The sequence below is a fragment of the Schistosoma haematobium genome, chromosome 4 (assembly GCF_000699445.3).
Source record: "Schistosoma haematobium chromosome 4, whole genome shotgun sequence".
NCBI classification, from domain to species: domain Eukaryota; kingdom Metazoa; phylum Platyhelminthes; class Trematoda; order Strigeidida; family Schistosomatidae; genus Schistosoma; species Schistosoma haematobium.
The window spans coordinates 35,055,381-35,116,328 of NC_067199.1; the positions used below are offsets into that span (position 1 = coordinate 35,055,381).

The window sequence follows — 60,948 nt, forward strand, 5'->3', positions numbered from 1 at the left end:
CAGTAATACGCAACCACAATCCCGCATGTTGGACTCGAATACAGGACCTTCAATCTCGAACTTGAACTCCTAACCTCTGGACCACTGGACTGGAATCCAATGGTGTTAATGTCTAGCTTCAACCACTTCACAGTATTGTGCAACCGTCGACCATTGTCTTCAATGACTAACTGCCTCTCAACAGACACGGTTTCTAAACGAAATAATGTATAATTTTAATAGATTTAATTTAAATATTAATGTGTTATGTATATCTATCAATGTTTGTATCGTTTACATGATCAATACTAAGAACTAGACAAAAAAGCAAACAAGCTCATCAACATTTCAGTTTCCTAATACTGATGAGTGATAAATAATTCGAAACGTATGTTCATCGTCGCCAACTAATCTTCACTAGTGTTTTCATACTGAAATTTACTCATTCATAAAGATGTAGCATCTTTAATAGGTTAATTCTATTCAATACAGGACTTATTAATGTCTAACTTCAACTAATCCACGAAATTCTCATAAATCTCAATTGATTATATTACTTAATCACTAAGGCTTGATTAAAATTCATCAATGTTGTTTCAGTTGACCTTTCCCATAGAAATGATGTCGTTGTACTAGTGAACTGGCAGTACTACATTTGTCTACCGTAACTAAATGACAAAACATTGAAACATTATAAGTTTTGGATGTACTATTGTTAGACAGATGAATGTTCATTAGATGACATTTCCTATACGAAATCGTTTACTTAAACTGTATATTTGATAAAGCTTAAAAAGCGTTTACGAATACGTGGACGATAATCACATAATGATTATTAATCTTAAATGAATTCTGATGGTTTGATCACTTGACATTTACCATGGAAATAAGGAATTGAAACAAAGGAATTTAAATCAAATTGTGGGTGGCCCTGAAAAGGGCCTTTACTTGTTCTCTTAACAGTTCCGAAGTTCATGAACAAAGGCGTTGCTATGATTCTTTTATAGCGCCGCACATGGGACAGTGGATTCCATGGACAAGTGGTGATGGGTCGTAAGCACAAAATAAATGAAGCATTGCTTCGCATGTACAAAAAGTCCAGGCACTTCTATCAGTAGTTTCATGTGGCGGTTGCACAAGATTGCAAATATCACAAAGTCTCTTGTCATACGCGTTTTCTTCATTGTCGTCGTCTCGTTCAGTGAACTCATCTGAGTTAATCGAAACAATTTCTTCCTCGTCATTGCTTAACGTTACATCCATATCGACGTTATTTTGATAGTTAATAACTTACAAAAGATGAAGGAAGGACATTGAGTGTTCACGGAAGTCCTTCATGAAAAATTATAATAGCACTAACCAAATTACCTCCTTCATCTACTCAGCCGTGAGGAACCGCTAGGTGTTCTACGGCCATTTCTCCAACATACGAATCTAATAAACGGCTTCCGATCTATATGGAAATGAGAATCTCTCACCACATAATGGCAGTACGTAGCTCTTTTATAAGTTCTTCAACGCTTCAAGAGATTGAAACCCTACGAGATACAATGTGCTCAAGAATAGGTTGTCGGTTTCTGTGACGACGTGTGGAACGACAGAGCGTGTGCTTTACACGTTACTACCGTCCATAATTGGAAGAAAATGTGCTCTGTTGTCACGTCCTGACATTTTATATCAATTTTAAGAAATAAACGACCAATTATAACGAACTTAAAACTAGCTATTTGATTGTATGAAACAGAATGCAAATTACTGAAAGATGGGGATGAAAAATTGTTTCAAAAGGGATGAAAAAAATTTCACTCGAAAAAAACAAAAAAAAATGGCTGTGCAACTAATGTTAACCGGATTCCACTGCTAGCCACTATCCATCATTGCTTACAAAAAGCTTGTGAATTAAGGCAATATCGAGGCATACGCACAGTATGCACATATGCCAATAACAGACTGATCAATTGCAGTCTTAAACCTCAATGGGAAGATACAAGCCAAACAATACCAAGTGAACGTGAAAGTAGTATATATGTGTATTTTCAACCTATTGAAATGTGAAGTTATCTTATACATGTTTTTATCTACATAAATATCCTTTGTAACATAAAAGAACGTAAAATAAATTGAATGAATGAACTATATTTTTTATTGTCTACCTATTCAACAATATAATTAGGGTTTTTCCCCTCAAAAATAGCAATTACTTTCTTTGTTTTTCTAAACCTGAACATGAACTGATAAGGGAAGTCTTTTATTTGTTTCGTTTAAAAGTTCCATTTTTTATTTTCAGTCTATGAGTTAACTGAATAATTTAGGAACCAAGGATTGGGAGGGATATAAGGAAATAAACGCGAAAAATTAATACATCATGTAAACACAGCCTGGAGTCCCTCCGGGGGCTACTGCCGGTCCCAAGCCCGGGTAAAGGAGGAGGGTTGGGCATGGGGTTAGCGACCCCATCCTGTAGAAAACTAACTCGCTAAAAAAACGCTAACCAGAAAAATTATTCAAACATAATGTAAAAAGGTACATAATTATTGAAAATAAATTATTTGTTATATGGACTACATTAAAACAATAGTAAACTGGTGCATAACATAAAACATTTTAAAAATAGAAATATAGCTATATGAAACTTGTAAAACGTGGATTATTAAAAAAAACTGGGTAAGGAGTGAAATAGTTGTTTGAGCGGGCTACTCTTATCTTGGTTGTTTAATATCTGATGATTAAGAAATCTCATCTGATTCTTGTTGAATTCCATCACCTTGGACGTAGCTGAGATGAATGTCTATCAAAGAAAGGATGAGTTTACTGCACAGTAGTTTGCTTTTTGACTGTGAAACGAAACGTTTAAAGATGGAAAATATTCTTCAATTACCATTAATTAATCATAGACGCTGTCGAAGCACCATTGAGGTTAGACTCAAAGTGCTAGTTAGCGATGGTAAACCGATCAATGAGGTAGTGAACGTTCGTCGAATGAATTGTCCAGGATATGTACTACATGTGTCCAGACGTCACCTATCTTGATACATGATGTTGGCTAGTGTAGGAGTAAGTTGGAAGAAATCAAGACATTCCATAAAGTCACTTGCTGTTTGGAATTAGCTGTATAAGTAGGTTGGAGTCTATCTGTTTGTAATCCATGAGACTATCGTAATCAGTGGTTGGAAACGTCAGACAACATACCTGATCATTAGTTGTTATGGCTCAGTTGCACCCACTCTTTGTTCCAAAATACTAGGATTTTTAATCTTCACATTCATCCCTTCTTTTCAAACACGATTGTTTATGTCTAATTTCTTTTACTACCATTAATACTTTCACAAATTCTACAACTGTAATTTAATCTCGCTATTTTCATACTGTATGACAACCTGAACCGATGTCAAGTGCTACGTTGTTCATAACTGACTGACTAAATAATTCAGTCTCTATTATCTTTAATAGTATGTTGATAGCCCTGTATTTCCCAATAAATCTGAAACTAGGAATTTATTGTATCAATTAAATCTCAGATCTAATAAAATTTCTGGTTTAGGTGAAGTCCGTTATCAGAAAAAAATTGTGATTTACATTTGTAAGCTAATCTTATTATACAACGATTTTGAAATATACCATACCCTTTATTATGAACAATAAATTTCCTATCTACTCTTTTGTAAAAATGGTATTAGTTACTGAATTAGATATGGTCATAAAAAAAGTCAATCTATGTATTTTGACAATGAGTTCAATGAAGAAGAATTAAGTGATCAATCAAATAATTATGATATTAAATATACACAATGAATGATATATTGAGGTACATAATGAAAATGTTGACTGTGAAACAAGATGAAATAAATAAAGTTCGAAGTCATAAGTCGATATAAGCTAGACCAGCATGGAAAACCTGAAAGCATTGGACGGCTGTTTCGTCTTAGAATGGAACTCCCCAGTTGTGCAAATCCACGATCATCCTGCATGTTGGACTGGAACACAGGACCTTAAGTCTCGCACTTGAACGCTTAACCTCTAGACTACTGAACCGGCATCCAGCGGTAATAATGTCTAAATTTAATCGATCCATGATCTTGGGTAACATTTCATCGATTGTCTTAAGTGGATAACTGTCTCACACTCGACACAGATTGGATTCCACTAATGACGGCTTCTCACTAGAACTCGAGGAAATATATGTTGACGCGGGTCACCAGTGAGCATATGATTATTATCATAATGGGGATTTGTGGAGACCGTAATAATCCTGGGTCTGAGTCCCACGAGTGGGAACATGGATGTGCACTAGTGAGGAGTCCCATACTAGGTGAAACGGCCAAAAAAATAATAATCTTAAACAATAATAAATAAACTATGTAAACTCATATTACTCATATCATAAACTTTATTTTGACCTATAGTCTATTATTATACGATTTACCGTTCTTAAGTCATACCCAGTTTATTACTTACAGTCTCCCACAATCACAATCACTTTTGGTTAGATCTTGTACAAATGTTGTTTTCCATTTCACGGTGTGATATGGTCTGTTTAATTTGCATATAAACCTAATATGTTTGAAATACATGATTCATATCGCGGAGGCTGAGATTAGTGTTCTAAGCTCAACAGGAAGGGCTAGTCAGGAAGCCCGGACCGATAAAGACTCTAGGCTGCTCGTATGGGTTTATGTGTCATTGGTCCGGTCGATAAATCACTGTTCTCTAATTGGCTATATCATTACGTTATATCTTAATAGAGCACAAGACCACAAGTTATAAATTAGTTTTCTCTCTTCAAATAAATAAATAATACTTAGTCGGTTATTTAACAATAAAATATGCATTTAGTATAGATCATAATAAACATAAATGAGTATCTAGTCGTGTTTCATTCAAAGTAGAGTGAATATACAAGTATTAACACAATGAAATAAACATTAATACGTGTTTTCTAAAATGGAACGTGTTTTCGGTTTAACATAAACAAATATATGAAATAAAGTAATAAAGAATGAGCAAAAAGAAAGAAAACTATCTTAAAATGAAATGAAAAGTAATTCTTAGTCATTCCAATTGAACTTCATTCTTTGATCTTCGCAAGATATGTTAACATATAATCGTTGGTTTGATAATTAACCATTACAGACTGAACGTTTATGGTTAAGCTAGATGAGAACTAAATAGTGTATTTGAAAGAAATTGTAGATATTACAATTTCAAAATTTATTGATCACTGGGTGGTGATCATTGTCATGTGTGTCAGATCCTTCTTAGTGTAGGCCGAATGCTATCGACCAAGTTGCAATGTGGCCACTAGATCAGTCGTGGCCCGGATAGCCCAATGGTAACATCTCTGACTGTGAACCTGGGTGACACGGGAGCATCAGTTCTCTTAAGATTACAGGTACACATTGATGATCAGTATCAAATAGCACGAAACTCGGGTCAAGTGTTTCCTGTTGACTACCTCCAACCACCATCTTATATCACGATTTCACGAAACTTCTACTTGAATTTAAATAATGAAAAATAGGATTCCAGAGCTAAAATCTGAACATATATCATTCTGACAACTGTCTCTTTCTAGTTTTGAACTTTATAACTGGAAAGCTATGATTTATGGAGTTATCAAAGTCTGAAATAGTAAATCCATACTGACATTGGTTGTGAATAGCTCTATATCACAACATGACCGTGGTAGAAAATATCTAAATGTATTTTCCTTGCTGAGACTCCTGGATTTCCGAAGTTAACTCACACGTGAAATTAAATATTACATATCATTTTAATAGTTGAGTTCATAAGTCAGTTGAAGTTAGACCACCATGGAAAACCTGGAAGCAATGGACGGACGTTTCGTCCTGGTGTGGGACTCCTCAGCAATACGCATCCATGATCCACCTCACGTGGTTCGAGCCCAGGATATACCGGTTTCGTGCGCATACGTTTAACCTTTGGACCACTGAGCCGGCATCCAGCGGTGTTAATTTGCTTTCAGGTTTTCCGTAGTGGTCTAGCTTCAATTGACTCACGAACTCAACTATTGAAATACTATAATATCCGCGAAAATCCTTTTCTGATAATAATCATCATATGCTCACTAGTGACTGACTTCAAGTTATATTTCCTGGAGTTCTAGTGAGAAGCAGTGACCAGTGGAGTTCAACCGAGTCTGTTGTGAGACAGTAACTCACTGAACACATTGATTGACGGTGGCTCAATTTAATAGATTGACTGAAGTTAGACATTAACACTATTGGATGCCGGCCGGCTTGGTGGTCTAGTGGTTAGGCGTTCAAATCCGAGACCGATAGGTTCAGGGTTTGAATCCTGTTGAGCGGGATCGTGGATGCGCACTGCTATATTAGAACGAAACGACCGTTCAGTGCTTCCAGGTTTTCCATGATGGTCTAGCTTCAGTTGACTCATGAACTCAAATTTTAAAATACTATAATATCCACATAAACCCTCTTCTGATATTACATATCACTAAAGACTTACATATAAGAACGAAATTTACACTTATTTTCTAACTGATGCTTGTTTGGGATGAACATGAATTCCATAAAATAACTTTGTCGAACTGACGATACATTTAAATTTACTTCAAACGGTGAAAAGAAATACTTCAAATGATACGTTATTCCAAGAGTAAATAAAAGAGTTCACTATTAAACATTTAGGAATATTTGTATTTCTATATGGTTAAATTACATAAATCTTGAAGATGTGGCATAATTTATCATAATTAACCAATTCTTGAATCAATCATAATATATCCTAAGGTCTAGTTCCATATTAGTAGGGTTTGTTTTCGTGTCTCTTTTAATTTATTGATTTCCGAATGAGGAGCCCATTTCAATTTATTGTGAATACTTTTCTATTCTTTCAACATAGAACATATAGAATGTTTATATAGGGAAACAGAAAAAATTTTAAAACGTGTATAATCATTTAAAATACACAGATCTTCAACTTCAAAGTTGAATTTCATTATTTTTGGAATATAACGATCTAATGTTGTAATCAGTTGTGCTCTTACACAACTAACTGAATAATCGGTTGAATAGTAAAGTCTTTAACCATAATAATTAATTCACTTGGTGTTGTTTTATTTATATCTTCCCACTGTTATTTAGGACTGTAATTGATCAGTCTTATGTTGGTATATGTCCATCCTGAGCGGATTACCTCGATATAGCCTTAAGTCACAAGCCTTTAACAAATTAATTACTCATGTGAAACATAGTGTAGATTAATAATTTATTTAATACTGTTTTTAAAATGATCGCTGACGAATATTGATAATTGTTGAGCATAGAATCTAGGCTTTTAATCAATGTTGTGACGTTATATATATTAATTTATCAGAAGGTTGAGAGTAAATGTTATACTGTAGTGATCAGAACATGGTTGGGGACAATCGAATGTATTTGACACAAAATTACAGGACTTGTTAGTAAAATCTAACAATCATAAAGTAAATGCTTAATTTGCTAAATGTTCTTGCATTTTCATTCTAATTGCATTCTGTCTCCATTCTTTACTATTCGATCCTCTTGTCTCTCTGCTGCCAGACATTCTGTTCACGACTAACATCATATACTACTTATGTCAATGTAAGTAGCACATACCACAATACCACTTACGTGATGGATTTAACTGAGAAGTTAGGATAGCAATAAGAAACTGGTTAGTAACATCATTCATGAAACATAATATAATAATTTGTGATAAAAAGTATTTCATCAATTTGAAATTCAGTGTATTAGTTAGTAAAATGTTTATGTAACTTTTTGGTGGATTACAAAAAATGACTATCACTTTATTATAATAATATTGTACACTAGTACTCAAATGTATTAATTCCTTACACATAGGAAATTGTGATTTACACTTATATGTTTTCTAGAAAATGTGAATTGAAGTACAGAGATATAACATTGAAAACTTCTCGTTTTAAAAAGTAATATGAGCAACTATGAATACCAGCTGGATGTACATGAACCCCAGATTTGATGCCCACTCTGGGACTCGAACCCAGTGCCTCTCGCTTTAAACGTCACTATGTTATCCACTTGACTACTGAATGCAGGTAGCTACTGGCTTCTGCGATGGGGTGAATTTTTATTCTGATTCATATATGTGCTGATTACTTGGATCTCCCTATTTTGAAGTTTGGAGTGAAAGGTACTGGGTTTGAATCCCGGAGTGGACATCGACTCTGGGATGCAGGCACATCCAGCTGACGAGCCCCAAATGAAACGAAACGAGACTGCTGGAAACCAATGCCAGTGTAGCGAATAAGAACACAAGTAGGGACAATCGAATGCATTTCAACATAAAATTACAGTGTCTCTTGGTAAAATCTAAGAACCATATAGTAAATTCTTCATTAGAAAAATGTCAGTCAATCGTCTCAGAATTCATTGATCTTTCATTTCCACGCCAATCATTCTCTGTTCTCATTTTCTCATTATCCCCTGCCTGTTCCCGCAGACCTATTTACCATGCTGAATGGGGGAAGATTTTTCGCTAAGCTGGATCTAGCTGATGCTTATTTGCAAGTGGAAGTAGATGAAACATCAAGAGAGCTGTTGACTATCAATACCCATCGTGGTTTGTTCCAGTATAACCGTCTACCTTTCGGAGTCAAAACCGCACCATCTATTTTCCAACAACTGATGGATACCATCCTATCAGGTATCTCGGGAGTTGCGGCTTATTTGGATGACATTTTAATTGTAGCAACGACATTAGAACAGCTACGAGAACGCACGACATTGGTACTGCAACGCATCAGTGACAACGGGTTCCGGTTACGCCCAGAGAAATGCCAGTTTTATTTGCAGTCGGTAAAATACTTGGGGTTCATTTTCGATGCCGACGGCCGCAGGCCGGGTCCTGAGAATATCCGAGCTATCAAACTGATGCCCACTCCCACTAATGTCTCGGCACTACGTTCCTTCCTGGGACTTGTCAGCTATTACTCAGCGTTCGTTCCATCGATGCATGATATTCGCGCTCCACTCAATAGCTTACTGCAGAAGAACAGCTCTTGGAACTGGACTAAACAGTGTGACACTGCCTTTTGTAAACTGAAGTCCATTATTAGTTCGGAATTGCTGTTGACACACTACGATCCAGCCATGCCGACCATCGTAGCTGCAGACGCTTCAGGAAATGGCCTAGGCGCTGTTATCTCCCATCAGTTTCCGGATGCGTCGGAAAAAGCCATTATGCATGCAGCCCGTACACTAACCCCAGCAGAAAAAAAATACAGCCAGATAGAAAAAGAAGCGCTTGCACTTGTGTTTGCTGTGTGCCGTTTCCACAAGTTCCTGTACGGTCGGAGATTCACGCTTCTCACAGATCACAAGCCTTTACTCGCAATATTCGGGTCGAAATCTGGCATTCCAGCTCATTCAGAAAATCGTCTTCAGAGATGGGCTTTAGCACTCTTGGGGTATGATTTCGAGATCCAGTACCGACGCACTCAACAATTCGGTCAGACGGATGCCTTATCACGACTCATTAGTGACCAGTTGGCGGCTGAGGAAAACACGGTAATTGCATCTCTGCTAGCGGAAGACCACGCCGAAGGTTATCTGACGACCGCAATACGAACTTTGCCGGTATCTGCAACAGACATACAAAATGCTTCTAAGAGCGACCCCATCATCAAGAGAATTATGAGCTATGTCACCAACGGTTGGCCGACTAAGAAGTTTGATGGTGATATAAAACAGCTGTATCAGCGTCAGGATTCTCTATGCATTGTGAACGACTGCTTGATGTTCGGAGAGAGAGTGGTTGTGCCAGAATCCCTTCGTGTAAAAGTGCTGAAACAGTTCCACCTTGGTCATCCGGGGGTTAGACGAATGAAATCCATAGCCAGGAGTCATGCGTATTGGCCGCTAATGGATCAACATATAACAGAATTGGTTGGGAAATGTATGCGGTGTCAGCAAGCGGCAAAAATGAACGCCAAAGTTCCACCAGTTTCATAGCCACAACCTGATCATCCCTGGTCCAGGATACACGTCGACTTTGCAGGCCCGATTAACGGAACCATGTATCTAGTTGTAGTCGACGCCCTTTCGAAATGGCCTGAAATCAACCCTATCATACCGCCAACGACGACCAAAACAATACAGATCCTCACAGAAATTTTCTCCCGAAATGGTATACCAGATGCCATTGTATCTGACAACGGTTCACAGTTCACCTCCAGCCAATTCCAGTCATTCTGTCAACGACTAGCCATAAAGCACTTACGCTCGCCACCATACCACCCGCAGTCGAATGGGCAAGCAGAACGGTTTGTGGATACGTTTAAAAGAGCCTTAGCTAAGGCAAAAGGGGAGGGGACGCCAGCAGACGCGTTGCAAAATTTCTTATACGTGTATCGAACAACATCAAATGAGACGTTGCCTGAGCGAAAGTCCCCAGCAGAGATCCTAATGGGAAGAAGACTGAAGACGATCCACAGCCTGATGCATCCAAGTAATGCAACTACACCAGTACGGACAAAGTTTGAAAAGCGATCCACGTATGAAGTGGGATGTTCGGTGTTTGCCCGTGATTACAGACCGACCCATAGTCCATGGACAGAAGCGCGAGTGGTCAGAAGAGTTGGCCGAGTCATGTAAGAAGTTGAGGTAGGCAGTGACAGGTGGCAACGCCATCGGAATCAGTTACGCAAACGGTTAGCCCCAGACCGCCCATCAACAGAATCAAATATTCCTCTTGACATCCTGCTAGACACATTCAACTTACCGGCAACTCCACCAAAAGAAAAACCTCAACAACAAGCTGAAACACGGCCCAGACGGTGGCCTATCCGAGAACAGCGAGTAACAGTCAGAATGCAGGTTGACCTCAGGAAAGCCCGCTATTAAAAAGAGGAGGAGTGTTGGGGACGATAGATCCCCAAACTCATATTTTTAAAATTCATCTTATCGATCATCTTATCGATTAAATGTTAGATATTTTTATTGGGGTCAATTGATGAACTATCGATTAAATGCGCAAATAGGTCAATTAATGAACTCGTTGATTAATGTTTAAAAATTTTCTATGACAATATCGATTGTAAATAATTGTATAAATACGCTTGATTTGTGTGTTTGATTTGACTTGTTATCTGCTGTGTGTCTGCAGAATACACTTTCTACACCTTACCCAGACTTCTTGATCGAGTTAGCAGAGTTGGGGACAACGAACCAGAATAGCTATCGAGTCGCTGAATCATTGATCCTTCGTTCGTTCGAGTAAGACGCATCAGTAATAGCATTCAAGCAATAACGAACCATAACATTTTCTTTTCTTCGGTCTTCTTAAACTTTTGTCTCCAGGCATTTCACTTTTGATTAATGATGCATACTACTTATACCTGTCGACATCAGTAGCACACACCACACTAGCCACCATCTACCTCTGCTTCAAATATAACTATAATGTTCATATTTTCATTCCAAGAAAGAGATTAGGAAAAAACTAGAAAAAGTTTATTCCCTTTTATCATTTCGAGAAACCAAGTTTTGTTATTATTATTACCGAATTAAAATCGAATTATCTTTTCATAAACAAATCTATGAATATATAACTCCAATAGTAAATTTCTCTGTCTATATTTCAAAATCCCAAATGTCGACCTAACGCTAATGATAATCTATTGCATATTAGAATGAAGCCAAAATATAAAAAAAACACAGCAAGTATACAAAGACCAAGTATTTTTCTATGTGTAGAACACTGAAATTCTTTACACTACAAAATTATTAGAAAATCAGTCTGAGTAATGAGTATCTCATCATCCAGAATAATTCTTTGTTAACAGGAAAATGGATGGTGTTGAGCTAGGTTTAAAAGGATATGCGTGAAAAGTACCTCACTATCAGTTTCCTTATGCTTCCAGATGGGGATTTTTGACGAGTACCAACGAAGATGAAACCAAGATACAGGACTACCTGATGATTGACACCAACCGCGAAACATTGATAGAGATGTGTCGGTGAACAGGGGCTCAGGATAGGTGCGTTAGTAAAACTGTTTTCCATTTCATGACAATATTTTAGGATTGCGGTTCATAATAGAATCGATAATATTCACAAGGTGTTGCTTTTGAAGTGTGTATGTTTATTAAGTTATTAATTTTCAAGTACCTTTCAAACAATTTGTTCGAGAAAGTTTGGAATTGGCTATAGTCTATTAGTCAAGATTTATGTGGTTTTCTTAACATAGTCCTGAATTTAAACGTCTTCGGAAGCCATCAAATGATCTTGAATTGCCATCACAACTCTCTTATGTCTTGTAGTAGCCCAGCTGCATATTCTTAACTTATCTCTAAAATTTAAAAAACTTTATTTTCTCAGTTTGTTTGTATGTATCAGGATTGCTTGACAATATTACAATTTTTCTCTTCAGTTAAAGAATTTACTCATGCATTTCTGGATTTCGTTACCCAGATGTAATCCATAGCAATAAACGTCTTCGTATTACGTGTTCCAGACCATTCTTGATCGCATAGTTCAATATTACTGTCATGTTGTTGTGATCCGTTTACTCACCTAAACCTGTCACTTCTACTGAGACACCGGCCGCTAACCAAAGATCTCTAATAAAACTCTATCCTGGGTTCTTATTTGCAGTTATTAGTAAGTGATATTCATGATCTCGATCTCTACCTTCAATTTCAGTTGCCATGTGTTTTTGGTTTGCCTCTCTTCTCTTTGCTTTGAGGATTCAGTGTTAGGGCTTGCTTTGTGATGAAGGTTAATGGTTCCCATTTCAGCTCCAATGTCTGTTTTAATCTCCTCAGATGGAAGATGGCTTACTGTGGTGAATAAACAGTACACTTACTGTACAGTTAAACATTTTACGTTGTGTTTAGACCTATCACAATAATTCAATGCAATCTCATACTACCTAATTCGAACTTGAGTTCTTGATGTGTCTTGCTGGAGTCCTAGACCTATTTGGAATTAGCCCTATGTCGTCACATTATTTCAAATTCGCACTTATTCTCCTTTTCAGTTGATGATTTTTGGTTGTATCTAATCAACGAATCTGGTATATCTTGCGAAGACAACTGTTTGTAAATACCTGTAACTTTTCGATGATATTTGCAGCAGTTCTGCATGTTTAATCTCTGTGCAACAGAACAGTCTTGACGTTTGTATGGAAAACTCTGACCTTAATGTTGGCTAACAGTTGTTTCGAGTTCAAGACGTTCTCCAGTTGTGAGAATGTTGTTCTTGTTTTCACCACTTCGTGTCTTCGTATCCACACCAGATCCCCCATGTCTGTCATTGATACTGCCTAGGTACGTAAAAGTTTGTACTTCTGCCCGAACTCAATCAAATGTGATTTGGTTGGTCCTCGCTGCGTTGCATTTCAGGATCTTGCTTCTTCCTTTGTGTATACCGAGGCCTACTGGTGGGTAGACTACCGCTACATTAACTGTTTTCACCGGTGTTTGTTAGTATGTATGGGATAGAAGAGCTAGGTCATCTGGAAAATCCAAATCGTTTAGCCTCACTTAAGCTGCTCACTGCATTCTGTGCCTTGCCGGACATATGGAGGCCTTAATAATCCAGTCAACCACCAGAAGACAGTGAAAGGGCGAGGATAAACAGCCTTATCTGACACCAGTTTTCACTTGAAATGTATCTTTTAGCTGCTCTCTATTCATGATTTTGCAGTGTAGTCCATCGTAACAATTTCGTATGATGGTGACAATCTTCTGAGGCACACCATAGTTCCGAAGACAATTCCATTAGGCTCTCGTATCCACGTTGTTGAACGCTTTCTCTTAGTCAAAAGTGTTGATATATAGTGACGAATTCCATTCAATTGATTACTCAACAGTGATCCGTACTGTTGCGATTCAATTCGTACACGATTAATCCTTACGTAGTTTGGCCTGTTGATCCCAAAGTGAGGCATCTACTTAATCTTCTTTTCTGTTCTTCTTGCGTGTCTTCCATTTTAACTTTTACTAAGATCTCTTGTAACCGCGTTTTATTTGCTTCAGCCTTCTACACCTCGACTTTTATTATTTGACTTTATAATAATAATTGCAGGTATTCAAATTGATTTGCTAATTAAGCATCTCCAAAATAGTGCAATTTAAGGCAAGTAAAACTAGATGAACACAACTGGAAGTATTATATATGTAATTCATAATAAGCGAGCAATCATATGCAAAAGAACCATCAGTTACTACAAATGCCAGCTTAAACAAAAATTCAGATTCCTTGATTTCTACCCAAAGCGCTGAAACGTTTTCAGTAATTTATTGAGTGTCTAAAGCTTGGACAGTGGCCTTGTAGCGACCGAACAACCAATATTCGGTTGGAACAACGAACTGACGAACCCAAAATTTATTCCAATAGGCCAGACTACGTTCCTCTGTATAGCTTACAAAGCGTTTTTGAGACACGCGTATTATATTATATGAAAACACAAACTCTGTGCTCAATATAAACGGTTCTAATTTAGAAAACAGAACAAATTACACCAAAAATACAAAATACCTCAAACGGTACAGCCTGTGCTATACAGTCAGAAGTTTCTCTGACACAAAGTAGCGCGCTAAACAATAAAAGAAACAGTTAGCAATAAAGGGTTCGATACCTGAGAATCAATACAAATATTCCCAACAAGATAGGATCAAATATCTATCTGCAAGCATTCCAGAAATCCTCCCAAGCAGACAGCCAAAAGGTCAACAGTCACACACTGAATCACGCCATGACCTTAAGCTTAGTTAAACACGACCTTACTGTCAATAGTCCGGCAACATGCAATAGAAAATTAGGTGACAAAAGATAAGTCTTTAATCAAAAATCACATAATAAAGGCTCAAACGAGGAAGACTGAAGAACAAAAGATGTGGTTAAATGAGATCTGAACAAAGGTTAAAATACACGACAGGGAGAAGGAACAAATAAATGACAATACTGTTCAACAAAGAAGCCGCAGAGGGGTTTTCATCGTTTTCTTTCGGTTACACCACTGCTGATGAATTTAGGTTGAAAACTTGTGCATGTTCGTAGGACTCTTCTGATGTTGCTTGGTAAATCCAGCATAAGAACGCAAAAATCATTCAGAATATGATCAGAATTTCTACTGATCTGATAGCTAATTGTCATCAAATTCATCAGTGCAATATTTATCCGTTCTTTCCAGTTTATGGATTTCATTGTACACAAATGAACGCCATTGCATCCTTCAGCAAATAGATTAACCAATTCCCTTCCTTCATGTACCATTATCATCCAGAGACCTATCATTGATGTGGCTACCGTTCGCTATCACTAATACAGTCAATTACCGTTGATAGTGCTTTCATTGGCAACTTGAGTAAAACAGAGCAGGTTATATTTTTTCATGAAAGTCATCCGCATTTTATTCCACCTCCGGTTATATGTCGATTTATGACAACCAAAATGATTGACGATTTCACTGTTGTCCTACATGTACGAAACCTCTCATTAACTTTTATTGAATTCATCTTACAGAACGAATGAGGTTAGTAATGGTAATAAACTCAGAGAATACTCTACTTACTTTTATGTTGTAAGCTATCTGTGATTGCCACTAATCACGTCAGAACATATTGTTGCACGAACAACAAAGTTTTCAGACGCACATCTCAGGAACTTTCCAGTGTTTACATATTTACACATGTATATATTTAATAATATTTCACTTTGGTTATCAAACAAGGCGTTATCTTCGAGAGATTTAAGGAAAAGTAAGCATAGTAAGTGGCATACTTAAAAGGGATGCTTTACATATATTTTTCCAAGAATTGTCCCCCAAACACGACGTAAGAAAAGAAGTTCTAAATTTCCTCTGAATACACTACGTCAGGAGGAAAGATCGACTTTTCCACTTCAGTCTGTCGTCTCTTTTATTTTCCCTTGTTTGCCTTCACCTACCGTTTATTGGTTCCTTGTGGTGCGGAATGTGGGGGGTGGGAGCATAAGGACATGACTTATTGTGAATAATGGGCGAAGGGGGACCATGCGTTTTATCACTTGGTTGTGCATATATGAATGACAATGGGAGTCCAATGTATTCATGGTCAGTCTAGATGTTAGATAGCCCATTAAAAAACATGGGTTATTAGTCTTTTAAACTTGATGATAGCGTTACAGTTATGGATAGATATTGGTAGCCTGTTCCACAGTAAACTATACTGCATTGTAAAAAACTCTCAACGCGATACGTTTTGTTGTTTTACAGTTAGTATTATACATGTGTTGCTTCTGAATCTGTAGACAGGGTTATGAATCGTAATTGAGCAGGAGTTCGCAAATGAGAGACTATGTATTGTTTTGTAGAAAAATACCAGGTTGTTCCTTAGTCGATGGCGTCGTCAAGGTTCAAAAGAGAGGTGTTTGCATCTAGCTCTGTGGTCGAGGGTGGAGCCACATCATGGCAGCTCACATGTGAAACGTCTTTTGAAATGAACTAGTATCCTGTCTATGATATTCATATTTGAGAAAATAAGTGAACAATCTTCAAGGGAGAGTCGTGTACATAATTCGGAAAGCGTAAGTATGCTCTCAATTGCGAGGAATTTCTCATGATATGGACCTAAGAAATTCATGTCGAAAGGTCGATATGAGATGGTTAGTAGGTAGTTGTTGGACTAACGCCGCCCTAACTACTTTTCCTATCACTCTAGATACGATCGAGGTTATATTTATGGTCTGGTAATTTTCAACATATGCTTCAGTTCCTGTCTTAAGTTTGAGGATGATATATGTAGTTTTCCAGGCAGTAGGGTAACATGCTGTAGAGAGTGATATCAAGATACTTTAAGAAGTTTAACATAAACATCATCACTTTGACGTTTTAATTGTGCTAGCTGGAATACCATCTGGTCCTTTAGTGTGCCAGCTTCCTTAGAAATGTTCTGTACATTAAAGTGTGTATTAGTGATTTCACAGAAAGGCACCGGGGTGATCTCCCATTCATTGATTGGCTCTTTGTCCACTAATGAGGCCAAAAGTGTTCACCAAATAGTTCCGTAGTAGATTTAGTATATTTATATGCTTCAATGTCCTCAATAAATATGTTTCCTCCTTTTGACTTTGGACATCTAAGTTTATTTTGAAGGGGTTTGATAGGTGCGGAGTAGTCATTATTAGGTTTAATAACACGTTTATCCTGTGAGACTCATTTTTGTGCACGTATTGACTCTGCCTTGACAAATATTTCTGTCATTGTAACTAAAGTGTAAAACTCATTAAACTTGTAGAATTGGGTTATTATTTTATTTATTTTAACATATAGATATTGGTACAAGGAGGCACCAAATACATATGCGCCACACAAATCTCATTCGATATATGTGAGGGTTGTGATACTACCCGGGTGCCCAAACCGAGGCGGGCGGCTTTCTTAGGCGGCCACTCCCCGAGCCTTCGACCTGAAGGTCTGACCCACAAGGCAGTGGAGCATCGTAAGGAGGTGTGGTCCCATGACCAACAGTTGGTTCATGCGCCATTTGTTCCTTCAGGTTACTGGAGCCCATGTGCACCATTGGTTTGGAATCCGGTTAAAGCGCCGGACATTCGCTTTTCATCCTCTCATTTTCGTAAACAACACCTGTGGTGCGAGAAGGCAGTGAGTAGAACTTCCCTGGCAGAGGATATATACGCGTGACCATGTGAGAGCATTTCGAGAGGGAGAGCGAACTCTCCCCACTTTCGGCCGTACCAGGGCATTTGGGGGGCGTAGAATTGGGTTCAACGCCTTCTAAGACGTTTTTGTATATAGACCGGTGTATACAGATCTTTGGAAAACCTAGGTTTCCAGTATTCTCAAAATGTGATATTGTCGAAGATATTGCTGGTGTTGTGATAGAAGATATTAGTTAGTGCGTTGGTATTGTTTACAATAAAGGTTCCCCAGTCAATGTTTTTCCAATCCATCTTGCAATAATCTCTATGAAGTGTGACAGTTTTACGTTTACTGGTTGTAGTTTTTTATATCAAGGCTACGGATGACAAAATTATGATCGCTAACAGGGACCTTTTTTCCAACATACACAGTATTGTGGGTGTCACTGGTAAAGACTAAGATTAAGATATTTCGACATATAGTAGAGCTACCGGTATATTGAGGTCTGTAACGGAAAGAGAACGATGAAAACCCCTCTGCGGCTTCTTTGTTGAACAGTATTGTCATTTATTTGTTCCTTCTCCCTGTCGTGTATTTTAACCTTTGTTCAGATCTCATTTAACCACATCTTTTGTTCTTCAGTCTTCCTCGTTTGAGCCTTTATTATGTGATTTTTGATTAAAGACTTATCTTTTGTCACCTAATTTTCTATTGCATGTTGCCGGACTATTGACAGTAAGGTCGTGTTTAACTAAGCTTAAGGTCATGGCGTGATTCAGTGTGTGACTGTTGACCTTTTGGCTGTCTGCTTGGGAGGATTTCTGGAATGCTTGCAGATAGATATTTGATCCTATCTTGTTGGGAATATTTGTATTGATTCTCAGGTATCGAACCCTTTATTGCTAACTGTTTCTTTTATTGTTTAGCGCGCTACTTTGTGTCAGAGAAACTTCTGACTGTATAGCACAGGCTGTACCGTTTGAGGTATTTTGTATTTTTGGTGTAATTTGTTCTGTTTTCTAAATTAGAACCGTTTATATTGAGCACAGAGTTTGTGTTTTCATATAATATAATACGCGTGTCTCAAAAACGCTTTGTAAGCTATACAGAGGAACGTAGTCTGGCCTATTGGAATAAATTTTGGGTTCGCCAGTTCTGCGTTCAAACGGAATACTGGCAGTTCGGTGGTTACAAGCGGTGTTTACTACCAACTTGAATGAAGAACTGACCTGCTAAGACATTTTGAACTTTAGTTAGGTAGGTGTAGTTTTCACTCGTTGAACTTGCATATTAGTGTAAACAGACTTTCAATTTCAAGGAGCTCTAGTCAACAATCGTGGCTTATGTCGGGACACACCGTTGCATCTGGGTAGGTGCATAGTAAGTCACACAGGCTTACGCAACAAACGCTTTATTAATTCGGGAGTTCCAGATACAGTTCAGAAATTCAGTACATGGTAAAAAACGCTTTATCAATGACTAGGGTAATCATAGGAAATGGAATCCAGAAAGTGTGTGGATAATGGCATCTAAACACAATATGTGGTATAGTATGAAACATTTGAAATTGTTCGGGTTGATGGTGAATATTCATAGGGACTTTGTCTGATGCTTTCATCCAACCTCCTCATTGTCTTCTGCTGGTGGAAAAATGATCGATTCCATACGCATAGCCTGCTCACACCACTCATCTCAGTCGAATATTCTTCGTTGCTTTGTGACTTACTCCTGCTGATATGAAATTTTCGATCGATAATTCTCGATGTGTTGTGATGATATTTTTTAATAATATTTTTTAGAAGTAAAATAAGCGAAACGGTACGAAGAGACAAAAACTTTCAGTTTTTTCATTATTAAAAAAAATTTTGTTAGATACGTGGGTAAATTTTGGACTTAGGCCATAACTGTAGATGTCCCTGTTTGGATGATTGATCAAGCCCATCTAACCCTTTTGTTCACCATTGGAGAATCCTCATCGGTACCTGTCAATTCCGTAATTGCCTTATCAGGTAAACCATCTAATAAAACGCATGGTGGTTCATTATTTAGGTAAGCCGGTTTTAGCCTATCGATACTTACGGGATCTGTGTTTCTTTGTTTTGTATCACGAAGTATTTAGGCTTCCTTGAGATAACTTCGAATGCAGGGCTAATTGGTGCTTTTATTATGTCGCACCTTATCCAGATGTGCGTGCAACTGCCCAGATTTTTAAGCACATATGTCGCTCGTGATCGTTAACGACTATTAATTGGTTTAAGTTTGGACCAAACATTTTAATGTCGGTACGAGGGTTAATAAACTCAACCGATAGCCTCAGAGTCGTTCTGGAAAACAGTTCTGCTGCTAAACACTGTGAATCAGTTTCGACAGTTGTTCGTAATGGCGGTTCTGTTCACTGACTGGGGTCTGAGTGTAATACAAGGGCAGCCCTTAGTTAACGGTGGAAACATTCTACCATCCCGTTAGCCTGAGGGTGATATGCAGTGCAACGTGTTCTATTGGAGCCTAGAAGTTCAGATAAGTTGTTGAATAGCTTAAATTTAAGTCGGACTCCTTTATCAGTCGTTATTGTAAAAGGTGTACCAAAAATGTTCACTTAGTTCTTAATGAAAGCTTTGTCCACTGTTTTAGCTTTGCTGTCGGTTGTCAGTATAGCTAATAGAAACTTCGTGAATCGTATTTTTAATGTCGACTAGAAATTCATATCTCTCTAAATCGTTCATTCCCAGTACTGCTAGATCTAAATCGGCTACGGTGAAAACCCAGGGGAATTGCTTCCTAAACCCCAAGTCTAGCTTCAATGTCTTCTGTTCTAACATCGCGATTTTATTTTTGTTGGCAACTTAGAGTGTAACGGGAAGTTGTTCGACTTAGCTCAGTTTTGTCGTGAGGAATAATGCATTTTCCGCCACGGTATCTACCGGAAGGTTCAAGCCCCAAGATAAAACAAGTGACTGTTTAGGCATTCCTCCTCAGTTTTCGCGACCTGGAGAAAGAGTTTTTCCCCATATTCTTGGGAGTGTGTTTAGGCCAGGCACATGGTTGGCGGCACCTGGCTGATGTGACACCAAACTTACAGCGATACTAACGAAGCGTGGTGTTTCAGTGAACTAATGATTCCTTTGTACTCGTTGAATGCTTGATTTCGAATTCCAAATACAGTATATTCGTTCGTGCTTATCTAGTACTTCTTGATCCGATTACGTTATTTCCGGGATTCTTAATTTGTACTGTAATTCAAATACTCATAATCATCGTATTGGCGTCGCGATGGAGCCTGCTATGGGACAGTTAGATATTCATTCAACTCCTGAAGCTTTTGAGGATTACTTGGAAAGGTTCGAAATCTGGAGCATGACCAAGAAAGATGTTAAAGGTGATAAAATTGTGGCACATTTCCTGACATTCATCGAAAGAGAAGCGTACAGCTTATTAAAAACTTTGTCATATCCAGAAAGTCCTATCTCACTTTCTTATGCAACTCTTAAGGAACTGTTATTAAGTCATGTAAAGTGCACTAGTTTTGAATGCCGTGAAGGGGCGAAATTTCATAAGATGGTTCATCGAAATGATCAAAAGGTTAGGGAATTCATCCTTGAATTGCAGAAACAAGCTGCCAAATGTAATTTCGGTGATCAACTTATTGTGCAACTGAGAGATCGATTAATTGCAGGAATTAAAATACCGTGTTTGGAAAGAGAGTTGTTAAGAAAGTCAAACTGTTCCCTTCAAGATGCTAGAACTGCGTGTATTAACTACGAGGCAGTGAATGAACTTGATATCCAGTCGATGAAGATTTCAAATACTTTGCTTAGTCGTCATGATGAAATACAATCTCAGGGTCAATCAAACTTGCGTTCGTCTAATAGTGATTTCTATTCTCGTGTAAATATGAAAGGTGTTTCAACAAGGAATCACAAGGCTAATCACAAAGGTGAGATCAAGTTTGGTAAATGTTTATCGTGTGGAAAGTTTTATTCTCGTAATTCATGTGTATTTCGTAATGCTAAATGCCTTAAATGTAGTAAGAAAGGACACATTCAGTCAGTATGCAAAGCTACTGTCCATTTTGCTTCAAGTAGTACTAAATCTTGTAATTTAGATCCCACTAATTCAGCTGTTCCTAATGATCATTTATCTTTGTCTACCATTTTGAAAGGTAATGCTCATATTCAAAAGCGATTATTTATATCGCTTGGTTCATTTCATGATTTTATTGTGGACACAGGCAGTATAGAGTCCATTATTTCATTCAAGAACTTGAAATCCTTAGATCCCAACGTTGTGGTACGACCCACTGAAGTATCAATATTGGGGATTACTGGACACAGACTGCCCATACGAGGATGTTGTGAATTGCTAATAAGAGACGATAATTCTTCATACATACCTTGTGAATTCTTAGTTAGCGAAACAGGACTGTCACTATTAGGTTTAAAGAATCTGAAAAGGCTTAAAGTGGAGTTGTCCCCCCTAGTTTCTAAAGAAAATTCTGATACTTTACTTAAAGATTTGATAGCTATGTGTGCTAAGTGCAGTGGAAGTATAAAAATTCAGCCTATAAAACTCCAAGAAAAGGGTGATGCAGTCTTTCTTAAAAGACGAATAATTCCTTATGGTCTTCGAGAAGCAGTGCATAAGATATTAAACGATTTGTGTGCGAAAGGCATAATTGAACCAATTCAGTCTTCAGCATGGGGTACTCCTATCGTTACACCACTGAAGTCGGACGGCAAGACTCCTAGAATTTGTGGTGACTATAGATTAACATTGAACTCCCGTTTGTTGAAGCAAACGTGCACGACGGTAGAGGCTGAAGATATTCTAAATCGACTTCATGGTTCCAAAGTGTTCCCGAAAGTTGACCTAAAAGATGCTTATCTTCAAATTCCTTTAGATGAATCTTCATCTATTTTGACGACAATTAACACTCCTTTTGGTCTGTTCAAATACAATTTCCTTCCATTTGGTCTAAGTTGTTGTCCAGCCATATTTAAGGAAATTATGAATAAAGTAGATAGTGATCTTGAAGGTGTTGGAGTTTATCAAGATGATCTCATAGTTCATGACCAGAGACTTATTGCTTTATTGCGTCGTTTAATTGAGAAGAATATTACAGTGAATCCAAATAAGTGTTCATTTTGTGTATCTAGTCTTGAATGCCTTGGATACCTAGTTGATCGTAATGGTTTTAGACCAGATATGAAACGACTAGCTCCACTGACTAATGCACCATCTCAAAAAAAATCTTATGGAATTACGTTCACTAATGGGTGCTCTTCAGTACTACTCCCGTTTTATTCCTAATTTCTTGTCGTGCAAATTGTTTATTTAATATTTTGACATCCAATTCATTCAAATGGAGTGAGGAACAAGAGTCATGCTTACGAAGTCTGCTAAAGTTTCTTCAAAGTGATGCTGTTCTTTCAACGTACTCCCCTAATGCAAATTCTGTGCTTATTACTGATGCATCACCTGTGGGAATTGGTGCAGTTTTGGAACAGGAAGGTAGACCAGTTATTTGTGTTTCACGCAAACTTACTGTTACTGAACAAGGTTATTCACAGACTCAGCGAGAAGCATTAGCTGTGTTTTGGGCTGTTAAAAGACTTCATAAATATTTATTCGGAAAGAAATTCACTATTGTTACTGATCATGAAGCTTTAAAGTTTATTTATCATCCTGAAAAATCCTTAGCACGTTCCTCAGCTGCTATGGTTCAACAATGGAGTACTGCTTTGAGTGCATACGGCTATACGGTTCAACACAGAAGTGCCAAACAAATTCAACATGTGGACTGCATTTCTCGACAGTCATTACAAGATAGACCTATTAATACTTCGGATTGTTTGTTAGTGCAACCTTTACCAGTGAGACGTTCAGATCTCATTAGAGAAACTCATAGATATTTTGGATGTATACTCAGTGCTATAAGGAAAGGCTGGAATGCTAATTTGAAACGTAGATTTCCTATCTATTTTTCAAAGCGGGATGAGCTATCTACTACTCCTGATGGTATTCTGTGTTTAAATGATCGTGTTGTCATTCCTTCTTCATGGCGTAAATCTGTTCTTGAAGATCTTCATAGTGGTCATTTAGGTGTTGAGAAAGTGAAGTCCTTGGCAAGGCTCACATGTTGGTGGCCAGAGATAAATGCAGATATATGTCGTACGGCAAACAATGGTGAAAAATGTCATCAGTTGAAAAATCATCCTTCGAAGTGAACGCCATGGCCAGTATCGTCTGAGGCCTGGTAGAGAATTCATGCTGACTATTGTGCTCCGTTTCTTGGTAAATACTATGCACTAGTAGTTATTGATTCTTTTTCGAAGTGGCCTGAAGTTTTTTTTATAACTTCACCAAATTCTGATTACACAATCCAAGCATTAAGAAAGGTGTTTAGTCGAGAAGGGGTTCCTATGGTGTTAGTGACTGATAATGGCTCTCACTTTGCTGCAGATGAAGTCACTACCTGATTGAACGGTATAGGATGCAAACATCTGTTTACTGCTCCCAAACATCCGTGTTCTAATGTTCAGGCAGAGAATTTTGTCAGAACATTAAAGACTGCTATTGATTCTATAGCAGCCTCAACATTTAATGAGCTGGAGAGGGGAGTAGATACTTTTCTATTGCAATATAGAAATGCCAGACATTCGGTGACGAAGGAGACTCCAGCGAAGCTATTGAAAGGAAGAATTCTTCGGTCGAATATGAGATGTTTGGAGTCTGCAGAAGTTACATATTATCGTGGAAATGATCTTTGACCAACCACAGGGACTGTGCTGAAAAATGTCGGGAAATCTATGGTGTGAATTCTAGATATCAGTGACTTAAGTACACCCAACCGATATATTGATCAGATACAATTACGGGAACAAGGTGAGTCTGTCCCAATTTCGGTTGTTAATTCTAATGCTAATGAGCACATCCTAGATAATACAGAGTCTTCATCCAATACAATGTCGAACAGGCACAGATGAAATTGAGAAGACGTACAAATGATTACAGACATCTAGACTCCAATTTAAGCTGTGGCGGCTGCGGTGTTTGAATGAACTAATGATTCCTCTGTACTGGTTGAATGCTAGATTTTGAATTATAAATGCAGTACATTCGTTTGTGGTTATCTAGTACTTCTTGATCCGATTACGTTATTTCCGGGATCCTTAATTTGTACTATAATTCAAATACCTCTACTCATAATACGGAGTTATCGAAATTTTCTGGACGTTTTTAACCCGTTATGTGATTTAGATGTCGGTCGTTGTGGCGACCTGCTCCTGTTTCTATAACCCATTTGCACTTTTTGACAACCTCTGTGAGGCTCTTAACACTCGTAGTGAGTTCTGCTACGACTGAGCTCTTTGATGCTTCTTCTTTTGGTGTAGGATGTATCGTACATGATCCAGTTGATGATGTCACAGGTATTCAGTGTTTGACAACGCTTCCACCAGTAACACCTTCTAATATATTTCGTTCCCACCCAGAGAAATCAAAAGACAGAGTCGAGGAGATCGGAAGAGTATATTTGGCGATGACCAATATATCGGAATTCTCTGATCTAATCTGGCTAGCGATTGCGGTTGATGTTGAGCACGGCGTTACCACACGTGATCTGGTGCGGATGCCTGACCGAGCGCCTTCAGCTAGATGAGTCCACTATAACATATGGTCAGCATCCAATGGCGAAAACTTAGTGCTATTTATTTTGGGGATTTATTTACCGCTACAGATCACTCCCCCCCTAGTGGGGCAGTGACGACCCTAAGACGTGGCCAGCCAGAAGTTTAAACCCAACGAGTTTGTCGTTGGTAAACACTCTTCTGATAGCTCACTAAATTTAGCAGCGTCTGGTCGTCTTTCCTTACTATATGGGACCGAGGTACAACATAGTAAAAAAAGAAAATGTACAATGAAAATTTCGGATCCTCATAAACGTCATCGTTCTTTTCCAGCCGTCCTGGAAAAGAAAAAATAAAATGTAAGTGCATGTCGAAATACACTCGTATGTGCGTAAAAACACAATGTCGGCGGAAAAAAATGGAAAATAAACTCATGAACACGTAATAGCATTAAAAAATTGTTTTTTTGTTTTGTTTTTTTTAAATAGAAATAAAAATATATAAGCATATTAAAATTTTTTTTTTAAATAATATAAAATGTCGAGAAGTGCCTTACGTGCAATAGTCGTTTAAATGTTCTGGAAATCTCACCCTTCTTCCAGAACGCGTCGTTTTAAGTTTATTTCCGGATACTGTCGAAGTATCATCGTGTGTGTTGGTTGTCGGATGAGGTATTATAAGTGTCGGAGTCTTGTCGTTCGATTGTACCGAAGGAAAATCCACGTAGATAGGATTTCCTTCTAAATACGCTGCTTTTAAGCGATCGATGCTGATGCTATCGTTTGTTCCGTTCTTATCGATTATATAGTACTTCGGTTCGCGTTAAAGAACTTTGAAAGGTCCTTCGTATGCTGATTCGAATGGTCGTCGATGCGAGTCTCGACGAACGAAAGCGTGTGTACTATATCGTAAGTCAGGTTGAACGAAAACATCAGTTGATTGAGGTCGAGTGAAAGCAGGTTTAACTGAACGCATTGCGTTTGTAAGCCTGTTCGTGTAGGAGGTTAGATCCATGTTCATTGAAGAGGATGAAGGATCCACGGATTCTCCTGGAAGTCGAAGTGTCGTTCCATAAACGAGTTGAGCCGCAGTGTATCCAATGTCAGCTTTCACTGCATTGCGGATACCTAGTAAGACTAGTGGAAGAGCGTCGGTCCACTGTGAAACGTTTGCAGCTGATAGTGAAGCTTTCAGTTGTCGGTGAAAACGTTCTACCAACCCGTTTGCTTGTGGATGGTAGGCGGTCGTTCGGAAGCGAGTGATTCCTAAAAGTGTGGTCAGACGACGGAAAAGATCAGATTCAAACTGACGTCCGCGGTCTGTGGTGATGGTTGAAGGGCAACCGAAGTTTGCTACCCATCGTTCGACGAAGGTGCGGGCCACTGTTTCAGCAGTGATGTCCTTGCTAGGTACTGCTTCTGGCCATCGAGTGAAACGGTCAACGCAGGTTAAGAGATAAGAGTATCCATTTGAATCTGGCAAAGGTCCTACCAAATCCAAATGAACATAGTCGAAACGAGCATCGGGAGTTTTAAACGAGCCTAAGGGACATTTATTGTGTCTGATAACCTTAGATTTTTGGCAGCTTACACAGGAGCGTTCCCACTCCCTCACGTCTTTATTCATGCCAGGCCAGCAAAACCTTTCTGCTATAAGCTTGATGGTTGCACGAACACCTGGATGCGAAAGTTTGTGCAATGTATTGAAGACATTGCGTCGATAATGTTTCGGAACGATTGGGCGATCCCTACCTGTAGATGTGTCACAAAGTAAGGTTTCTTTACCTGTTCCCATCTGTCTGATGCGTAGTTTAAGTGTTGTGGACGATAACTCGTGCTGAAGATCACTGTCTTCTTTTTGAAGCTCGGCGAGTTTAAGAAGGTCGATTCCTTGGAAACTGTTCAAGGAAGTTATACGAGATAAAGCGTCTGCAACTACATTGTTTACTCCAGAGATGTGTTGAATATCTGAAGTAAACTGCGAAATGTAGTCCAGTTGTCGAGACTCACGGGGAGAGTACTTGTCAGAAGGAGAGCTTAACGAGAAAGTGAGCGGTTTATGGTCCGTGAAAAGAGTGAATTCACGACCTTCGATGTAGTGTTGGAAATGCCGTACAGCACAATACATAGCTAGGAGTTCCCTACCGAATGTGCTGTACCTCGATTCGGTGTCTAGCAACCTTCTAGAGAAAAATGCCAAGGGTTGCCAGGAGTTGTTAACCCATTGTTGTAAGACTCCTCCGATTGCTGAGTCGGATGCGTCTACTGCGATGCTAATGGGTGCTCGGGTGTCCTGATGTGCGAGCATTGTTGCTTTAGCAATCAGTTCCTTAACTGTGGAGAATGCTTTTCGTGCGGTGTCGTCCAAATTAATGGATTTCGCATTTCCACGAAGTTGGTCGGTCAGAGGTTTCATAAGTAATGCGCATTTGGGTATGGAACGTCTATAGAAACTTACGAGGCCGTTGAACGTGCGTAATTGCTTGACGGTGGTCGGTTCTGGGTAATCCAGAATGGCCGCCACTTTGGTCCTAAGAGGTCGAATGCCTTGAGCATCGATAGTGTGTCCCAGAAAGTCTAACGAGTCGGTTCCGAATTGGCATTTCTGAACGTTTACAGTAATGCCATGTTTTTGAAGTCGTTCGAAAACAAGATCCAGATGCTTGAGATGTGTTTCTCTGCCCGGACTTGCGATTAGACAGTCATCAACATACGCGTGTACGAAGTTGAGACCTCGAAAAACGTCGTCTATGAATCTTTGGAATGTTTGAGCAGCATTCCTTAGACCGAAAGGCATTCGCAAAAATTCATAGAGTCCGAAAGGAGTTATGATAGCTGTTTTCGGTATGTCGTCAGTAGCCATAGGGATTTGGTTATACGCTTTAACCAAGTCGATTTTCGAAAAGACAGTTGTACCTTTCAAGGTAGCTGTCAAATCGTGAATGTGAGGCAACGGGTAACGATCGGGAATGGTTTTCGCGTTCAATCGCCGATAGTCACCAGTTGGACGCCAATCGTTGCTGTCCTTTTTAGGGACCATGTGCAACGGAGATGCATATGGGCTACTTGACGGTCGTATGATTCCTAAGTCCATCATGTGATCGAATTCGTTTTTCGCTAACCTTAGCTATTCAAGAGCTAGTCGTCGTGCTTTAGAGAATACAGGTGGTCCTGTAGTCGTGATGTGATGTGTAACACTGCTGGTTACACACGGTAGTTTCGGTTGAGTTTGTTGTATCCCAGGGTACTTATCGAGTAGTGGTTGATAGAGTGGGTCTATCATATGTTTAATTGTGACTGGGGATACTCTGCAACCAGTAAAAGAAGTTACGCAAACGGACAAATTAGTGTTCCCGTCTACTAGCCTCCGTTTGCGCGTGTCGATGATCAGATTATGGTGTTGTAGAAGATCCATACCAATGATTGGCATAGAAACATCTGCAATAACGAAAATCCAGTGGATGGGTTTGCGTAAACCCACGTTAAGGTAAACGTACCTTTTGCCATACGTAGCGATCGGTTTTCCGTTTGCCGCCTGTAAGTTTAGGGTCAATTCGTGTAGTCGGCCGTTAGGATTTGCTGGGAGAACGCTAACTTCTGCGCCAGTGTCGACGAGGTAGCGAACTCTCGTTGTCACATCTGTGACGAATAGCAGACGGCTTTGTTCGCCGGCTACGGTTGCCGTTAACGCGTGCTGGCTTGGAAGTTTCCCGAATTGTTTTTCGAATCAGTCGGTTTCGTGTTGGGAAAATTGCAGGGTTTTCTGCAATTTCTGGAAAACTTTCCATACTGGTTATGATACCAACACCAGTCGGGGTTATCTGTCTCTCGTGGTCTAGAGACAGATCGCCTACGTGACATGCTTCTACGTGGGGTGCGCGATCTCTTACGGTCGGTACGAAGACTAAGATAACGCGTGAGTGTGTGACGTAAGTCGGTTATATCATTCTGGGTCGTGTGAGGCCTTTCTTTGACTGAAAATACCTCGGTAGTAGAAGGTTTCGTAATTTCTAGAATGCGGTCGGCAGATGCAGCTAGTTCGTCTAAGGCGTTGTTCTGGGACGAGACCAGAACTGCTTGCACCTGTTGGGGAAGTTTTGACAAGAAGAGTTGTTTGAATAGACCTTCGTCGAAAGTTCTTGAGCCTATTACCTCTCTCATCCGTTGCAACATGTCCGTCGCAGAACCGTGTTGCAGGTCGATGTTATTGAAGAGTTGATCTAACCTTTGTCGATCGGTTAGGTCTCCTCGTTTAAGAATCGAGCGTTTTAAGATTTCGTAAGGATCGGAAACATCACTAGTAAACATACTAGGTGTTACGTACCTGTTGAATTCGCGCGGTAGTGCCTTGACTACTGCGAGGAATTGCGCACGTGTGTCGATCACGCCGTGCTCGGAGAAGTCGGCTTCTGCGTAGCAAAACTAGGCTTCGATGTTGTCGGGCCAGAAAGGCATGAGTTGAAACGAAGGCGGGGACAAAGTCTTAAGCTTGAGTACTTTAGGTATCTGTTCAGTCATGATGAAGTATGAGGTACGATAATGAACGAGGGGAAAATATATATATATCCAAGAAAAAACACGAAAAAAATCACAATGTTTAAAAAAAAATAAAAAATAAGGCAATGATATATAAAAAAATCCCAGAAAGGAACAGACTCACAGTTGCAATTAGGTGTACCAGATCACGTCGGTCTCACCAATGATGATGTCACAGGTATTCAGTGTTTGACAACGCTTCCACCAGTAACACCTTCTAATATATTTCGTTCCCACCCAGAGAAATCAAAAGACAGAGTCGAGGAGATCGGAAGAGTATATTTGGCGATGACCAATATATCGGAATTCTCTGATCTAATCTGGCTAGCGATTGCGGTTGATGTTGAGCACGGCGTTACCACACGTGATCTGGTGCGGATGCCTGACCGAGCGCCTTCAGCTAGATGAGTCCACTATAACATATGGTCAGCATCCAATGGCGAAAACTTAGTGCTATTTATTTTGGGGATTTATTTACCGCTACAGACCTCTTTCCATTATTCCATCCACAACACTCACTAAGTGAGATAGAGAGGTATTCCAGGCCTTAATATTCGAAAGTTGTTGGACATAGCGTGGGAGGACTTGCATCCATCCTTGTTTTCGGGCTGATCCACCAAATGTGTTGTCACTAACTTAGACTTGTAGGTGAGGTGAAAACTATGATAGTGACCTATCACGCAATATTTCTCATTCGAAAGGCATTGTATTCTTTGGCCATCCGATTAAGATAGATGGTTCATTATCTTTCGTCTTAATATGGTGTATAGCTGTGACGATGACGGACCCAAAATGGAGACACTGGCTTGTTTGACGATTGAAGGAGGGAGGACAGAGCATAAATATCGGTGGCGAATTCTATCATATTTATTATTGTCTCATAAAATAGTGATCTAGTTGAGCGAACCACAGATCGGGGCAACTACGAACAAATTCTGGTAGTCGGACAATCGCAGTCTTAACAGTGTCAATCCACCTGTGACAAATTACATTTATGCTCAAAACATTAAATTTGGATTGAGTCTAACAAGTGACATATGACCAACGTACTACTATAATATGAACGGTGCAAAATAATAACTAAGACACGAATACTTTACGATAAAGAGCCATATATATGCATACAAAATCTATGTTAAAGATAATCAGAAGGTTCACTTTTACGACAAAGCAAAAAGAAGTGAACCAGAAATTAATTTTCGTATTCAAAACAGGGCTGAGGAAGCTCGTGCCGACAAGTGTCCCTCGTTCCATCGATAGAAGGAACCAGACTAGTAGTGAATAGGACTTCATTTGAATCGTGGAACAGAACCTTTGGGACGTGAGGTTATGTTTTTTCAGACACACAAATTTTTCAACGTTCAATAGAAGATGATAGGAAATGTATTGCCCGTGCAGAATAAAGAGACGGATGGAATCGTGAGCTATGATGTTTTGACATTACTAATATGTTTGCGGCCAACTCATGGTTATTCAGTCTATGTTGTTATTATATCAATAGCTTCAGACCATTCTGCATCAGTAGTGAAAAAAGACTCTGACCTGATTTTGAAAAAAACACTCGCGGTATTAACGTATTTCTTGGGACCTTTTGGGAAATCTGTTCTGTGCAAATTATTAGTTCATCTTGTGTTTGCCTTACATATATTTTCAATTGTTCAACCTGAAAATTGCAAACACGACAGGTAGTCCAGTGTTAAAAAAATATCGTTCCCCTCCCTCTGAACTGGATAATTGCATGTCTCAACACACTATTGACCAAAACGTTGTCATTTAGTGTGCATAAATCAGGATATCAAAGTTCTAGACATATCCATAATCAGCTGAAAATGAACAGCCTAAATAAACCCAAATGTTGAAATAAAAACTTTCAAGCTCAAAACATGAGGTTAGTGTGCTTAGACTTTTGTTGTAAATGTCGTTATCCATTCAATGGCTTCAGGAAGATTTGTTTGACATTTTCGATGAGTAATTAATTATAAATAGTTTTTCTGTGGTAATTTCAAAAACAATAGCCGTTGAGACTTTGTGCCGACGTTGACTTTCGTTTGTTGCTTTACGTAGTAAAAGTAAGTACATCGTGTCCGCTTGATGGGTCATCGACTCGCCTCTTGATCTTCTCTTTTATAGTCCTCCCCACTCACTCCACGCAAAGTACCTTCTGACTACATGCAAGCCGCCACATAACGTTGCTTAATCTTTTTACTCAGAGTCATTAACCACGTATTGCTTGTAATCGATCCTAAAAGCCAAGTGAAACTACATTAAAAGTTCTTTAGGATTTTTATATTTCACATTAAAATAGTCTTATGTGGATCCAACATATATTCACCCGTTAAATTGTTGGAAAGCTATTTTATCTTTTTGGATTGCTGTTTCTCTTGAGGATTTTAGTTTTAGTGTGCATAGTTGGTTCCCATAAGCTATGTATGTGGAAAATCCTTCTTGGTGGTGGTGTTATCAAATTTAGTTCATTTAAACGAGCTTTGTATTTAACTGATCCTAAGGTCGTATCAATTTATTTCCAATGAAATGTTTGTCAAATACGTCTAGATCCACGTTTGTGTTACTGTTATTTTGCCCCTTTCAAGACGTCCTTAATGATTTATTGCCCTTTTTCTAGCAGGCTTTTTCTCTGTTGGTCATTAGGTTTTGGTTGTATGCATTTACAGACAACTGGAAGCCATACTGACTAAATGTCACCATTCGCCAAGTAGATTGTCTGTAACAAATCCGTGATAAAATTCCAATATCTTTGTCACTAACGTGTGTAAATCAATTGGTTTCCTTACACCCTCTTGTTTCAGTACCGTTCCATGTAATTGGTAATGTTCAATGGGTGTTAGTCTAGTCACTCGACTGCACTAATTTTAATAATTCTGCTAGTTATTTGCAGATTTGATTATTCTTTAGTTCGAGTGAGTGCATTTGTTTCAGTACATTAGGGATCCTGGATACCGGCAGCTATCAGATCATCAGACGGGGCTGGTTGTTTGTAATTCAAAGATAACAAAGTGATAATTCGATTTCTATAAGATGAATATTTCAGAAATCATAAGTTAGTTAATTGGTAGTGTGGACAGCATGAGAAGACCGAAATGTAAAACAAGGGAAAATGGAGATGATAATAAGCAAGACAGGAATTAGTGTGATATGATAATTTTCAGTAAATATCATCATTTTCATCTTAATTGTGTCGTGATATGGTGATAATAGCATTAGTGTATTATGAGACCAACCAAACACAGCTGGCTCAAATGAGAAATGGTAATCCATGGATTGGCACGTGTTTGTTAAGTCTCCTCCTAAAGCCGTCCACTGAAGGGGTTGTGGTCACTTCGCCTGGGAAAGCATTCTAAATAGGAGCAACTCTTAATGAGAAAAAGTGAGAGCGTGCCTGGGTTCTTGTTCTTTAATGTGCAGTTTTTGGTGAGTTGCTTTGAGAAGCGTAGTGGTAATGTTCTGATAGGATACTCGTGTTGGGGTGACTTGGTGTACTTAATATATATGCCATTATCAGGTCGCTTCTTATTCTCCTGTAGCTCAACGAAAATAATCTCAGGTGTTGAAGTCAGTCTTGGTAAGATTTGTTTTAGACCCGCCACACGTTTGGTTCCCTTTCTCTGTACTTGATCGAAGAGATTCATGTCTCGAAAAAGGGAAGGTGCAAAAAAATTGTGGACTTCAAGGTAGAGCTGTGTGTACGTTTTGAAGAGAGTTAAGAATAACTCTGGGGTTACTGTGTTGAGTTGTCTCCGGTTAAAGTGAAGAGTCACGTTTACTTTGCCTGCATCCTTTCCATAGTTTTAACTTGTGTCCAAGTTCTCTGTGGTTAATAGCCCGTGATCACCCTCTGAGGAGACAATCGGGGTCGGATTTCCATGGCGTATGCAAGTTCTTTGTGTCGAATAGGCCAGAATGTTTATGACATGATATTTCTACAGGTTATTTCTTAACTCATTGTTTGTTTCCCATTTTATTGTTGTAAGGTCAGTCGCGGAAATCTCAACAGAGGTAGATAGTACAGAATGGAATTACCTATTTCTGGTATTCTATCGTCTCTAGTTATGTATCAAAGATTCAGTTTAAGTTAAAGTGGTGGACACGGAGAGCCTACCTAGGGAAGTTGGAAAACACTGGTTCCAAACCAATAGTCCACATGGGTTCCAGTATTCTGAAGGAACAAACGGCATATGAACCAATCGTTGGTCACCGGCTACCATGGGACTGCATTTCCTGACATTGCTCCACTGTCTTAATGTTCAGACCTTTAGATCGAAGGCTCCGGGTGTGGCCTCCTAAGAAAACCACCCGCTTCGGTTTGGGCACCTAGGAAGTACTCCAGCCCTCACACAAATCAAATGAGATTTATGTGGCGCATATGTATCTGGTGCCTTCTTGTACCAATATTTATGTGTTTAAATAAAAAAAATAAAGCTGCTATCACGTCGCACCAGAAACCATCCTGTTGCTTTATGATCGGGAATAATTAGGAGGTTAAACACGTGTACTCGTCAGAAAACACTTCATTTTCATTCTTACCCTTAATTTCTATAGGTGTTTACAAGGAAATGAAGAAGTTAATCAATAGGGATGAGGCCTCTTCCCATGGATCATACTAAACACTGGAATATGTCAAAGTTAGGGGCGACTGTAGTGACATCGGTTACATAACCCTTGCAATTTGTAACGTGTAAAACGTGTCCATCAATCTTAAATTTTCATCTTAACGATCATCCTCGATTCCCATAACTTCTTTATATATACAGTGCTGTTTTCTGTACCCCCGATACGTATATGAGAATAATCGATATGCCCTCTCGAGCCATTTAAAGTCAGACTAATCAGTCATGCGACGCAACTTATAGAGCGAACTAAGGACACCACCATCCAGTAGAGAACATCGTGAATCACTACATACACAAATAGTATGCGTTACAGGAGAAGCTCAAAGTGTCTAACTGACTGTAAACTGTTACTGTGAACATTATTATTTTTACTGGGTTTTGGATATGACTTTTACCCAAACTTCGGACGTATTTGTTCATAATTTTGACCCTGACCTCTCGCTATTTGAGTCGTAAGTTACGTGTGTACTAGTCGACTATGCTTCAAAAACGTACCAGGGCAGAAATCAGACTTTACCATATATGCGCTTGCAACTTTAAGAATCCAGTAAATTGTCCAGGCAGTAAGATCGAGAATAAAATATCCGGAACTTAGGTTTTGTAAATACTGACTACAATTAAAATTGTATAATGGATGATTAGATATCACAAAGAGGGCCGAAAACTGATAGAAAAATCGAACTTCACAGGGTGAAATGGCGATTTCCACCGTTTTCCATACTTCATCTGTTTTATAAAATTAAACTTTTCAGCAAAAGGTGAGAGGATACCTCAGTTCTCGAAGTTGTTTATTTAACATCATATAATAAATTATATTCAATACCTTCTTTGTTTAGTAAATGTTAATATTATTTTCTCCTTTTCAGACAATTATTTGAATCTATCTCAGTGTATTGAAACTAAGGAGACAAAATCATTTGACTCCTGATAATCTTTATCTGCAACAGTAATACTAACAATTAAGGTGTACAAAACAGAAGGGAACGGAACTTATTTATATTTTCACAAGAAAAGTAGAAATTATTTATTGAATTTTAGTCAAAATGACATTACCTTTGGAACGCATCTATATTGGTATGTTAGGTGTTGGGACTGTTGGTAAAAGTGCATTAACATTGCAATTTATGTATGACGAAGTGAGAATTGTATCAAGTTATTTTTTGATTCCAGATTATTTAGTTTGTTGATGAATATGAACCAACAAAATCGGATTCTTATCTGAAAAAAGTTTCTTTAAGAGGATATGACGTAGAAGTTTCAGTTCTTGACACAGCCGGTAAGTAGATAAACAACGAAAAAAATAATGCCAATAAATATAAAATTTTCATTCTGCCCTTATAAAACAATAAATAAAGTAATGTGCAATTGATTAATATAATCCAGTCAACACTACAAAGGACTTTATGTGTATATGAAATGGGTCACTGTGTAGTGACCAATCAATTGTAAATATATCTTATCTCTACAGGATGTCGTTCGTGGCCCGAATAGCTCAGTGGTAACGTCTCTAACTTTAAAGCTGGATAGCACAGGATAGAATTGGTCATGGAGCACCAGTTGGTGAGACTATAAATTATGGACGACTTTTGAGCGACGCTAAACTAACCTTGAGAGTGTCCACCTACTTACTAGAGCTAAATAAGGGTTATAAACCTGTGTGAAGGATCCGAGACCTGTTATCTTATACCTGATTGGTTCGTCCATAAATTATAGTCTCGCCCACCAGTTTCCTCAAGATTACAGGCACACTTTGCTGATAAGCACCAAATAACACGAAAAGTAGGTCAAGTCACTTAAACTAGTGGCCACACTGAAACTTAATCGATATAGTACAATCGACATTAAGAAGGACTTGACATACATAATGTTGGTCACTTTTGGTTGACCTATCAATTATAGAGTAGAGAAATTATCTTTTCAATTGATTAATGACTTAACAGTTTACAGGTATGTAAAATATTGGTTTACCACATGCTTTTAGTTATTGTGTGTTCGATTATTTACAGTAATATGACTAGAACGAATTACCATGAATTGTAATTTGCATAAACTGTATATCTACCGTACTTCGTAAATCTGTTGACCAATTCTTGAATTTACGGTTATGTAATACACCAACAAATAGCAAGATATTTGTATTAAAATTAAGGATTTAAAAATTGTTTAGTTTTGTTTTGATTTTTATCACTGACTGATATCAGCTGGTAAATTATTGAAGGACTTAGTAACTGATTCATTCTAGTCCGGTAATTTCTCGTAGTGTACATCTATAACTAAATAAAAATCTATTTAAAACCTTCAGATATTACAGCCATCATAGTATATTCAGGCAACTGATTAGATACTTGATAAAAAACATTCTCAACTTTGGTCATTTCCAGATATCGTCCGAGCATTGTCTAATAACACTGATGACATCTACCACACCCTCGGCATGTCATTATTCTACCGGCTGGAGATGAAATAGGATGATTACTGAAAATTCTAGTTGCTTGACTTCCCACCAAGTTTTTTAGTGAATAGAATTCTCACTACTTTGAAAAGAACGAACCTTCATAGAAATAAAAACATTGGTCTTAGATTATTGGAATAGCTTCATATTGTTGAAGTTATTGCAAATTTGTTAGTGTATTTAGATTGCCGTCGTCTTTTGTGACTATAATTGTTTAACTTTACTCATTTTTTTGTTTAGTAGTGTATTTCGTGTACTTTGAGTGTATACGATGTAAACTAACTTTTGTTTAGAGTTTAAGTTAATAATAATACTCATCACATTTTATCTAAATGAACTCTGATTTTAAATAGCACAAGTAATGGTGCGATAACTAAATATTCCATTCCTAAAAAAGTGTATACAGTTGAAAAAAAAGACTGACGAATCAATACAAACTTCACGTATAAGTTTTGTTTAATAATCTAATATTGAACCAAACAATCAGGGACTGATTGAAATAGATTAGAAGAGTATTTGAATGAAGGTAGTAGCTCTTTTCTTCCTACATTCAAATACTCTTTTAAGCATCAAATAATTCATGAAGATGTAACATATTGGGTGTTATCTTAATAGTCTGAAAGGCAGCATGCCTGACAATAAGTCTGATAGTTCTGCATTTAGTCTTTGAATTAGCTCTCGGTGTTCGCTTCTGGAAAGTTTCATACCAGGGCTAAACAACTGTCCAATGACCTCTAATTTTCAACAGTTTTCCATTTGAAGTTAGTCCACGATGTAAACTACGAATTAAATACTCTACGAACTTCTTACAGTATCAACTCTTGATAAGTTAAAAACTCTACTCTGGCTCATTTCTCTAGCTAAATAGACTTTAAGCAAATCGTTTACGCTTCCTCTAATCCTCCGGCTAAGATTTTATTCTGTTCGTAAATGAGCTTATGAAAATAAGCCAAACTTTACAAAACTATCTTTTTTGATATTATAATGTTTTCAACTGCTCAGACGAAATGATTTTGTCAGAAGGGGTTTTTGTGGAGATTTTAGTAATTTCAATAGTTGAAATCATGAGTCAATTGAAGCTAGACCACCATGGAAAACCTGGAAGCACTGGACGGCCGTTTCGTCCTAGTATGGGACCCCTCAGCACTGCGCATCCACGATCCCGCTCCCCGTGAGGTCCGAAACCAGGACCTATCATTCTCGCGCGCGAGCGCTTAACCATTGGGCCACTGAGCCGGTGGTGCAATTTTGTGGGTTGGTTGAAGTTAGACATTAACACCTTTATATGCCGGCATAGTGGTCTAGTCGATAAGCGCTCGCGCGCGAGACTGATAGGTCCTGGGTTCGAACCTCGCGGGGAGCGGGATCGTGGATGCGCAGTGCTGAGAGGTCCCATACTAGGACGAAACGGCCGTCCAGTGCTTCCAGGTTTTCTATGGTGGTCTAGCTTCAATTGGCTCATGATTTCAACTATTGAAATTATTTTGGTCAAAATAGTCGGTTATTTTTACTCAGACATTTCTTACAATCAAAATTTGATAAATGTCATGATATTCATTTCAGTATAATCGTAAATTATGTAACCTACGAGTTTGTCCTTGAAAATGACTGACAAATCAATAATATATGTTATCGATCTCCACTGTAGTGTTTGACAGAATGCCAAATCACTAGTGACATAATCAAGTAACATTTGACGTTCTTTGTTAGTTAGTTTAGGTTTTATAACATTTCAAATTATAATGAAACCAAGTCACGTTAAACTGGAATCCAGGTAAATTATAAGAAGCATTAAAAAATGTGTTTTTTATAATTAACTTATTTTATCAACTAACGTCATAAATAATGTTAATTTATAGAACATCTAAAAATAATGATTTAACTTTAGCAATAGAAGTGTTACAACGAAATTTATAATATATCAATGGTTATCGTGAATTGTTTGGAGTTAGACATTAACACCGTTGAAAGTCAACCCATCGTTCGAACGGTTAAGCGTTCACGCGTGAGACCGAAGGTCCAGGGTCCGAGTCCCTCGTGCAGACTCGTGGATGTACACTTTTGAGGGGTCCAATGATAGGAGGAATCGGTCGTCCAGTGCTTTCAGGTTTTCAATGGTGGTCTAACACTAATCGGTTCATGATCCCAATATAAATGATTACCTATTTTACTAAAAATTATTTTTATACTATAAATAAACCATTATTTTAAAAATAAACATGTTTTCAACATATTTATCATCGATAAGTAATTGAAAACATGGACCAAGAATAAGATAGTAATTAAATTTTCCATTTTTTTCAACAATTGTTTAAAAAAATCAATCCATGTTGTAAACTATAAATCAAACAATCTTAAGAAATTCATTTTCTCAATAATAATCCTCTGTTCAACAGTGTTGATCTTCGTGTCAGTCAGTCAGCTACAACGTAGGACCATGCACATATATGCATCGGTCCAAATTGCCACACCTCACTCATCAGCACAACAAGATGAACACCGGATTTATAGAAGTAGTTAGTTCAGTGGTAGTAATATATAAAAGAAAGATTACATATATGGACATAGTACAGGAAGAAAGAATTAGTTCATAGAAAGATACGAAGCGATTTTAATCTTACAGTTTAAGGGCAGACAGAGAGTGTATACACCTTTGTTATTGTGATCGATTCTGAGCCACGTCACCCAGAGTCTCCAACCATTGGTTACGATAGTTATGCGGACCCCAACCAAGTAGTCTGTATCTACCAAAATGACTAAGACTAGAAGCTAGTGACTCCCAACCATCCCCAACACTAGTCAGCATTGCGCGTCGTGGTAATCGGTGTTCAAGCACACGTAACACGTGACCCAACCATCTCAGTCGATGAAGATTCACAACTTCATCAGCTGGTTTACCATCATTCCCTAATACCCTACGTCTAACCTCACTATTACTTACCCGGTGATCCCAGCAGATGCGAGCAATATTTCTAAGGCATTTGCGGTCAAATACTAGTAGCTTACGAGTATCTTCTACTCTTAGTGACCACGTTTCGCAGCCGTAAAGTTGATCTATGTGAATAACTCTCAAAGATTTAATTAAAACATGTAATCCGGTAAACTCTCAACCATGTCGAGAGTGAGACAAATATCATTGATGAGATTGAAGGATCATGAACACTATATATCCGTTGTAAAATTGTCACATGTTTCGTAGTTTATGTTAAGTTTTCTTAGTACTTTTAACAGATTTTCTTAACATAGTTTCGAGACTTAATTGTTAAAATTATATATAACTATCCTAAAGTATGATGCAAATTAAAGAACATATACTGAACGTAAATATAGTTCATTTTGAGGAGAAAGTATTTTTAAATTATGATCGAAGGATATAAATAAAGAGAGTAAATGCAAATTTTACTTCTCTTTCGAACTTGAAATTACTTACCAGATAATCCTACCCTTATTACACGTACATGATAAGCACTTATCAATGACATAAGCTTCTGGGAACTAGTACTTGCATCAGGAGGCGATGTATCACATGACACAAGAAAGAAGATAATGGAAAAGGATTCGTTATAAGCTAAAAATGAAGCGAAACCACGTCTGAATACACATTAATTATTATGTTTCATATACACTGATCAACAGCGAGATTTGAATAAATTACATTGAGTACCACTTGACACAGACGGACTAATCAATAAATGCCTGTGTAAACAAATACAAATTTACAAAATCATGAAGTTAAATGACTATAATCAACAAATATAACTAATTAACAGAGTTATGAAATTACTGTTTCTTAAAAGTATAATAAAATATCCATAGACGATTGAAGAAAATCAATTTTATATCTCATTGGCACTAAAATCAATTAACACTTTGTCCATCATGTTAATCAAGCCGTTTCAACTACTTAGTTGTTACTTGTAAGTGATAAAATAAACAAAGATAAAAAAATATGATCTAAATAATAAATTTTATCGACTAAAATAGTCGTTTTGAATTAAATTCAATATATGTTCCCATTGAAACATTAAGGAGACAGGATGAACAAAGAAATATATTTTGTCACTTAGTTTTTCATCAGGGCTCTATACTAACAATATAAGTTTTATGTTTATAGATAATATCAATATCAAGTAAATTGTGTTGAGTCAATTCAATAATATAATAATCAGTTAATTGCACAACTTTTGTAAAGTTAAAACTGAAGTAAACTTTCAGAATCTGTTAATTATTACAAGTGGTTACACATATTATTAGGAATAGGAATTGAATGTAAATCTAAATGTTCCTTGTGTTATTTGTGAGATTAGTAATAATAATTGATAAAACTGGTGCAATGAAAATCGGATAAGATTATTAAACAGGTTACTTAGGACTAAAATAACAAAATGTTGACAAAGTCAAGGTCCACAAAATCTTAAAAGTGAAAGGTTCTGAAAAATTTAGTATCTAAGTAGAAGGCGAGGTTAGATTCAGAGGTTGTATAAACTTCTGTATACAAGGGTTCGGTTTTTAATGTGTATTTGTATGGCTTCTGCCGTATGCAAGAGTCAGATTATAAAACCATATAACAAATTCAGTGGGATTCTATAAATAACTTTGAACATTGAGGTTTTATATTTGTGATGACCAGTATTGACTAGATTCGCCACAATTGAGCTTCCCACGAATTTTTTTCTTTGGTCAACCATGAGGGGCGATGTTCATAAGTACGATTATGTATTTGTCTAGTTGTGCGCCAAATATAACTAGCTTCACAGGAGCATTTTTGTGATAAATACACGTAGAGGCAGATAAACTAGGCAGTTAATCTTTATTTCGTCTAATTGGTGCCGACTTTCTCCTCATTTGTATATATACATATATTAGTGCAGAGTGCTATCGAAAAATAAATTGAGAAGTAATATTTGTTTCTTCTCTTTTCTTTTACTTCTATAAAGCTAATATTGAAAATTGAGATTTGTTTATGTTGAACAAGCTTATAATCATGCATATAATTTCAGAGTGGAGATGGTTGAAGTCCATTGTTCGGATCACTGACAGACCTTAGTTAAATAACCATTAAAAATCAGGATGCACTAAACAACTGTTTCGCCTTTGTATGGAACTCTTGAACAGTGCGGCTCCACAACCCTACCACCAGTCAAATCCAGGATCTTCATGACTTGCCTGGAGCGCTTAATCTTTAGATCCTTGAGTCATTATCTAACAGTTTACAAATTTAGTGCTTCTTGGTTTTTAGTGGTCTAATTAAGGTTAGTCCGTTATCTGCAGTAAGTAAATTTTTTTACTTATTATCTATCCTTTCGACTATATTCAACGGTTAAAACTGCTACTCAAAACAAACATCAATAATTTAACATTCATTATATGAACTGTGAAGATATTTTATATATTGAACGGCATACTAACAGTTGAAATACTTTAACCACAAATAAATATAATGTAATCTCAACATATGCCAATAAGAGACTGATCAATTGCAGTCTTAAACACCAATGGGAAGATTCAAGTAAAACAAAATCAAGTGAATTAAACTTCACCCCATTGCACAAGCATGTGGCTATCAGGACTCAGTAGCTAAGTGGATAACGCGATGGCGTTTGAAGCGAACGGTACTGAGTTCGAGTCCCAGAGTGAACATCAACTCTGAGATACAGGTCCATCTAGCTGACGAGTCCCAAATAGGACGGGACGCGCGCCCTGGATTCCACTGCTAGCTACTATCCATCTTTGCTCAATATGAATTAGCTTTAATTTCTCCTAATACATTCTCCCTTTTCTTATTTCATCTATCTTACTTCAATATTTAAGTGAATGATACTAACAGTGATGATTTTTACAAAATCTATAGGTTTTTTCTATATAGTATTAGAAAGTACTTTTAATATTCATAATAATACATGTAACGATTATTTTAGATGGTAGATATGTTTTATACTTTTGATAGATCATTGATTAAACCAACTAGGAAAATATTGGAACGAATTCATGTGATCATATTTTGATTATTATTATTACTATTCTATTCATATAGTAACCAATTTAAAGATTTTTCAAGTATACATTTATTCATATTGAATAGTAAACTGTTTTTATTCTTTCTAAACATGTGAGATGATGAGTTTTAAAACAATAGAACAAACTAGTGGTTTAAACAATAACAAAATATGAATTAAGCATTTTAAGACTATCGTTTTCTCTTCTTCTTCTTCTTCTTCTTCTTCTTTGCTTCAAAGTAATAGATCTGAGTACAAGGTATTTTACACAATAATGAAGTAAAATTCCAAACAAATTAATTATGGTTGATTGATTGACTGATTAACTGACTGTACAAAAGAAAAAAAAACGAAAAAAATTACCAGATTATAAACAGTTTTGAATATTGAACAAAAAGTTCCAAGTAAAAATGCAGTTAATTTTTTTTTTAGAAAAAAATTATCAATGTTCCAATTGTATACATTAAGAAAAATAATGAATTTTACATCGGTTATTAATTGAATATCAAGAAAATATTCAATCAACTAAGTTGAAATTTTAAGGATAATAAATAGCTGCATAACAGTGAATTATATAATCATTAGTCTAGAAATCACATGAGTGTAATATAGTATGAGAGAAATATTGTATACAAGTTAATATGATCTGTGTTAATTGTAATAATAGTATGTTTGCTAAGAATGATAAATTGCTAATTGGTATTTCTTTATTATAACAAGGGCATACATATATAAATAACAAGAGAGGTTCGGGAGTGAAAGTTAATAATACAGATATGATATGAGAAATTTAGGTAGGGATAGAATGACCGTACTACAGGTCACTGTAAAACAAAATACATAGATGCATCTTCCTTTAGATACGTATCCTGAATTTCCTTGAGTTAATGCCTATTACGGTTCGGGCACCCGGGCATTTTCCCAGTCCACACACAAATCGAATGATGATTACAACTGGAAAAAATCATTCTCGCTTTAATTCTCATTCAGACAAAGCACATCCACAATCATTTGGTAACATTCATTTTCTTTATACTACGTCACTTGTCTTCTCCATTTTATTCTCATTTTATATGTTCCTTTATTCTCCAACTCCTACATCAGATCGCCTATAGTGGGAACCCTGTTTTATCTAGACGATCTCAAGTCACTGACTGGTCGAAAGTTGAATATTATCACCGAATAAGAATTCTGAACCAGCCTTTTGGAAACCACGTATGCCATCCAAACTGGCCTTGTTCAGCATTCCGACATTAACACAGATCAGACAACAAATAGGGTTGGTTATATCTTTAGAAAGTCTCAACATCGATGTCTGATGTCTATCCGAGACCCTTATTTGAGACTCTAGTGCAGTATTACAAATTTACTCTCTGTCTTTCACTTCAAAAAGCTTGTTTCTCATACATTTATCTGGGAACCTTGTAGCATCTTGGTCTAGTTTTGCTGGCATTGGTGTCGCACTAAGTGCTAAAGCTGAAACATTTCTAGTCGATTGGGTCACCATCAACAGTCGGTTGTGTGTTTTTAGATTAGGAATCTCCACCAACGTGAGAACAAGTTGGTGTGAGAAACGATATCTTTTCATCTCCACCTACTCTTCGACAGATTTCAGCCTATATGCGATCAAGAATGAGTTTTATTACCAGTCAAGTGTTCTGCAGAAAGTGCGCTCGACAAGTATTGTAGTCCTAACCGGAGACCCAAATGCACAGGTCAAGCATCTAACAGAGGGGAGAATCGTTTGGGTGGCCGATTTAGACTTGCTGGTTTCAAGTCAGATAACGGTGACCGTCTACAGCTACTTTGCTCAGACTATAATCTGTTTCTGTCTATCACCAACTATTGACACAGTCATCCTCGATCTGCTACCCGGAGTCCACCATCTGTATCTCAAACATGGACTCAGACTGATCATATAGCAATCAGCTACCACTGAAATGATTGTGTACAAGACTCCTGCTCCTTTTGGATTGCTAATCTAAACTCTGATAATGCCCTTTTTGTGTTTATTTTATCTTACGTCTCAGTGGCCAACAAATTCATCATCCTGAATGGATCGATGTAGGCGAATTGGTTGCAGCGTTTGTTGTAACTAATTACCAAACGTAGTTAGGTTTAAGGATAGCTATCAACTCACCGAAAAGTATAAATGAATACTGGCTGCATTTACATCCCGCTATGAAAATGGCAAGTCGCTTGAGGTTTCTCAAAACATCCCACCAATGAGCACAGGGTTTCTACAAGTACTTACAACTCATTGAAGAACATCGGTCTACTCCGGCTTTCAGCGAGTTTGACCATAAACGACGATTGTTACGCAATGAAATTGTGCAAAGTTTGCGTAATGACTAAGAAGCCTAATGGTCAGTGTGTGCTACCAAGTTAGAAGTAGTAGCTACATCTGGTAACTACCGCGAGCTCTTTCAACTTATCCCAGCCACTGGCAGCAAGAAGTTTTGTCAGAGTGAACCAATCTGTAAAGCTGGTGAGATGCCAGTCAACACCATCTGCCGACGTCTTGGAAAACGGACAGTTTTTCTAGTAACAGTTCGACCGGGACGCTGCCCCGGGGACATTAGTTAGGCTATCCTGTCCTCCATGGCCGGTGATGACTGACCCACCTAACGAGGCGAAAGTCCACAAGGAAATCAAAATCTTGAAGCTCCACAAATCACCAGACTTAGACGACTTACTTCCGGGCCTTTTCACAAATAGTGGCGACCTTCTGGTTAAGAAACTGAGTTATTTACAAACATCTGGCAATTATAGCTTTCCAACACCATGGAATAAGTTGATAGTTGTCTCTGTTTTAAAAAAGGGTTCATGTCATTTATGCAACAACTGTTGTTGGATGAGTCTACTTTCGATTGTGTCCAATCTATTGGCTTCCGTCATCTTTCGTAGACTGTTCAAAATCTGAGAAAGATTAACTCTCAAGGAGCAGGCGAATTTTCGCTCTGGTTGAAGATGTATTGATTATATCTTCACTCTCCGCCATATGTTAGGACACCGTCATGCTTATCACGAGCCAACAATCATAGTGTTGCTTGACATTAGGGCTGCCTTCGATTCATTGCATTGGACTGTTCTCTGGGATTATCTATCGAAGAAGAGTGTGCCTGAGGAGTTTAGTTAACATCTTGAGAGCCCTATATGCAAACACCTCAGACAGAGTGAGAGCATACAACCACCTCTCTCCATTGTTCCACTCAAGCAGTGAGGTTAGACAGGGTTTCCCAATCTCGTCACTCCTCTTCAATTTTGCTATGGATGACGTTTTGGAAACAGCTGTGATGGATGTAGGTAATGGTGGTGTGAATCTGTTGCCTGGAGAAAGACTTTGAGCATGCGGGTGATATTGTCTTACTGTGCGATGATACCCAAGTCATGTAATCCGCAATTAGTCAATTGGTGGTGTCCGTAGGTATGGTGTGTGCTTTGAACCTTCGAAGTGTAAAGTACTTTTACAAGACTGGCAGGACTCTGGTCCTGCACTCACCCCGGATAGTGAGCAAATAAAAGTAGTCGAGAGGTTCGTGTGTCTTGGTAAGGGCTGGTAGTGGCGTGTGTGGTGAGATCAATTCACGTATAATGAAAGCCAGAGCGGCTTATGCCAATCTGGTCCATTTTTGGCTCCTTCTTGATGTTAGTCTGACTGTAAAGATCTGATATACAACGGGTTCATAAGAGCAGTTTTGCTCCATGCTTGTGAAAGCTGGCCCCTCTGAGTTGAGGATGCTAGACGACTCTGTGTTTGGTCATCGTCGTCTCCGAACGATTGCTCACATTGACATGTTAGTAATGAAGAAGTTCGGCATCGTGTGCTCGGGTATAGCGACAATAATCTAGTTAGTGTCGCCATCTTGAAACGTCGACTTCGATAGATTGGGCATGTCCTATGAATATCGTCCCAGTGCATTCCACGTCGTGCATTATTTGCCGATTCTGTGACCGGTTAAAAAATACGAAGTAGTCAGTGTTATGACATGGTGTCGTGGTGTGAAAAGAAGTTCTACAGAGCTGGCTTCTGTTGATCCTTCACGGATCTCTTGTTAATGTCTTAGAGATGGTGAAATACAGTGCCTTGAGACATTATCAGACATGGCTCAGAATAGAAGACAGTGGCAGTCCTGCTGTAACTTTCTTTTACTTTCGTAGAAGTGAGAGTAACTCCTTTAATTGGAAGAATTCTTTTTCATTGTGCTCTTCCTAACTAAGCTGCTTATCTCATTATTATTATTATTATTATTTCACTCACTAATTTCTGTTCATAGTTGCTCTTCTCTTTATTATACTCACCTTTCATTCTCTATCTCTTCACGATCTCATTATCATTGTGTGGCATATATAAATAAATAAATAAATATATCACAATTGATTGATCACTGGGTGGTGATCAATGTCATGCTTGTCTAGTCCTTATTGGTGCAGATCGAATGCTATCGATCATGTTGCAATGTGGCCACCAGTCTAGGTGACTCGACTCACGGCTCGGATAGCTCAGTGGTAACGTCTCTGACTGTGAAGCTGGGTGACACGAGATCGAATCCGCCAGGGAGCACCAGTTCCCTCAAGATTACAGGTACACATTGCTGACGAGTGCCAAGTAGCACGAAACCCGGGTCCAGGGTTTCCTGTTGACTACTTCCAACCACCATCTAAATATATATATATATAATGTTTTGGCTCGTAATACAAATCGGATAGAAATTCGTACTCCTGTCGTTGTAAGTTCCTTATAAAGTCATAAGTTTATTTAATAAGTTCACTTTCGTTTCTGAAAGACAAGGAACGAAAAACATATTTATCTTATCACCTTCAAAACCTTGCTTGAGTACTTACATCTAGACTATAAAATAAGTTGCAACCAATTTGCTCACAAATAATTGAATCTAATTAATTTACTATTATGTAACTTAAAAACAATGCTAATTACTTGGTCTAATTTATTCCTGATACTATTCCAATTGATGTTAACTCGATAAAGCTTAGTTGTTATTTTGGCACTTATTAAGTTATTACAAATTTATTATTATGAACAGTCTATTCAATATTCAACTTCGTTGACATTTCAGTGATCAAATTAAAATAAAATTATATTCATTACCTATTGTTATTGAAAAGAATTTTATATAATCATTATACTTTATTGATAGTTTCTAGTAGATACCTTCAATTGTTGTTTTTTTTTCTACTAACATTGATAAGTTTAATTTTTTATGAAGTGGAGGAAAATACTACTAATTAATAATGATAATAATAGTGGTAATAATGATTTGTTATAATGATTAGTTATAAACATGCCATAAATAGAATGATTATTGATTGAAATTGTTATAAAATTTACCCGTTAAATATCACATGATTTATTCGCCAATCAGTATACGATTTATATCATCTTAACAATATGCCACAACAATCATATATTGACCGATCTGAGTAGTCTATCGTCTTTATTGATCCTTTTCCTTACTAGCTCTGCTAGTTGAATCCAGAATGGTATTAGTAACAACTTCTACTGTATGAATTATATATTTCAAATAAACTTGGTTTATATACAAGCCAAACAGATGACATAATTACCATAAAATAATAAAATAACAATCGTACATGATCAAGCCAAAAAAAGTGGCTGTGATTGTGTAGGATTGTAATTCATAAACTGGGTATAACTAAAGAATAGTAAATCGTATAATAATAGTCTATAGGTGAAAATAAAGCTTATGATAAGAGGAATATAAATATGCATAATCTAGTTACTCAATAGTTATATAATAACAATATATTTATAATAATAGTCCATTAATAGCTCTCAGAAGTTACCCATAATTTAATCTTCACGAGCTTACTTATTTACTTACGCCTGTTACTCCTAATGGAGCATAGGCCGCCGACCAGTATTCTCCAACCCACTCTGTCCTGGGCCTTCCTTTCTAGTTCTATCCAATTGTTGTTCATTTTTCTCATATCTATCTCCATTTCCCGGCGTAATGTGTTCTTTGGTCTTCCTCTCCTCCTTTAGCCTTGAGGATTCTATGTGAGGGCTTGCCTTGTGAAGTAGTTGAATGCTTTCCTCAGTGTGTGCCTTATCCACTTCCAGCGCTTCTTCCTGATTTCTTCCTTCGCTGGAATCTGGTTTGTTCTCTCTCACAGTAGGTTGTTGCTAATAGTGTCTGGCCAACGGATCTGAAGTATTTTGTGTAGACAACCGTTAATAAACACCTGTATCTTTTGGATGATAGCTTTCGTAGTTCTCCAGGTTTCCGCCCCATACAATAGAACTGTCTTGACATTTGTATTGAAAATGCTGACCTTGGTATTGGTTGACAGTTGCTTTAAGTTCCAGATGTTCTTCAGTTGTAAATATGCTGCTCTGGCTTTGCCGATCCGCGCTTTCACATCTGCATCAGACCCACCATATTCATCAATGATGCTGCCCGAATATGTAAAGGTTTTTACATCTTCCAAATCTTCTCCGTCAATTGTGACTGGATTGGTGTATGCTGTGTTGTATCGGAGAATCTTGCTTTTCCCTTTGTGTATATTGAGACCTACTGCTGCTGAGGCTGCTGCTACACTGGTCGTTTTCTCCTGCACTTGTTGTTGCGATTGAGATAAGAGGGCCAGATCATCTACGAAGTCTAGATCGTTCAGCTGCATCCTAGATGTCCAATGTATCCCGCGTTTCCCTTCAGGTGTTGACGTCTTCATGATCCAGTCGATCACCAGGAGAAAGAGAAAGGGTGAGAGTAAGCAACCTTGCCTGACACCGGTCTTTACCTCGAACGAGTCTTTCAGTTGTCCTCCATGCATGATTTTGCAGTTTAATCCATCATAAGAATTCCCTATGATACTGACTATCTTCTGAGGCACGCCGTAGTATCGAAGAAGCTTCCATAGTGTTATTCTGTCCACGCTATCAAATGCTTTCTCATAGTCAATGAAGTTGATGTAGAGTGATGAATTCCATTCAATTGATTGTTCCACAATGATCCGTAGAGTTGCAATTCGGTCTGTACACGATCTATCCTTACGTAATCCCGCCTGTTGGTCTCGAAGTTGGGCGTCTACGGAGTTCTTCATTCTGTTTAACAATACCCTGTTGAAGACTTTTCCCGGTATTGAGAGAAGAGTAATCTTCACTAGGATATAACAGAAATGTATAACTAAATGCTATATATGTCAATTTGTTTATTTTGTGAAATTATTGTGTGCTGTAATTTTACTGATCTACAGTCATCATGACTACATAGTTATGATAATTTCAATAGTTGAGATTATGCGTCAATTGAAGCTAGATCACCATGGAAAACCTGGAAGCACTAGACGTCCATTTCGTCCTATTGTGGGACTCGTCAGCAGTGCGCATCCACGACCCCGCCTCGCGGGATCCGAACTCAGAACCTATCAGTTATGATAATATTAAAATTTGTCATAACCTATTGATGTCAATTTTTTGAAGACTGACATGTTCAAAAATACTGTTAATTAGATGTTCTACCGAAAAAATCTTATTAAACGTTGTTATCAGTTGGTGTAATTGGCATTGTTTTTAGTCTAATAATACGTGATGAATATCTATTGCTTACTACTACACCTCACCAGCATAGTGGGATACCATTTTTAGTTCCAATATTGATTCATCAACTTCGAGTTAATAATATATGTCGAATTCGGCGGCCTATTCTCCACTGGGAGTAACAGGCGTAAGCAAGTAAGTAATTTATGTAAAATGTTGGAAAATGAAGAGATCTGTAGAATCGTTTTGATCAAAATTATGTAGACGGAGAATGTTAGTGTTGAAATCCATGCTGACGATGGTGGATTGTCATAATTTATGTACTCATGTACTACATCCATTAGTCATTAGTGTTATAATAAAATAGAAAAGCTGTAAATTATAAAAATCAATACAAATTTGTATACAACTTAAATACAGATCAATGACTTAATATATGATCTTTGTTAATGTTTAACAACAACAACAACTAGAACGCTACTGAAAATCACTGACCACTGGGAATCTCTTTCACTTAGTTTAGAAAATGTCAGCAATCCACACTCATAACATAGCTAGGTATAAAACTCAGTTTTCGTATTTGTCGAGGTATGTTACATGCTTATTGTTGAAGAGTCTTTTCAAATAGGACATATCTTTAGCGTCCCTCATTTTTAATTATCATTCAACTTCAGTCGGTCAGCATTACCGGGTTTACAAAACTTAAAATGAAGCAGTTTTTCATACTTTTCGAACCATGAATAAAATGTAGCACCAACTATACCGTTCAAACGATTTTTACTTATGCCATTACTAACTGAAACTATGTGTGATGCTTATAGCTCATTGCATGCAGGATTTTGTTGACATAAACACATTCCTTACATAACGGCTTTCATGATTCCTATTTGATCTTGTTCAATTTGTTTTTCCTGACGCCTCAAAAAAGGCTTTTAACTGTTCAAATGAAATCCTCATTTTGGGTTTACTTCGTCACTAATTGATGTACTCTGCAGGAACTCAAATATATGCTACAAGAAACTTTAATTCTCACAATACAAGGAAGATGATAGACGAGAATTTAATCTAAACTAAAAATGAAGCGAAACCACTTCTGAATACACATTAATTATTATGTTTCATATACACTGATCAACAGCGAGATTTGAATAAATTACATTGAGTACCACTTGACACAGACGGACTAATCAATAAATGCCTGTGTAAACAAACACAAATTTTCGAAATCATGAAGTTAAATGACTATAATCAACAAATATAACTAATTAACAGAGTTATAAAATTACTATTTCCTAAAAGTATAATAAAATATCCATAGATGATTGAAGAAAATCAATTTTATATCTCACTGGCACTAAAATCAGTTAATACCTTAGCTATTGATCATATTAATTATATGAAGTTTCGTACAAATTTTCTAAGCGCTGTTTTTCCTTATCTAAACTAAGAATTTCCTAAATGTTTCCAGTGTGTTTTCTAATTTATGATAAAGTTAACTTTTATAAATTAATTTCTACAATTCCCTATTCATAATCTTCTAATTATTACATTCTTTTTATTGTTTTCAATTTCATTCAGGTCAAGAATCATATGCCGGTATAACAGAAACAGCTTATCGTACTTGTGATGGATTCATTATTGTATTTTCAATAACTGATTTAGCTTCATTTTGCGCTGTTAATGACTTTATGTAAGTGTTTCTAATGTGGATGTACAAATTATTATTTGAAATTTAATTAATGTCTTGTTTTACATTTATAATATATCTCGTAGGTAAATAATTATACACTGACTTCCTAACTAATACCTAAACCTGGAAAGGTTATTATTTAGAAAGTCAGGGTATTTTTATGAGACTGTATATAACTCTTGGATTATAGAGGCTTCTTGAAGTCATGAGAAAAATCGATAATTGTTCAGTTAATATGAGGAAGTCATACCCAGTTATTGTCTAGGTACTTTTTGGAAGTTATAAAAGAGCTCTAATTAGACATAGTAGTTTTCTTTTAGCATTTTTCTGGCTTCTGAGGACTTTTCCGAAGAACTATAATGACCTCTTGACACAATACTTCTTTAGTTTATATAACCTTAGTTCACTCCCTTATCTGGTCAGTAGTTTCTTTGTATTCATAATTGGTAGTACTAAACTAATGAAAATAAAATGAAATTTCTGTATATTTCTCGGTGTTTATAGTTTTACTATTTTCGTTGTTTTAACCTCCTTTTCCTCCGATTATTATTTTTTTAAAGCTGTAGCAATTGTAATTATTGTACATTTGTACTGAGTTTTACACCTTCATCAGTCTGTCCTGGAGTTATATATATTTTGTAATCGTTTGTTTATTTCATGTAATTGGTCTTTTAATCAGCCCCGATTAGGAGAATGGTAATGTATCATATGAGGGAAGTTCACGTTCAATTCACAGTGACCCTTCCAAACGTGATTGCTTTACAGTACACACTCTAGTTTTGGCAATATTTTCGTCAGTAGGAGTTCATTACACTCAATGTACACCATTTTTTAAAATCTATGACATATAGTTCAAGATTAAACTATGAACTTTATATGCATGTATACTTATCGAATAAATGAAAATCAAATCCACCTAATATTTCATACAGAGATGTTCAAGAAAGTCATGTAAAACATCAACAGTCAATTATATTCAATTACTTATTATTATAAAATACAATAAATTTTATCAGTATGGGGTTGTGAATATTGTTGAGTTTTTGATTGAAGTCACGAATCCTCAACAGTGCTGAGGAGTCCCATACTAGGACGAAACGGCCCTCCAGTGCTTCCAGGTTTTCAATGGTCGTCTAACATTGATCGATTCATGATCTCAATAAATTTTATAGTAATTCATAATCAACATGGATCTTTATTTCTTATTAACATTTTTTATTGTTTTTGCCTGTTTTATCCCGACAAGAATAATGAACAGTAACTGCTGGAGTCTATGTATGGACTAATACTATACATATATTTTGTAATTGTTAAGTAACTAAACTATACATATCTATGTTCCTCTTATTATAAGCTTTATTTTGATCCATAGACTATTATTATATGATTTACCGTTCTTAAGTTATGCTTAGTCTATTATTTACAGTATCCCATAGACCGCGAGATTCTGTGGCAGTGTCTGTCATTGAAAGGCGTACCTCAGAAGTACATAAACCTTGTGAAGGCTCTGTACTCGAACACTACTAGTCGAGTCAGAGCTTATGGCGAACTGTCATCTGCTTTTGCGTTCGTCAAGACTGTCCACTTTCTCCATTTTTGTTTAACTTCATCATAGACCTGCTTATGGAAATAACATTCTCGTCGACTGAATTCTCGGGTATTGATCTCCTTCCAGGAGGTCCACTTATCGACTTAGAATACGCAGATGACGTAGTCCTGTTTGGTGAAGACGCTGATAAAATGCGGAGTCTTCTGGTAGCATTAAGCAACAATGACAGAATGTTTGGAATACGCTTCTCTCCCACTAAATGCAAGTTGTTGCTTCAGGACCGGTATGCGTCAACACCTGAACTAAGGATAAGGAGTGAAGTAGTCGAACGTGTTGACAACTTCACTTATCTTGGAAGTCTGATCAGCCCTAATGGGTTGGTGTTTGACGAAATCTCAGCACGGATTCGAAAGCCTTGTTTGGCTTTTGCCAACTTACGTCACCTATGTTGAAGGCGAGATATCCGTCTATCAACAAAAGGACGAGTAAACTGTGCAGCAGTCCGTTCTGTTTTAATTTACGGCAGCGAAACATGGCCATTAAGAGTAGAAGATACTCGTAAGCTACTAGTATTTGACCACAGATGCCTTAGAAATATTGCTGGCGTCTGCAAACTACTTGGTTGGGGTCCGCGTGACTATCGTAACCAATGGTTGGAGACTCTGGGTGACATGGCTCAGAATCGATCACAATAACATAGGTGTATACACTCTCTGTCTGCCCTTAAACTGTAAGATTAAAATCGCTTCATATCTTTATTTTTATGAACTAATTCTTTCTTCTTGTACTATGTCCATATATGCAATCTTTCTTTTATATATTACCACCACTGAATTAACTACTTTTATGAATCCGGTGTTCATCTTGTTGTGCTAATGAATGAGGTGTGGCAACCTGGGCCGATGCATATACGTGTATGGTCCAACGTTGTAGCTGACTGATTGACGGTCTCCCATATTCACAGTCACTTTTGGTTAGATTTTGTTCAAATATTATTTTCTATTTTATGGTGTGATGTCGTCTGTTTTTATTTGTATATAAAACCCAATATGTTTATACGTCATTGATCTGTCATTGTTCTCTAATTGGCGGTATCATTATATTATATATTAATAAGGTACATAATCACAAGTTATATCAATGAAAATATCTTTGTAATTAATCTTCATTAACATTTAATTATCTAAATGAAATGCTTTCTTTCCATTAACTTTTTGATGATCACATTTAATTGTATTAGTTACACGAACTATAATTTACCTATTCAATAATTTTAAAATTAAAGGAACCAAAATAAATCTCATTTACTTTTACTCTGATTTTGTTTACTTTTATTATTTAATTAATATTAAAAAAGTACATAGATTATTTCTTTACTAAAATCTTTTTTTAAAAGAAAAGAGAGAGGAAAAGTGAACTTCCTTGTGGTCATTATTATTTAATATTAAAAATATTATCATTTTATCTCATCATTTTGGGAAAAGGAAACTTCTTTTTCTGTGTGTGTGTGTGTGTGTGAAAAGAAAACAAATAAATAAGTTCATCATATTCTCTCATGTTTACCAATATACAATATGAAGTATATTCTTTAGTGTGTTTACATTTTTAATATTTCTTCTTAGGTAATATTTATATAAGATGTGAACAAATAAGATATCAACTGTTAACCTCTCACTTATTTTACGATAGTATTATAAATGACATTTCTTCAATTCAACACAGTTTCAATTCAAATTCATGGATTTTTACTTTACATCGCTAACCAATTCTAGATAGACAACTGTTAAATACTAGAAAAACGTTTGCCAACTCTCCTACCCTAGTATGAAACTCATCCATTTTGTGGATTAGCAACTGTATTAGTATTGAAATCTAGAACCGTGAAGCCTCACAGTGAGGAGATCACTTTCACACTATTGAGTTTATTATAACTTGTGCCAGCCAATTCGAGAACAGTGAATTATCTACTGGACCAATGACTCATAAAACCCGTACGAGCAGTTTAGAGTCTTCATCGATCCTGCTTCCTGCCTAACCCTGCCTGTTAAGTTCAGAACACTAATCTCAGCCTCTGTGATATGAATCATTTATTTCAAACATACTGGGTTTATATACCAACCAAACAGACTACGTCATACCATAAAATGGGAAACAACATCTGTACAAGATTTAGCCAAATGTGGTTGTGAATAAGAGAGATAGTAATTGATAGACAGTGCGTAACTCAAGAATGGTAAATCGTATAATAACAGTTGATGGGTCGAAATAAAGCTTATGATATGAGGAACAAGAATATGAATAGCTTAGTTATCAATTATACAATAAAAATATACGCATAGTATCGGTCCATAAATTCATCCCAAATGTTACCATTCATTACTCTCATCGGGATATAATACCTTCGGATTTTAAATTTTCCGAGTTTATCCTCCCCCACAAAATAGTGTTGGATCTTCATATACCCAAGTTACAATTAATTTGACAAAGTTGTCATTCATTGGTTCACATTTCCTACTACCATAAACTTGTGTTATTGCACGATTATAAACATTGCCACTGATTATATATGTCTTACACCCAGTATTGCCGAATTCCACTAGTTACAGATTTTTATTATAATTTCTCAGTTATTCCCTACATTGAATATAACTACTGTATGCACAGAACGTATATGAAAACATTTCATATTTTTTCAAGATTGTAACATTTAATTAACTCTTCCATTTTTTTTTCTATAGGGAAAAAATTGCTCTTCTTCGAGAATTAGGACATGTTCCAATTATACTTGTTGGCAATAAAGTAGATTTAGCGAATCAAAGGAATGTGTCACAGAGAGAAGCTTTCGAATATGCTGCAAGAAAGAATATAGAATACATTGAAACTTCAGCTAAAACAAATCACAATGTTCAACAGGTAATTGCTTTTTTTATAAGAAATTCACGTTGTTTTTTCAAAACATGTATTTTTTACATGTTTAAAATACCATATATTCATGGTGTTTGAGTTTTTTTTTCTCATGAGAATAGGAAGGTTATAGATCGTATTTGTAAGAGGTTGCATTTTCTCGTTGTTAATCCTAAGTAGGTGCATTCGATCAGTCTCTGGTAGTCTATATATGCACCGTGAACGTACTATTTAGATATCTCTATTTAATTATAAGTTTTTAGTAAATTTCGATAAACTGCTAATAGTGGATGTATTACAGTCCTTAACGCCAACAACATGAAAAGACAAACCGTAATAAATAAAACTTATTGCATAGGCTAGTGAATATTTGAACTCACTATATTCCAGTAGATAATGTGTTGGAGTTTGAAAACTTTGGCAGCAAGTTCGAATCTCAGTATGAACATTAACTATGGTATATAATTACGCTTTACTAATTAGCTTTGAATGGGACAAAATACCCATCGCTATTCAACTTGCATAAAAATTACTGTGTTTCATTTACTTAAACTAATATGATTCTCTATAACCTATAATTCCCATGTAATTGTATCTGTCAAAATGGTTATTATTATTATTGCTTTTATTACGCAAGACCTCTTAAATTCGGACAAATCACTTGTCCCTAAGGTAAAACAAGAACTCAGTTATGAATTAGTTTCACTATAAATATTTATATATTTTTAAATGGTACGTTTTGATTACTAACTTTGATCAAGACAATCGAAGAAGCTATAATTCTTTGGACGAAATAACAAAGTACAATAAACGGCAACAAAAATTGACTATGGTTTCCAATGATCACTTAGTACGTCCTAATAACTCTTCCTTAAAACAGTATTATTATGCAATCATACAACAAAATAAATAGGTTTTTTTTTCTGGTGAACACTTAATTAGGATTAAAAACAGACTATTTTAAAGGTAGTTGGATTTATTTTTAAAAAAATATTAAAAGTGATTTTGTTCAAACTAACTAAATGGTTATGTCATACACATAGTTCCCTTTATTATCAGCTGCTGATGAGAACCTAGCAAAATAAAGTGAATTCATATTTTCTGCACCAATCTTTGTCCTTGCTCTCTTTAAGATAAATCGTTATGACAATCTAAAATCTATGACACTATCTTGTTTACATATGTACAATGGAATAATGAATATTGCTACATGGAATGCTTGAATTGGAATAAATATCCAGATACTTCAGACGTATTACAAATAATTTGGATTTGTGAAAACTGATCAGTCTTTCCATTATGACGAGTTTCGTCAACCAATAACCAGCTCATCAGAGTTCATGTGACACAGTAGTACTGACTAGTTGTGGGTGAAACACAAACCAAATAGACAATTTCTTTCAGTACGCCTACCATTATTAAGTAGGATTATGATGTAATTGATATAAAACTCGACTTCCTCCGTATACTGAAGTAGGTCTAGTTTACTTAGAACTAATAATGAACGGTTTTAATGAGTATAATTTTGTCCGCTCTGTATTAGATACCAAGTCACCAACTTCTCTACCACGCTTTCACATAACTTGAATCAATCAATAATCAACTAAGTATATAGGGTTGGGAAACACATATGACACATCAGATACCCGTCTAAATGTTTACCAGTCTATCTGGAACAATAGTCACTATCATCTTTCACCTACTCAATTAGTAACCACTTAACTAACACAAAAAATCACAATTCTTTTCAATACATAATGATGCTATTTATAAACATTTATAATTATTCTATTTTAATTCAATATAGGTATTCTATAAGATGGCCAAAGCGGTAGTTGACATGAAACATGCAAATACTCAACCTCAAATACAACAGAATAAATCACGTGATGACGGTTGTTGCTGCGTTTTATAAATCTTGAAACTAAAAATCAAAAGAATAGTTTCCAAAAATCTAAAGAAAATATCTATATCATTTAATGAACAAATTTTAAAAAAAATAATAAGTTGAGAATGTGCACATGAAAATATTGTTTATTTATGTTTAGAAGACTAGAAAGTCTTTGAGTTTTTTTCTATCATGCACTGTAACCCCTTTTGCTTGTTTCTTTGTTTAACCCATCTCTCTTTTTTTTTTTGTACACTTCAAAATTATTTATTTATTCTGATGATGATGACGAATTACTTTCATTTTAAATTGATCCTCTTTCTTTTTTCCCCTGGTGTTTTTTTTGTGTGTGTGTTAAGAATTTCTCAATTGCTTCTACCATCTTGTTGTTATATCAGTAGTTATCTTCAAGAAACTAAAAACAAAACAAAACATAAACATTACTTGCTGTAATAGCCTATCATATAAAGTAATGAAAAATTGTTTTTATTTATAATGAACTAGACATTTTTTCATGTCTCATTTAAGCTTATTTCATATTTGTTGAAATCTGTGTATATTTGAATTTAAAATGTACTACTAATACTAATTATTGAAAGTAGTACAGACAAGACGCTATGTATTATTATTATTATTATTATTATTATCTAATCATGTATGTAATATGAAAGTTTGTTGTTTCTTCTCTTTTGTTTTGTCATTATTTATTCCTTTTTAATGAAAATAAAAATCAATTCAATTTTTTGTTTGTTTTATGAAACCATGAACCGCCACTTTTTTTCAGTTCAATTTTTAAATGAAGGTTGTTTGTTTTTTTAAATTCGAACTAATTCATTAATAATAATAGATCATTCACATGTAATACACAATTGTAACGTACCGTATTCTTTTGTTTGTTTGTTTTTTTTTAATATAAAAAAAGACTATTTTTCAAACGGTGTTGTTTTTGAAGGTGCTTTCGCTTTTTATGATGATTTAACATTTACCTCGTTTCATATATTCTAATTATAAGTTAGCTAACTGATTATACTTTTAAAAAGTGAACTGCATTTTCATTCATTATCAGTATGTATTTTGTATGTGTATTTTTTTTGAATGAAATTTATTTGTTTCTATCAGAAAAAAATTAATGAAATTGCATAATAATAATAATTAATGGACTGATTGGTTTATAAACATTTTTTTCCCATTAACAAACTAACTATTACTAACCAAATAACTGATTATTAAAGTGTTGAAATTTATAAAAATCTATTTTGTTTAGCTTTAGAATGATTCAAGTTCCATTGAATGGTCATCAGATAGGATTAAGCATGCAAATTTAAATCACCATGTGATAAGCATTTCATCATTTAAATCATTTCAATTCATAAGAACGTTTGTCCAAATTTTGAACGAATAGTTTCACAGTATTTGGGTGCCGAGTTAATGTGAAACATTAAAGAGGAAGAATGTATTTGTTAAATCCTCGGCGAAAGAATTTGAATTAAATCCAACGTTTCGCCTGGCAATCTGGTCTAAGCTTTTTCAAGGAAAATATAATCAAACAATAAAATTATCGAATATAAATAGGTACATGGTTCTCTAGTTTTACTGTATACTGAATACGTCATTCAATCAACGTAAACACTATTTGAAGTAGCTATTTACAGTAGTGTGTAAGAGACATGTAAATACCTACTTCAAACAGTGTCCATGTTGATTGGATGACGTATTCAGCATACAGTAAAACCAGAGAACCATGTACCTATTTATATTCGATAATTTTATTGTTTGATTATATTTTCCTTGAAAAAGCTTAGACCAGATTGCCAGGCGAAACGTTGGATTTACTTCAGAATTCTTTCGCTGAGATTTTACAAATACATTTTTCGTCTTTAAAATTTCAATTCATGATGAAAATTTTTTCACACACTTTTTAATCATTGTAATGATACATAAGACAACTTACGTTTCAATCTATCATTTATAGTTATTCCGGGTATGAAAATTGCTTATGGCTTAGTAAACGGTTAAAATGTTAGAGAACCTTTAAAACTAATAAAGTACCCATTTGTATGTATTTAGGATGAAACGGGTTTCACTCCCAATATTGTTTAAAGTAAACATACTTTTACTTGCACGGAAGTACTAACAAAAATAAAAAAACACTGTAAGTTAACTAAGTTTATGCGATGTTTGTAATAACTGATAAATACTTGGTACAAATTTACCTGGATTATTATAGTTCGATATATATGTTAACAATTGTTTCCTATTTCAAGAACTGAATAATTCATATCTACCAGAATACGTTCTGAATAAATCTGAGGTTTTGTATTTCCCCAAATGCAAACAACCCATCGTATGGTTCAGTTTATTATCGCTTTAATGAATGTATTCTGCATCGACCTAATGGTTGTTTTCTTCTGAAATCCTTTCCTTATTTGAAGCCTCATACTGCTCATATTTTTTGTATTGAAAGTCAAATATACTTGTATTTAGGTAACACAATCAAACTTTATCCACTTACTATTCTTATGCAGATTCCTAATAGCCGTCTCAGTTAACAT

At 36.6% G+C, this 60,948-nt stretch overlaps 1 protein-coding gene across 1 annotated transcript; it reads left to right on the forward strand.

Annotated features, from left to right (window-relative positions):
- Positions 1–31,755: 31,755 nt before the first annotated feature.
- EDEM2_1 (ER degradation-enhancing alpha-mannosidase-like protein 2) lies at positions 31,756–59,944 on the forward strand. The gene is made up of 6 exons (XM_051216271.1): positions 31,756–31,836; positions 31,898–35,531; positions 35,575–35,671; positions 51,944–52,055; positions 56,343–56,517; positions 58,316–59,944. The coding sequence occupies exons 2-6, from the start codon at positions 35,439–35,441 to the stop codon at positions 58,421–58,423; spliced, it is 585 nt and encodes a 194-aa protein (XP_051066848.1). The 5' UTR covers positions 31,756–31,836; positions 31,898–35,438; the 3' UTR covers positions 58,424–59,944.
- The last annotated feature ends 1,004 nt before the right edge of the window (positions 59,945–60,948 follow it).

What these genes read in the sequence shown, in the direction of transcription:
- EDEM2_1 (XM_051216271.1), top strand. Translation starts at nt 35,439, where the DNA reads ATGACATTACCTTTGGAACGCATCTATATTGGTATGTTAGGTGTTGGG. An exon ending in TGCAATTTATGTATGACGAA is followed by an intron (nt 35,532 to 35,574) that starts GTGAGAATTGTA and finishes CAGATTATTTAG; the next exon opens with TTTGTTGATGAATATGAACC. An exon ending in TGCGCTGTTAATGACTTTAT is followed by an intron (nt 52,056 to 56,342) that starts GTAAGTGTTTCT and finishes TTTTTTCTATAG; the next exon opens with GGAAAAAATTGCTCTTCTTC.